The sequence below is a fragment of the Empidonax traillii genome, unplaced genomic scaffold (assembly GCF_003031625.1).
Source record: "Empidonax traillii isolate 1590-97213 ecotype Southwest subspecies unplaced genomic scaffold, ASM303162v1 scaffold714:size326938, whole genome shotgun sequence".
In the NCBI taxonomy this organism is placed as follows: Eukaryota; Metazoa; Chordata; class Aves; order Passeriformes; family Tyrannidae; genus Empidonax; species Empidonax traillii.
In genome coordinates this window covers 39,518-111,606 of record NW_020955907.1, presented here as the reverse complement: position 1 = coordinate 111,606, position 72,089 = coordinate 39,518, and the positions used below count along the sequence as shown (strand labels likewise).

Genomic DNA, 72,089 nt, shown 5'->3' with positions numbered 1-72,089 from the left:
TCTGATGTATCCATTATAAATTATTAAGTTTTAATTATTGGCAAGTAAAGGCAATATACTAAAGCTTTTTTTCGAAATAAGTGATACTTGGACTGTACTTTTCTATTCCTGAGTGGTACCAAATGCAGTACCCACATGTAAATGAATAGTGATATTATAATTTCTCCAGGGCCACTCATCATTTACTCTGCTATTCTACTTTCTGGTTAGGCATGTTAAAACCCACCTGTTCTGTGTGCAGTAATAATAATTGCACAGAGGAGCAAAAATAATATTTTGTCTAGCTCTTCTCCCTCTGCCCTGTGCTCTGTTTTCCTCTGTTCACTTTGGTGTAGATGATCAATAACGCTTATAGCTGACTTTTTGCTGAAGCACTCGTCAGCTTTCTGGTCATATGCTCCTTTATTCCTGTGTTCCAACCTTCTGTGGCTCCTCATTACTCTTCACATTCTCTGCATCAGCCATTTCTTTCCATGCTAACCCATTCTTTCCCCACTTCACACTTCTCTCCCCCTCAAATCCTTTTCAGCTGAATTCTTCCTTCCTCTGCAGTTCAGACTTGTCTTTGGCATCCCAGCTCTGCTTTATTTATTTTCCCTGCTGTTATCTCTGAGTAGTATTTTTTAGTGCAGATACAGATGAGAGAGAGCAGGTTTGTGAGCAACATCATAGAAAAGCTTGGCTGGCCAGGGACACCTTCTACTAGATCAGGTAGTTCAAAGTCCCGTTTAAGTAAAATCAGTTATGTGTGCAAGACAACTTCCCAGACGTAGAGTTATGTCTGTGAAATAGACCATCACATGAATACTCTGATAGGATATGTGTTATTCAGATACTGATTAAACTTCTTGGAATGCACATAGCCAGAGACATTTATAGAGGCATTTTCCCCTCTTGATGTTTTTTTTTCTTCATTCTAGAGAAATTTGACCCTCCTGAAATACTTTTAGTTAAAACAGTCGCTGGTATAAAGCAGTTACTTACAGTAACCTGGAAAATGCCTGAGAAGATTGTCGCTTCACAAGGTTTAACTTGCCAGGTTCAATACAGAAACTTGTATTCAAACTCTACAGTAAGTTACATCATTTTTCTTCTGAATGCCAGTCTCTTTGTGATTAATAGTGACTAATGTTATAAAAGTTTAAATAGGAAAAAGGCAACAATTAGTTTGAAATAACGTTTAAAACCTTATTCTAATGGTATGTAATAAGGTATTAATGGTTTTAAGAACACGGTTTTGTTGTTTAGGATTAATTGTTCTCTTTCTTTTACTCCTTTTCTGTTTTGGTACATACCATACTTCTCAGTATATTTTTTTTAAAGGCTAAGGGATGATCCTAGGCCAAGGGATTACACAGGCAGGCAGGCAGTCAAAATATTTTATTTTACCCTTGCATTCTGATGTGGAAGACAGCACTTTCTCACAAACACAATAGCTGAATCTGATTAAGAGGGACTAATGTTACATTAATTTTAAAGTGAACTAAAATATGAATTTTGCAAGATGGAAAATAAGGGAAGTTATTTTTCTGAGTTTGTCTTTCTGACAGTTAAATGGAAATGTAGATGTCAGATGATCTATTCCTATGCTCCTCAATATGGAAGGGATTCTCTTTGAAGTTTTACTGTTTCCTCTGTCAAATTCAAAAATGGGACAAGTTCCTTGGCTTACTTTTGTGACTTCATTGAACTTAGCTGTCTGCCTTGATCTTACTGTTTTATACATTATATGTGTAATTTTGTGAAAGAAGAATTCATCAAGGTAGTCTTCAGAGCTTTCAAGAAGTTCCTAATATTGAAGATGATTCTAATTAGCATCTGTCTCACATTCTCATGGCAAGCATCAGTACTGTAGATACGACATACTAATTTTTGGATTATATAATATATAATAGATATATAATATAATATAATATTATATATATATAAAAGATATATATATATATAATATATAAGATATAATATTTGGGATGATTGGATGGGTAGAGTAGCTCAAATCCACCTGGGATATTAGAAGTGGAACTAATAGTTATTAAAAAGACCTGTTCAAGATGTTTATCTCTTTGGAGTCAAGGCACTGGTGTCCTTGTGATGCTTGCTTGCTATGGGGTCCTTCCCCAATGTTGAAAACATTCACATTTTTGCAAAGTTACAGCTTTATGGTGTATTGTGTCTGTTTTTCAGCACCTACATTAGAAATCACCTGTCTGCTGAATACAGTCTACATCCATTTGCTTCCTCAGATCTTACCTCTATTTTCCCCCAGACAATCTAGAGAAAAAACAGTAGCTATCCATAATCAGCAAAGACATAGAATGTGCTTTTCTGTCAGCACACATGTGCAAAAAAAAAATCCCAACCAACCTATCAAACAAAAAATTTGAGCCTTTTAAGCTGTCCTACCAAAAAAAGAGTCTAAACAGTTTGGTGTGAACTGTTTTTACCAAGTGAAAAACAGATGAACTGTTTTTTTGTCTGCATATACTGAGTTTCTAATAAGTTTCTGATTATAATGAAATATTGTCAACAGCCTTTTGACAAGTAACTAAAAGCTAGTCTGTGGTGTCTCCATTTCTATGCCAGGTTCTGCAGGAGGCTGATAATAGTTTTGAAGTCCTTTTTGCTATAGATTCAATGAAGAGGCTGTCACTTAGAGTGGTTTGTAGGTCCCTGAATTCATTCTCATAGAAGCAGTTTTCTTTTTTTGACAGTGAGTTTCTTGGGATCAGAATGGACTAAAAATTTCAGTTTCATTAAACAGTGCACTTTCATTAAAATGCACTTCCCATTATGATGTTCATAGGAGTGGGTGTCTGCATTTGTATTGTTATAGTTTGATTAAATTGTAATTGGAAAATTCAACTGGTGGAAGACAAGAATTTCTTCACAGTTTTTTTGTCCTGCTGAGAATCTTTGTGACTTTATTACTTCAATTCAGCTCCCAAAAGGGAATCTTCCTTATTCAAAAACTTGCCTTTCCTGACCTTGTTAGAATTTAGCTTGCTTGAACACTTATTTTGGTGTCTTTCTGTTTCAGTAATCTGAAATTTAAGTGGGGAAGAGTTGGTAATTATTGAGTAATTTTTGCAGTTTGGAAGATAAGACATTAATGTTGGGTTTATATTAGTGATTATGTATTGGATATTATATTGGTGATTATATCAGTTCTTCTGTTCTCAAACACTTACCTTTCTACAGTTCCTGTTGTTTTTTTCTGCTTCATGTTGTCAGTCCAATTGAGTTGATGCATCAACTCTGGTTCCTGGTTTTCATATCTATTTTATTTGTTTTGGAAGAGCAATCTAGCCTCTGACTTCCATCAGTGAGAAGTGAGTGGAGCTCCTTTTAAGACAAAGAAATTACTCACCTTGTCATTACTTTTCCAAAAATATACTGCATCAGTTATTTCTCATGCTCTTGTCTTCCTTCACCACGTAAAGGCTCCATCTTCTTTTTTTTTGCTCTTGATACCAAACTTTTTTGTGTTTCATTTGTCTTTTCATTTTAATCCTTTGCTGATAATCTTTGGAACGGCCTACAGCCACAGTATTGTATGGCTAAAAGCTAGAAGACCTTGTAACTCAGAAAAGAAAAACAAGAAAGGAAAGAAGTACCCAGCTGGCTCACAAAATTCTTCCCCCATAGTGCTGTTGTGGGACATTACTGTGATAATACCTTTGCAGTAAGCAGCTGTTTCCCATCAGAGGGATCCGCATTCATCCAACACATCCTATGGCAGCACAGCTGTTCTTGAATCATATGTGAACTGTACACAATTCAAGCCACAGGACACCAGTACAAACCTAGTTTTGGCTCGAGTTTTTCAAACCCTGGGGTTTTGCTGGAAGAATGAAGAGGCTACACAGAAAAAATGAAATACAATCTTGAGTTTCAGAGGGGGGAGGTGGGAAACATTAAAACTGGGTCTTTTGTGTTATTTTTGTTTTGATTTTTTTAATAAGTCAAATATCTGCACACAATTTTCTATCAAATAATTTTGTTCATGTACCTACTTTCAGAAATGTGTCACTGTCTCAATGAATTCTGCAGAGAAAATAGGATCATGTAATCTCACAGGTCTGTGGGACTCCACAGAATATTCTGTTGCCATTCGGTGTATCAGTAATGAATCAATATTTTGGAGTGAATGGAGTGAAGAGAAAAATGGAAGCACAGAAGAGAAAGGTGGGCTGACTACATGTAGAAGTTTTCTTTAGTTGTACTTTGAGGTACTAGGATTTAATTAAGAAAAACTGTGTTTTCATCTATTTTCTATCGCATTTAGAATTCTGTTGCTTAAACAGAACATGTGCATTTTGTTCAAAGATAGAAGAGGAAAACTAAAAGACAAGAGCGTGGTGGAGATTTGAAAAGTGATTCAGACAGTATAGGGCTAAAGAAGAAAATGGGTGAGTAGACAATGAAGAGAGAAAATTAAGAGTGGAGATGTAGATTGAACATTGCAAAATAGAATAATAGCAGAAATGTAGTCTAGCAAGTATGTTCAATACAATTAGTCATAAGTAGAGACACTAAATTTCCAGTTATAAAACAAAACTACAAAATCTCCTCTAGGAGACTCTAATACTTAACAAATAAAAGAAAGCAGAAGGAAATTTATGGAAAAGGAGAAGCTGTACTTACTAGAGAAAAAAGGCACAGCATTATACAAGAGAAAATTTATTTTTAATGAGTTTCAGTCTGTATGTTTGAAACCTTTTCATTGTTTTTACCATATTAGACTATCTTTTTAATATAGCAAACACATTCAAGTTATTTTTTTGTCCTTACATAGCTCCTTCAGAAAAAGTGGATTTGTGGAGAGTAATTGAGTCTTCACACTCACCTGGAAGTAGATCTGTGCATCTTATGTGGAAGGTATATACTGTTTTATACTCTTTATATGAACTGATAATCATATTGGTATCCAGTAACTGATGTTGTGTTTAAGCATTTTAGTGTTGTAGGACATATTATTGCTAGGGGCGTTTGCTGTCATCGGGAAAAACCTCACTGAACTAAAGCAGAATTAAAAAGGCTTTTATTTACTGAATGGCAGATGAATAGAGTTTTGTAATGTCTGTGGGAAGGGAGCATTTAATTGTGTTCAGGTCACTGGAAAATCTGATTGAAAGTCTTTACAACTGCTTTTAAATAATATGGCTTACCAATGCTATGTTAAATTCACTTTATTCTTCTAGTAAATTGTCCAAAGACTCTTTGTGTTTCAAATCTCAGTACTTTTGAACCTTTCCTTCAAGGAAATTGTTATGTCTCTCTGTCCTGAAGCTGGGACTGAAGAAAGTACCTTGCTTTTCTAAATATGGTATAATCGTTTTGTAATTTGGTCTGGACTCTTCAACACAGCATATATTTTTGGTTGTGCAAATAACACTGTGAAACACTTACTACTGTTTATTTTTTTAATAGCCATTAAATAGCTTTCCACCTCCTGGAAGAATTCTAGGCTACAAAATACAGTATTTTCCAGAAAACAAGACTGCACTTAAAATGATAAAAAACTCTACTGACAAGAAAATCACTTTACTTTTAAATGAAGAGGCATATTTAGTATCTGTTACTGCCTATAACTCCGCTGGAAATTCTCCTGAAGCTATTTTGAGGATTCCATCTACAGAGGAAAAAAGTAGGATTTTTCAGTGCCATGTTATATTTTCTCACTAGCAAAAAAATTATTTTCATGACATCTGTTTAAGTTCTGTTATAGTGGAAGCAAATTTGTGTTATGGACTTCTGTCACACATCTATATCTATACCTATGTCTGTATCTTGTTGTGTTTTGCTGTCATGCGTCTATTATAGATGATTATTGTTAGGGATTTTATTTTGAGATACAGTTGTTAAGATATGAATTTCTGATGTCTATTTCTGTATAATTTCTGTTGTACTACTTTCTGAGGGTTTTTTGGTTTGGTTTGTGTTTTTTTCTAACCTTGTACCTCCCAAATACATTTCTAGAGTGCTACCCAATTCTGTCACATCCCTTTGCCAGATCATAAAATTGCTTACCACAGGGCAATATTGCAGAGCACTGAACAGCATCATTCAAAGATGCTTTAAGTAGAAGTCTCTCAGATGGAAGTCTCTCTGTCTCAGTGGAAGCAGAGACAGAAGCCTTGTATTTATTCTCATTTCATGTGCATTCCCAGAGTACCCCATCCCACCCACTGCCAGGGTTAGTAAGTTGGTCTGCTCTAGCACAACAGCTGAGCTCTTTGGCTCTTATGTTTAATTCTGATACCTCTGTGAGCTTTGTATTGCAGCATCCTGCTGCCTACCATAATACAGAAGAGAGGCTACATTTGGAACACTTGATTAATTTCTGTATCAGTTGTTCATGAAATAAGTGCAAGTGTCCCCCTGGAACTGCTCAATCAAATTCCATTTCTAATTAAAAAAATGAGTGTGTAGATGTGCTGACATCTTGCCCTGGAGGTTTCTGATTACCTCTCTACCTACTTCTGTATGCCACCATAAATGTTTTTCTGATTTTTCCATGCTGTGACATGCTTTCCCCTCCCCACTCCTAGATGCATCTATTTTTCCCTCTGCTTCATCAGGTCTTTTTTGCCTCTGCTTTGCCAGGTGGGTTTTTCACTCAGACTTTCATTATGTCTGCAGACTGATGGTGCACCTTTGCTTCACTGTCACTCATGACCTTACTGACTTACTTTATGATTCTTCTATTGCCTTTGTTGTCTCAATCAAAACTTGCTTGTCTGCACGAACTGCAAAATTAGTAATAAATTGGTTTGCAAAATTTTACAAATGGTAAAATTCAGATTCTAGAAGAGAGACCAGTATTTGGATTCTGTATGTGTTTTTGAAGTTTTTATGAAAATAGAATTGCTGATATTATCTGTTAAATTTTTAGCTGCTCAGATTATTGAAACAGTGGACACCCATCCATCAAATGAAGAAGTGGTTGTGGAATGGGTATTGTCTAAACCAAAAGCAACAGAATATGTAGTTGAGTGGTATGAAGACTTGGAGATGGATCCTTTTGCTAGATCGTGGCAATATGTGTTGAATTCTACAAACTGGAAAACTAACAAAAGTATGTTTATTTATTGGCTACAACTGTAATAATGTACAGATGTGTATGTATTTATAGGTAGACCAGAAAGAACAAACAAGAATGAGCTCATCCAGCTTTCTTCAGACCATTTTAAACATAGCAGTGTTATTACGTGCTTTATTGAAATCTTTGCAAATAATTTAATAGCAATTTTAACTCTTTCAAATTTTCATGCAACACGCAAGGTGGTGTTTGCTCTCACATAAGATTAGGCTACAGATTTTGTGGCTTGATCTTATGCCACCAGGGAGGCCTATGGCAGATATATGCTATTTTAGCAGAGAAATCTACAATGAAAATGATTAATTTAAATAGGGGAAAAGATCATGTTCCTTCATGTATTTTAGAAGAGAACAAGAAACCTGAAAAAGGACTTGAGTGAGAATTCTACTTTGAAATAAGCAAGTGGAGTGATTGATCAGTCTGGCATGCTAGATATTTTGGCTATGCCTATGTAGTTTGGCTATGCCTATGAACCAAAAAGCGTACAGAGCTCAAGAGATACGTAGAAAAGCAAAGCTGTGAATGTTGATGCCAGTGTGAATATCCCATGTCTATTACCTTTGGCTAATATAACGTGTCTACTTTTCTTTATACATTTGGATTTGGACGGTGACCACTGCCCTGGAGAGCCTGTTCCAGTGCTCAACCACCCTCTGGGTGAAAGACCTTCTTCTAATTTCCCTGACACAACTTCATGATGTTCCCTCAGGTTCTAAGTATTAAGAGCTGGGGCTGCACTGCACCTTTTAAACTATTTGATGCATGAGATAAAAGTGTCTTCTACAGAGCAGTACACATAAAGAAATGTGAAATTAAAAATATTACCATAAGTGCAATTTGGTACTAGCTATTTCAAAATAGAAACTTCCTCCAAAACCATAAACTCTTTGGAGATGGATAAGTTCATATAGAGAAGTCATATGAGGCTGAAATCTAATGATCCATTCAAAGTACTTCTAGTGAAAAATGAGTCAGAAACCACATGCTCTTATGAATACTACTAGCAAAAAAGTGTGTTAAGGGCAGTAATGAACATTCAAGTTAATAAATACGTGTTGTGCCTGATAAAGAGTTGAAGGAATAATCTGTAACACTATATTTAGAACTTCTTTGGGATTTAGTCTATTTTCATTGTATTAATCTCACACAAAGAATTGTATGTAAATATTCCTTTTTTTCCTTTACAGAAAACTTTAAACCATTTGTATGCTATAACATCTCAGTGTATCCTCTTTATGGAAATAAAGTAGCAGCTCCATATACCATACAAACTTATGTTCAAGAAAAAAGTATGTATGCTTGATTTGAATGCTTGACTGCATTTGTTAGTCCCAATATATGATGAAATTCTACTCACAAAATAATATTAACGGTTTGAAAATCTTGCTTTTCATTAAATCTTATAATGTAACAAAATATTTGCAGTCTGCATGTAAAAAACAGTAGGAAACCATGACATTTGTAATTAGATAGAAACTGTAGATGAAATAGTGTTGGAGGGAAAGAGGAGGAATGTTTCTTTATTTGCAGAAGTTTAATGTGAATTTAGTGATTTATAATTGCAGATGTAAGAATGTAGTTTGCTGGTAATGTTAAGATTTCATGTGAAAATGTTGATTTGTGTGTGTGCGTATACAGGACAATGCTCTATTAAACAGTATTAATTACTGGGAAGAGGAAGTGGAGTATTTTATGTTTGAGTAATACTTACTAGCCCAATTAGAGCTGTGCTTTGAATGCTTTCCTGTTTATAGGTAGCTGTGACAGCACTCAAGGTTGTCAGAGAATGGGAAGGAAGTTACTTGTTTTACAGCTGAAATGCAGAAAACTCTTCCGTAAGAGTTATGAGCAATACGTGTGAGGTTGTATTGTGTAAGTAGAAAGGCTTTGTCTAATGTAATGTGCAAGACTGGGTGTGCTGGAAACACCAGTTAAATCTCAGCTCAGCCAGAGATATCCTGCACACACAGTGACCTTGCACCTGGTTCCTCCATGAGAACGTAATGTTGCTTTACCTCGTGATCTGTCTCTGATCTTGTGAGGGAAGGCAGTAGCACTTAGAACTATGCTAACACCAGAATAGATGAGGGGAAGTTTTATCATAAGAAATCCCATAATTAAAGAGAGAGTGATTAAAGTTAAGGAGTACTTCAGGGCACTAAGATGGCATATTTTCTTGTGCATTTGTTGCCCCTAATTTTACTGGTATGCGTGAAGTAACACAGATGGATAACATTGTGGTACATTGACACTTAGTACTTTTTCTATTTTCTGATGCTTCTGTGTAGAACCATCAGAAGGACCTGTGGCTGACACAGGCTTTCTGGGAAAAAATGAAGTTACTATAAAATGGAATAAGATTCCAAAGGATAAAAGAAATGGATTTATCACTAACTATACAATATTTTATAAACCTGAGGATGGAAAAGAATTGAGTAAGTATACACTAAATAGTGATGTTTTCAACAGAATTATGACAATGTGCTGTCTGCAGATAGTTATTGTCATAGTTACTAGCAAGCTTTGTTATTGTGTATCATATTGTATATCATATGTAAATATATCTGAAAATACTGGTACTAAAATGTGGCTTACATAAAGATTACAAAAATGTTTAGTTTCAATGGAAATGATGTGGTCTTCTAGTGAATAGTCCCTGTTTTAATACTTTAATACAGTACATGTGTCTTTTATTTTGTACAGCACTGTTTACTCTCAGTTTACTGAGAGTGCTGTACTACCCATGGTAATATAGTCTTGACTGTTGACTACATTGTCCTTCTGCTTCTCAAGATGTAAATCTGAGGGATGTCTAGATGATAAATTTAGTCAGTGTATGTCAGCACTGTCCTTCCTCTTCTTTTTCCAGATCAGGATGAAAACCCACATATGAGGAACATTTGGCAGATTGTTTGCTGTTAACAGTAAAAACAAAAACAGAAAAAAAAAAAAAAAGAAATTTGCTAGATTATGCCAAATTAATGAGTGTTAGTAGTCAGATACTTGCTGTTTTACTGTTTTAGGTATGTAGTAGTGTCTCTCCATCTTCACTCTGTCTTCCATCGTAAAACACCTTGGAACTCAATCGAAAAATAATGACAGGAGTAGAGGAGCTAAAATAATATTGGAGAGTCACAGGTCTTGTGCAAATTCATGGATCATGAGGGTTCAGTGGGTTTATAAATTCCATTCATGTCCCTGGAAGGACATGCCTTCTGCAACCCTTCAGCTTCTGGAACAGTATGGTGAATATTTTCCGTTAAAAATGTTTTTACAGTCAATTTTTTATTAAAAGCAAATTAGGAAATAACAGTCGAGAAGCTAAAATAAGATGCCAGAAATAGTTTCTCTGGACATAGTTTTTAGATCAGATTCTTGGTTTTCTGTGCTTGGTGTTGCTTTTCTGGTCTGGAGACTGATAGCATAACTTTGAGCATATTCCTAATCTCTACCTCAGGAACAGTAACATACAATCTGACAGTGTAATGCTATCTCTTCAGAACTTCTTCAGAACTTCAAAACAGTTTAAATCTCAGCAGAATCTTTTATGGAAAGGGTTTTAGCAACCTAAATTTATCTTCCTGTATAGTTTATGAGGAATGCTGTTGGAACATTCAGTACTTCAGAAATGTTTTTTTTTCCTACTATTTTGTGAGGCAGCACTGTTAGCAAGCACCTAACACAATCTCTTTTGAAAAGTTCTCAGACTTTCAAATCTTGCAATGTCTTCTATTTCTTCTGGATATCTAGTTCAGAGCCAGGGCATGACTATTCTTGGTAACTTTTAAATTTGAAAGAGAAAGCTAATTATTTCTTTCAGATTCAGTCCTCTACATGCGATTTTTCCTGCCACATTGGTTTCTGAGTAATTTAATGCTGACTGCTTTGTGCAGGGTCATCCTTGTGATGTGCAGCCTCATGTTACAGGACCACATTTGTCCATATTACTTCTGATGTAAAGCAGGCTGTGTCCATTTTAGGGGTTTAGATTAGTTTCTTTAGAAAATTAGTTCTAAATATGAACTCAGGGGAGTTAAATTTAAATGACAGAAACATACCGTACTAAAACATACCATACCGATGTTTTTGAGACTTCTCTGATGTCACATCTTCTTGATAAGAATAGAACATGAGATTTGTGCCAGTGTGACTTCACTGCTGGGCTTTAACTCTAAAACTTCACTTTTCCCTCCTTGATTTGAGAGAAACTCAGTTTATTTTAACTCTGGGCATATTGCAGCATAACTGTTTCCTGAGTATTTCTTGACTGAACTGAATGATGACATGAGGTGGCTTAGACTTTATGCACCAGAAAATGTTTTAGTGACCGTAATTTCATAGTAGGAAGATGCTTTTGGTACTGTTAGTAGACATAGGATGGTAGAATATATGCCCTGCTTAAAAAAATGTAAAGGTGAAGCTAATTGGACAAGGTATTAGAAACGTTGAATTCTATGCATAAAACCATTTTGAAACTTGGAAAAAAATTCCTGTTGATTTTGGCTTTCCTCTGCCTTAATTGGGGTGATATCCCAAGGCTGATAGATTGCATCTTTTTGGATGATCGATGTCTAACTGCATGTACTAGAAATACAGGTAAATTTCACAAGCTACAGAAACTATTTTAAGTTCCTAATTTCTGAGCCAACTATTTTAAGGAAACAAAGTTCTCAAAGCACTGTTTTCAATGATCAAATAAACTACAGGAGATCATAATTCACCTGTCTTTAATATTAGAAAAAATATTTGTATTTATTTTTGAAAAATAAATACATAATGGTTTGTGTCTTTTCTTTAAATTTTAAGTAATATTGAAAACATTTTTAAGTAAATTAAGTTTTCTCCATAAAAGAATTAATAAGATCACTTTGTATTTCAAATTGTCTTTAAAATACTTTATGATCTATTGTAAATAATGTGCTAAATAATTCTATGATTCCCTGATATAACACTATTTCTGTGTGTTTATTGACATAAATCTTCTCCTAAAAAGATGAAACAGTGAACTGTAATGTTCTACAATACAGACTGAAGTCCTTACAGAGTAATACACAGTATACTGTCTATATCATGGCAAGCAATGGAGCTGGTGGAACAACTGGAGAGCCAAAGACCTTCAAAACTTTGAAACTGGGTAAGTAATATTCCATGTTAGTTATTACTATTTTAAAAATGGATTTGGGAATAAGAAATACAGAACATGGGACATTGTTGTTTAGGCAATTTTTAGCTTTTTTTTTTTTTTTTTTTTTTTTTTTTTTTTTTTTTTTTTTTTTTTTTAAGTACTATTGAACAAAACAAGGAAGAATTGCCAGCAGTAGCTGAATTTAACACAATTTCACTGACTGTCTCACAGTCTAAAAGCTCAAGATTAGAAGTCAACCCCCAAAATCTTTACCTAGTAGTCAGTAAAGCTGTGGAGTGCTGTGGATGTTTGTGGAAGTAGCAGTTTGTGTACTGTCAATTATGGAATGGAAAGCTTAAGAGTTTATTACAAAGTAGACTTTTCCATCTGAGATATTAGGTTTAGAATAACCAGGCGTTGTGTTGTACTTTTTGTGGTATATAAGCTTAACTGATAAATGAGTGCACAGGTTATGGCCAGTATGTCTGGGGAAATATCTTTTCCCATTTCTTGATATTTGTTCTAGCCAGATATTACCAAGGAGGTTGGTATGATGGCAGCAGATCAGAAGTTCAGAGATTTCCACATTTCAGCTTCTGGAAGAATGTTTTCAGTACATTGCTAACTTGTCATAGTGGTGGCCAAACTAAAATAGAAAAAAGGGCATGAGCTGTCCCTAAACTTGTCATGGGACTCAAAGCTAATGAATTTTTTTGCCTGTAAATTAATCTGCTGGTTTGCTAGTCAAATACAAGGTATGTTAGAGCGTGCCGAGGTCAGGTGTCTTGCTGTCAGTACCTGCCTCTGGTACTTGGAAGCTAGCTCAGAAATCTGTGTGGTGTTTCAGTCAGAGTAACTGTATTTTTTGTGATCTAAATCTATCTTCTGCACTTAACTCACTACTTATTTTGTTGTAACTGATAGAAGTGGCACTATATGTCAGTGTCAGGTGACTGTAAAATAACAGGTACCCAAAGCAGTGGTAGAGTCTTCATCCTAGGTTGCTCTAGAAGGTTGTCTTGGAAGGACCCTAGGCAGTTTAATATCAGTTTTAAAGTTGGGTGAGGTGACCTACAGATGTCCCCTCCCATCTAAATTACTGTGCGATTTGATTAAATAAATGAAATTTTAAAATGCAATACACATTCCTAAGAAATCCTGAGAAGTCTCATCATGACCTGGTTTTCTGGCTGAATAACTGGCTTGTTGGATACAAAATAATCATCTTTTGACACATCATACAGTGCACATCATACAGTATTCTGAGTAATTTTGACTCTTTAGAAATGTGCTAATTAGGTGACTTGGATGTTGAAAATTAGCTGTCTTCAAGGAATACATGAAGAAATTACATCTGTGGGCTGATTGTTGTTTTGTTTTTTCCGTTTGTGTGTTTTTTTCCTCTAAAGATAAAGAAGATGTTTTGTTCATTGCTGTACTTGTTGGAATAAGCATGTTCTGTCTGTTAGGCCTTTGGGTAACATGTGTTTTGAAAAAACATGCGTAAGTACATTTTCTACTGTCTAAAACCATATTTAACCTGTTAATTTTACCTTGTAAATGGCAAATTTTTATGTATCTTATAAATGCTTTTGTTTGGCTCAAAACCAGTGTCAAATTAAGAAAATAAGCAATTGGAGTAACAAATAAATAAGCATACAGGTTACACTTTAACTGTAATTTATATGCTGTAGTCCAAAAATAACTAGTAATTTTTAGAAAGTTCAGTAAATAAGAACAAAATAAATGGGAGAAACAGATTTATGTATCACCTATATCATTTTATGGAAAATGCTATATGCCATTTGCCATAAGGAAGCATACCTAAAGTCAGTTACTGAAAAATTAATAATGCCAAAAAATAAAGTTTCCTAGGCATTTTTAATATATCTACTAGTATGGCAATAGAACATATTTCATATAATTTCTTATCTTAGCTATAATAATATTGCTTTTGTTACTTTGTGATGCTTCCCTTGACCTGTAAAAAAGTCATGCTTTTTGTGAGAGCATTTGGGTGCTTGATCCATGAGTATGGATCCATATCCATATGTGATCCATAGTATGCTGTCACAGGTATCCCCTGCCAGATTCAAAATTGCTTTCTCAGCGCATGGGGATGCAATAACATCCCAATGATGAATGTGAGTTTTTTTAAGGTTATAAAATATGTTTTTCTTTCACATGAAAGTGACTGGGTTGTTTGGCTGAAGCTTAATGAGAAAGTTAAAAGTCTTAACTATTTTGGCTGAATAAATAAGTAAAATTTCCAGCTCTTTTACATCTTCTTCTGTGTTGTGGATTCTGTATTTTTGCAATAATAAGAAACGGTATTTTGATACTGGGCAAAATTTGAGATGCAGTTGAATGTTTATATTCTTGTATAATCAAATTGTAATGTGAAAAGTCAAGCTATGGACTGTTTTTCATTCCCTTACATATATACTCAGTATCAGTGAGGGATTCAGTGGGTGAGCATCATTTATCTGCAGCTAACACTGGAACTCAGCTTAGCTCTACTGTGATGCAGTGCTTGGGATACTTTCCTTGGCCAAAGTTTACCTGAAGCGGCTTTCCACTGAAGAAACACCCTGAAACATGATCACAACAGATTTTGTATACAGCCTTATTTTGGCATGCTATTATTTCATATATTATAGTATAAGAAACATAAAAAGTATATACGTAATTATATACATAGAAATATATAATGTAATTAAAAATTACTTCTGTGAGTTATTAATTTTTCTACAATGTCTCTGTAACCCAAGAGATCTTGTTGAGATCTTTTGTAATAAAAATCAGTGTATGTGAAAACCAATTTATTGAAAAAGACTGTGTTAATATAGAAAAGACCTCCTTTGTGAAAATCTGGTATTTTAGCAGTATTTGGACTTTCTGGAGGTTTGTTCATTTTATTTTTAATAATTTATTTCTTTCACAATTTGACTAAAATTACTGTCTCCATGATAGGTTTAAGAAAGTTTGCTGGCCTGATATACCAAATCCTGCAGAGAGCATTGCAGTGGAATGGCCTCTTGCTGCATCTATGGTAATAATTGCAATTTTATGTATTAAAGAAGGGATCAAATGGAGAAAAAAGAAGTCCTTCTCTGACAGTAATTTTATAACTTTAAAAAAAAGTATATTGAATTTCATTCTTCTTTTTAAGTGCTATAAAATGCTCTTCATAAGAGAGAACATGCATCTTCATAAAGTATATTCTTTTAATTCTCATATGATAACGAGAAATAATATTTTGAAGTTCCTAAGTGATTGGCCTACATGGTTGATTTAACTAAGTCAATTAAATTTGCACAGGTTATTATGTCTACTGAATCAGGTTCCCGCATTTGGATACTTCCTCCCTTCTCCATAAAAATGTATTGTCACATATAGTAAGATTTGGTATATTATTGTACTAATATTTCCATCTTTTTATTTGTTGAATATTCATGCCTTATTAAAGGTTTATGTGCATTTGAATGAAGTGGAGTTGATCAGTTTTACATAGAAAGTGTAGTCTGTGGAGAATGAGATTTAAAGTTTTTTCCCCGTAAGTGACTGGTTAGAGCAGAAAAGACAAACTCAGTTCAAACCTGATTCTGAGCGTTCATGGAAGCTCCTGATTTCACTAAGCACAGAAGACCTACCATGAAAATGTTTCACAAATGAACAAAATAACATTGTCATTTTAAGTGCTCATTGAAATATAACTGCATCCCTGCTGAAATGCACATGAACTCTTTATTAGTGCACTTCTAAAATTATGAGTCAAATAGAACTCAAATGGCAATAATTTATATTTTAAAACATAAACTAATACATTATCTCTCTGTATATAACTTTTATCTCTTGATACTGACAGAATAATTCACTTTTGAAGAGATTGACATCTGAGGCTAAAACTTTAGACTCTGAAGACATAAGTGTTTTGGAAAATTGTTTTCCTGAAGAAAGTCAGGAAGGATCACTACTAATAAATTGCGAAAACCATGTTTCTCAATGTATTGATATCAATGCAGAAGACATGATCAATGGAGATAAAAAGACACTGTATAAACAAGAAAATGAAGTTGCTAAATGCTTTTCGCCATCCATGCCTTATGTAATCACTGATCAATTTACCAGAAGCCAAATGAAGTCAACTTTGATACCAGTGAAGGAAATCCAACCCACAGAAATGCTGACAAATGATTTGTGTGGGTTCCAGCAGAATTCAGTCAAAAACGAAGAAAATTATGATGAAGTTTTAAAGCTGGAAGATTTCAGTAAGAAAACACTGTTCAATCCATACCTTAAAAATTCTGTTAAAACAAGGGAATTTCTGTTTTCTGAGAGCTTGCCAGAGCACAGTATGCATGAAGGCAAAAGCCAGTCGAGTGTCTTACTTCCTTTTCAACAAAATGTTGCAGGACAACCCTACATAACACTGGACACGTTTGAGCTGGCCACAGCTCAGTAGCGTGAGAAGATTTTCGGTTGTAAAATCCCCCTGTGAAAAACCTCTTGGCACTGCTGCTCATGTGCATTCCTATGTTTCAACTTGTCTGATCTCCCTTAATTTGGATGGAAACACCCTCTTCCTTCAAACAGCTGTGAAATTGGTTTTTGCACTGTGTTTATACATGTCAGGGTTCACTTTGGGTGGTTTTTTTTTGTTTTGTTTTGTTTTTTGGTGTTTGGGGAGGGTTGTTTCGATTTGTTTGTTTGTGTATTTTCACCAGACATGCCAGTACTGAGGCAAAAGAAATAGCTTTTGTCATTTCTTCTTAGTTCTCCCATAATCAGCCTGCTAAAACAAACTTGTGTTTGCTGTGACAGCATCCAGCAATGCAAACAGCTCATCGATTTACCCCCAGGTAGGCAGTTCCCAAGGCTCAGCTCTGCTGGGGAAACATGGACTGACTTGAACAGAGCCAGAATCTGATGAATCCTTCCTTTAGTTACATGAAGTAAAACTACTGCCCTATTCTTACTGTCCTTGATTGTTTTATATATGGTTTTGTGTATAGTCTTCCTTTTGCATCACAAATGCCTTATAGATTTGAGTAGTTGTCTTTTTGTATCGAGTATTGAATCAATGGTTTGGCTTATAGTTTCTTTGTCTTTAATGAGAGTATATTTGTATGTTATCTGCATTTTGGAAAAGACAGGTTTATGCTGTCTATGTAGCTCCTTTCCTTTCTCTCATGTTTTTAGTCATCCTCTGCATTTTGTGCTGCTTTTGTCTCTCCTGTTTTTTTCCTGATTTTAAATACTATTTAATGAAGCATAACTTCTTATCTCCTTATTCCTTGGCCTCTAATTCCTCGCAGTTTAAATCTGTGTTCCTCAGTTGAGCAGTTGAGATTTTGATATTTTTGAACTAAAAAAAAAAAAAAAAAAAAGGCATATTCTGTTGGAATAAGCAGTAAGTTAGGAAGTTATTTTTCTGGGAGGCAATTAAAAAACCACTAAGTTTAAGAATATTGCTATATATCCTCTGGTAGCTGATTTAGGTTAGGTATTTCTACATGAAGGCTATAACTTTTGTAATTTGTTGTATGATTTTGATAAATCATAAAACTACTTGTGGTTTCAATTAAGCAGGAAACACTCAATCACACTTTTTTTTTTTTTTTTTTTTTTTTGCAGGAAATTGGCCATTACTGTAAAATTCTTACTGAAATATTTACTCTGTTAAATAACAGGTTGAAAAGGATGAAGAGTCTAAGTAAATTGGTCTTCATTATGACACACGTGACTTATGGTCACTCTAAGACTTTAAAGTAATTTTACAGTATTTAAAGGCTTGATGTCATCAGTCTTGTTTGCACATAACTACAGACTTATTTTGGGATAAAAAAAAATAGAGGAGTTATGGGGATAGAAAAATGAGAAACAAATGTGAACAGGAACAGAAAGTACTTCCCTTCTGTGCAGGAAGAGAAGTGGGAGAATGGAAAATATATTGTCCAGCATGAATGAGAAGACTGAGCCTTTCTCTGGATGTACTGGCTATTACTTGCATTGTGTTGGGGAAGACAGGATAAAGGATAAAGTTTGCATTCAGGATTTTCATCTACAGTTTGGAAGTTGCTTTTCGTTACAATGATATTTGTAGTTTTCAAGCAAGGATGAGAAAACAGTTTCTGCAAATATTCCTTGGTCAGCATCACAGATTTCCATCTCTCATATTTGTTGGGTCACTGACTCAATCACAGAATTTTTTTTCACTTAAATCTCAGTATTAGTTTTAATATCACAAGATATAAAAATAAAGAGATGCAGAGATATTTTGGGGCTGTCTAGGAATTTTTTAGCAGCCATATGAAAGTTGCATACTCTGCGTTGAGATCGAGACAGGTAAAAATTAAAAATAATCCAGCCTGTAATATCTCTTAGCTTTTGGAGGCTAAGTATAACCTGATTTTCTGTCCCATTTTATTTCCTTCTCTATTGATATTCTGACTTTCTGTCCTCATTTTTCTGTTTTCCTTGCCCGTTGTTTTCTCTGAAAAAGCAAAATGCAAGTAACTGGGCTCAGTACATTCCAGAAATTAAGGCTGCATTTTGCATATGCTTTGAAATGCCAACTTCTTGTACCTGGTTTGTTTTGCACTGGGAATTGTACTCCTTCTGACCTTTTACAATTTGTCTTTCAAACTAATGCTGTGACTCATTAAAAAAATAAAACTGGGAGAACACAGAGAAGTTTTTTATTGATTTATACTAAATACACCATTTAGACATTTTAGATTTTCATGTTCATTTAGAAACGTGTTCCTAGTTTGAGAGGGATTTACAATAGTATTTGAGTTGTTTGACTATTTGAACAATTATTCCACTTTTATAATACTAAGTGGCAATTGGTTGGACATTACAATACTTTAACATTTTTTGTACATTTTTTTATACAACACCTGGTGCTATTATTCCTAGAGAGCATTTTTAATTAAATTTCATTTCATCTCACCATCACTGATCTGGAAAATCCCCATTTCTACCCCTCCTTAAAATATAGAAAATTACTCTTCAGTGTATGGGTCTTTGCAAGATTAATAGAGATGAGATTGTGCCATAATTTTAAGAATATATTGATGCATCTCCACAATTGTCATTCTTCTGTGTATCATACTGGAAATTCCTTTCCAAACGGAAGGCTTATGTCTCATAAATTATTAATAGGTTATATTTTGAACTTAACAGATTTTTAATTAAACTAAAAGTTCAGTCTTTTTTCATCTGAGTTTAACTCCCCAGAATGTTGAATTCCTTGAGCAGGAATTTGTCAAGCTTTTTGATATGAATGAGTGCCTTCTTGTAGGCAAATTTTCCATACTGAGTAACCTGTCACATTTCTGTGTTCTTTGTTCCCTTTATAATTGCCCATGTAGAGGGGAAAAAAGAATGCTAGGGGTTAAAGCACTGAAGAGATGGAAGCTTCCTTCCTCCAGTTAGCACTCACTTTCTCAGTGCATGCTCCTGCAGGGATGAATTATGTGATTGCTGCTCAAACAACACCTGCTGTAGATGGACTGGCAAGCGTCTGACCTAGCTGGTGCTATTTAGCGTTTATCTTCCCACAAGATGTATTTCATTACAGATAACATGTTTTCTCTTCCCGTTCCTGAGACATTGATTTATAATAAATAACCCAGCTAGCGTGGGTTTAGGAAAGGCAGGTCCTGCTTGACCAACCTTCTATGATAGGGTGAAACATTTGGTGGATGATGAACAGGCTGTAGATGTCTGTTGTTTAGTAAAGCTTTTGGCAGTGTTTCCCATGGCATTCTGTTGAAGAAACTGGTAGCCCATGGCTTGTACAGGTGCACTCTTCCCTGGGTAAAAACTGGCTGGCCAGACAGGCTCAGAGGGTGGTGGTGAATGGAATTACATCCAGCTGGCAACTGGTCACTAGTCATGTTCCCCAGGGATCAGTATTGGGGCCAGTCTTATTTATTGTTTTTATTAATGATCTGGACAAAGGGATTGAGTGAACCCTCAGTCAGTTTGCAGATGACACCAAGTTGGGTGGGGATATTCATCTGCTGAAGAATAGGAGGCCTATGAAGAAGGATCTAAGCAATTAAGCTTATAATCATGGATTTCTGAAGAGGTAACTTAGCCCATTTAGGGGTCTTCTAGGAAGAATCCCATGGGAACATATCCTGCGGGGAAGAGGGGTTTTAAGCATATGCATTGAATTCACATCTGAGTTTCCCACGTGATGAGGTGATTGGCTCCCTCCATTCACCATTCAGTGCAAACCAACACTCAAGCAGTCTGGATGAGGAAGAAGCTTCAGATACATGGAGGCTCCAGTCCAGAACTACAGTGTAGATGCTCCCATGGTACAGATAATTGCTAAGATCAATAGTAAGATAATAACTTTAAATGACTAGTGATTGCAGCTGTGGTAGGCAAGGCAACTCTTGCAGATAAGTTGAGTAGATCTGTGCAAACACAAAGATCTTAGGGTATTAATATTGGGCCATCTATCATATACTGAATGGCTGAAAATGACACTGAAAGGCGGGGTGGAACAAATGCCAGAGACCATGTTCTCTGCAGCCTCTGATGAACTGTGGTGCACTCAATGTGATGGGGTCATGAAAGTGAGGTTTTTGCTGGTGATTTTTTAAGTTGAATGGTACCAAATCCTTTGGCTTTATGTTGCCAGGGATTAGAAATATTACAAGAAAAGACAACTAATCAATTCCAGTTCTACTTCAAAGAAATCTCAGATCTTAATTTTGAAATCTCCTTTGATGAACTTGAGTGAGAGGGCTTTGTTATAACAGCAGTTTCCACACATTAGGTTATAAGATTTTAGCTTTGCTAATCTAGATGCCAAAATACAAAAATTGAAGATTCAACAGCACAATGTTTGGAAAGTCGTGTATGTAACAAGAAATGGAATTCTAAATCTCACTGGTCACGCAAAACAATGATTTTAATAAAAAAAGTCACTCTTCTTAGAATTGTGAGGTGATTTGTGAATATTTATTCAACAGTTTATCTTTTACCAGCAGTATTCTGAAATAGATAAGATATTCTGCTAAAAGTCACTTGGAAATAACACATAGAACTTATATATCATAACTTTTTAAGGCTATATAAAACTTGCTTGTAAAGAGATGAAATGAGTTCTAATTTAAACTAATGTCCAAGTTGCTTTGCTCTTCTATCAAATCTACTGCAAAGATAGTGAAAGGTTTGTTCTGCTGCTCTGTGTTAATGTTTGGCATACTGACAGCAGAGAGCAGGGCATATGCTCAGTGTAGGTAAATCTTGAGCCAGTAAGTATATGGGATTATTGCAAGTTCAGGTAGTTGTTAATAGCAACCTCTTATACCTCCTGGTAAGACAAAAGTAAAATATGAAGTGGTTTTATGGTGTTCCTGTAGTAGGGTTATTTGCCAGAAAATGTACTACTCTCTGCTCAAAAGTAAAGCATAAGTACAGGAATTTATGTATCCTGCATACAAAGGATGACATTTGTAAATAGAACCACCACCACCAACAACAACAAAATTAAGCACTTTTTGTAGCATGAACTGTTCTTAGTCATAATGTTTATTAGGCATTTTTGTTACAAAATACTAATTGTACCCTTCACATGTACATGTTGTACTTCACAGTCTGACAACTTAGAAGGGTGGCTCTGAGCAAAATAGTGTCATATTCATCCTTTATATCTTTCAGTTTTCTTCTACTTTGCAGAAATTATTTTTTCAGCATTTCACAAAAATGCAGTTATTCTAGTGAATTTTCTCGGGCTTTTCAATGATTATTTTGTTTGCCCTTTTTCTTAAGAGTAAATAGTCATTTCATTGTTGCCTCGCTATTTAATTCAAAACTACTCTTTTATTTAAGTCTTTTAAACTCAGAACATGAGCATGAAGAGTGACAATCCAAAAATGGGAACAGATGTTTGACTAACATATTCTTCTGTAAAATAAGATTTTTTTAAAAAAGTGAATTTTAAGACTATCAAAACATGAACAGAAACAGATGTGCATTATGTATGGTGTAGATTTATTCTCCAAACAGTACTCTAACAGGATATTTGAAAAGTAAACAGAATTACAATTCTCATGCTGCCCATTCCTATCAGCTCTTAAAAGACAATACACGTGTAGAAAATGCTTCACTCAGACAGAAAGTTTCAAACCAGTCATGTATCTAAGTTTGTCTGAGAGATTTGTGCTCCAGGGCTCAGGCTGCCCTGAGTTGCCCCAGTTATAGATTAGTAATGTCCATTCCCAGAGTCATGAGTTATTCAGGTTATTTGAGTGAGCTTTGGGAGCATGGAGGAGGGTGGAGGTTACACCACCACTCTCTGACTGGGGGAGAGTTTTTGCAGCCTGATGGGTGCTCAGTAACAGAGAAGTCCATCTAGGGCTGCAGCGGACTTGTGCTGCCCACTTCAAGCTGTCAAAGAAACTATGATGTAATATTGTAATTTATATTTTAGAAGTGCTGTTTTAAGATTGACTACTGAGTAATGAGGCCAATACTTTTGAGTTTGAAAGTCTGTTGCCAGTATTTTTGTCTGTCTCTTAGATCATCTTGGTTTTCATGCACTGCTTAGCTTCACACTGCTGAGCAGAAAGCCTGCTGAGCCAACTAGTTTTGACTGGGTTTCAATGTATGACCTGATAAAACTGAAGTTTCAGAGTACTTATTCCTTAGAAAAGCAGCCTTATTTACACTCCTGGGTTTGTCACTGCTGGTCTCAGAGAGCAGTACTAACTTAGCCAAGGCTAACTTCTGCAGAATTTTCATCATTACATGAGCAACTCTATGTCTAATGGAGTTTGATGCAGAAGTAGCATATTTCATAATCACAGAAAGATTATGCAATCCAGGATTTTCAGAAACAATGGGCATAAGATTACAATCGGGGTTAATGCTCTGGGATGCTCACTTAGAACATCTGAACTAATCCAAACACTTTATTCTAAAAAAAAAAGAACATAAAAGGCTTTCTAAAATGTTACTATGGCTAATTATGTCCTAAAGTAAGAGAATGCAAAGAATTTCTTAATTTTACCAAATGAGCACAACACAATTCTGAAGTGAATCTTCTTATAGTCAGTGTCTTCCAAGTCTGGACATGGACTGAAACATTTAGCTGAGGGGGTTTGAACTGGGAGGGCTTTCCTTTTTTTCTTTGCTTTTCCTATTTGGTTATTTTTTGCTTTCTTCTAGTGATTGGAATTTATACCAGCATCAACACTTTAGGAGCTACAGATATTTCTGTTTACAAAATGTGTTTTTAAATCCTCTGAACACAGGAGGATTTAAACACTGGGGGGCAGTGTCTTTGCTTTTAATATAAAGCTTTCTCATAACTAGCATACTGCCCCGAAAAGCTCATATCCATTTGCCTTCATGGCTTGCTGCCTTTGCTGCCTGCTTCTCTCTCCCATGACCTTACACCTCCCCCTAACATCCTCCATGCATTTACTTTCGTGTCCGGCGATTTTTTTGTTGTTTGATAACTTGGCTCACGAAGAGGCCCAGGCTTTTGCTTGCCTTTAGGGACTGAATCTCTCTTGCTGTGCTTTTGCTTTTATTTTCAGGAAGTCTTAATTGCTTTTACACTTCTGATGAAGAGTTTCTACAGTTTTTGAGCCTATCTGATCTGCAAGAGGAAGGAAGCAGGGGAGTGTTGAATAATTTTGGATGAAAATGAATGTGCAGGAGTATAGACTTCACTAATTTTTGCCTTTCTTCCAGCACACAGGGCTGGTTTTCTGTTTACGAGTACTGTGTTTATAAAGTAAAGCATGATCCTGGATATAAGCTGTGCACTGTATCTCTTGATACACTGTGGTGAGAGGGGGAGGATATGCCTGATCTCAAATAGAGGTGACCCCATCCTTTGTGCCCATCCCTTTTCACCTTCCTTGTGAAACCCACCCACTTCCCCAGCTCCACGTCCCTAGGGACATATAATTTCCTTGTGCCGTTGTTTTGTGTGAATGTCTAAATGCAAAACTACCAAGTAAGTTGCTGTAAAATTACCTAAGCCTTGGACTTATTAGCAGGTCTACTAGTTTGTAGACATGGACCAGTTTCCATGTCTACATGGAACTTCTCAGTGAAAGTGAGCTGGCAAGGCTGTATCTAATATGGATAGGAGCATAGGTGTGCAGGAAAAATCCCTCATGTGCCTCTACTTACTTTGCGGTGACAGGTTTTTTGTTGCCATGCCCTCAGATAAATTCTTGGATGCATTGTCTCCAGCTTGCAGTTCTCTTGCTCCCTCCACTGAAGGGGAATTCTTCTGCTCCCTCCCTCTTGTAAGGACTGATTTTTTCTTTCATGATATGGCCATATAACTTGAGTTTCTCTCTGGAACCATGCGTTGTGTGAGAAATCTCTGTTAACTCCAGCTTTTGTGGATGAGTCTCAGTTTCAGTGCCTTTAAAGGACTTTGTTCTCCATTTGTGTTTGTTAATTTTTAGTGTTTCTATGTTGATATTTTTATTGAAGTTACTTCGCATGCTGCACTCTTATAGAGTCTGACCTTTTTCCTGCATTGCATTTAGGCTAATTTTGAAGGCTGACACTCATGTAACAATACAATATGCTTTTATTTACAGATGCATTTCCTACCTAAAAGGAATTAATTTATACAAATAAAATGGAAAATCTCTCTGACACATGCAGGAATGTTAATAGTTTCAGGAAGATATCCAGCAAACAGAGGAGTAAAAACACATGCAGCAAGTGGAGCATAATGGGGACATGCTGAAAGAGCCGTGTCTTGAGCAGGCTCAGGAGGCATCTGCTTTTGTCCTGGGGTACTTGTGTCTGGGAGAACAAGGTGGGGAAGGGAAGAGGCAGCCTCTTCAAGTGTCTGGCTGAACACTGGAAGCTTCGTGTAGTCCATAAAAAAGTGCGACCAGAATGTGCTTTGAAGTTTATTACAGTGACCCATTTAGGGAAGTTTGTCTCAGTACCAAAACAGCACCCTTGCCTCGTCCATAGCAGAGTCCTGCAGTGGTGGTGGAGTGAGGCACAGAGTGTGCACAAGATGCACCCACGACTCTTTGGTGCACATGTAGTCACACACGTTCTTTCGCTAATGACACATCTCCAAACATGGGAAAAAGCTGCGTCTGTTCAAGCAGGAAGAGTTTTGCTGCCAGAGATCTGTTCCAGAAATGGTCTTCAGGAGTCGCATGCTTTTTGCCAATTGCTTGGGTCAGTGGTGATTACTTATCTGGGCAGAGCAGGGCAGTGATTCAGGCTGTAGAAGTGCATGAGAACAGGCTTCCTGTCAGCAAACCCCAGCACACTCATCAGCCTCTGGGGATAAGGAAACAGTAATCTGGGACTGTTTCATGTGGATTGGCTATTGTGTGGCCCCATCCAAGAGGATGGTGTGCCAAGTGGGCTGTGGAATTGTGACCTGCCTGGCAGCAGGCAGGGGCTGAGCCTGCCCATGGGGCCGGGATTTATTATCCCACTCAGGGATGCAGGTGATGGAAGAACATAACAAGGGTCAGAGCTTTTGCTGACAAGTGGAGAGGAAGAAAAATAGCCAAGGGGACTTGCTAGACTATGGGAGAATAAATATTAAAAACCCACAGTTACTGGAGCAGTCAGCCTGTCCATTACAAGCAACATGTGCTGCCATCTCCTGGCACGGTCCAACACGGTTTAACAGGCCGTGGAGTGCTGAGGCCCAGGTGGTCCCCCTCCCAGAAATGCCCTGAGAGGCCAGAATTAGGGCTGTGCTGTGCTCCTGAAAGCACTGGATCTGTAGCATGCCCGGTTCCCAGGAGATGCCCAGGCTCCAGCCCATTGTCCCAATACCACAGTGCTCTCTCACCGGCCCCAGTTAATGACGCTGGCATGTGTCTGCTGCTTGGCAGCACCCTGGTGCTAATGAGGGCTCCAGGCACTTGGAGTCCTGAAAAGCATTGTCTGAGGAGCTTTACTTGGGATTCTGGTGCTCATAACCTGCCCCATGTCACTGTGCACTCAATAATGGGCTGTGCTGGTGGTACCTGAGGACCAGCTGAGTGCTGCTGGAGCTGGGTGCGTGGCTCTTGCATAGCTGTCCCCTCACTGAAACCTGCTGCTGGCCCCTGACCCAGCTTTGGGCCCAATCTCACTGCGTGACTCAGGCATTGTTGTAAAAGGAAAACCAGAGTGATGCCTGGTACCCCAGTGCACATTATGTTTTCATTTTCCAGACAAGCTTGGAGTCAGATTAACTCGCTCTGAAAGTCATCCTGCATCTCCCAGCTGGTTCAGTAGAGCTCAGAGACTCCCCGGCTGTACCAGGAATTTCCTAGCTATGTTGTAGGGAGTGGGGGGAATATTTTGGCTCTGCTAGTTATTTCATGATAGATGGAGATGGCTGGGAAGTCAGAAAGGCACTGCATCACTCTGCCACAAACAGCACAAATGTCTGGAAAATGCACAGAAGATGCTTTTTGCAGAGAGGTTCAATGTTACTGAGATTACCAGTGGCCAGGACGAAGCAGCCACCCTCCCACCACATTGCCTGGAAGTGTGCAGGGCTGGCAGGACTCCTGTGCACCATCCTGAGGTTGCTGTGCTGTGTTGCTCTCCAGTGACCATCCTGGCTGGACAAACCCAGGCTATGCCAAGGGTAGCTCATGGTTAGGCACATCCCCTGCTCCGTCGCAGCAGACTCTGCTTGCCTCTGCTGTGGGGAATGGAGAACTGTTTCCAGGAACCTGGCTGTTTCTGGCATTCTGATGTGTACACTGTGCAAGTATGTGTTTTCAGTATGTATTGCTCTGGCAGCAGGGAAGAAGTCTGTAAAAGACACAGCTGCTGCCTCCTCTTCTGTGCACACTTGGTCTTGCAGTAGTGAAGCACAACCACACTAATGCTCAATCAGATGAGTGCAGGGGAAGAGGACACACCAAAAAATGCTATGTCTCTGTAGAAACTTGAGGGGGCTTATACGAAACAGTAGTAAGTGAACTACTGTGCCCTAAACTATCATTTTGGAAAAGGAGTCTAGTGGGGTTTTTTGCATCTAATACCAGAAAAGCATTGAGGCATATGATGTGCCTCAGAAGGCTTTTCTGTGGCAGCAATTATTTCTGGTGACACATCATGTAACACCCCCATCCCCACGCTCCCTCAGAGTCACACGGGTCTGAGTCTGTTCAAATGAGAATTTTAGCCAGGGACAGGATGATATCTTTCCCCAGCTGCCACCCCCTTGAAGCCTTTTGGGAAGGTGACCAGCCTTTGAAGGTCCACCTCTGCTTTTTTACTACTGAGAGTAATGTCAGACAAAGCTCTGTGATGCCTTTCTCGGAAATGAGTCTGTGGGTAGACAGCAATACATCTATTTCCTATTTTCCAAGGCTAATCACCTGCTGCTGAACATGCTCACATGTGCAAAGGTAGCCTTTTATCGTGGTATTTCACGGTCATGTCTGTCTGTTTCTTGCCTATGAGGTAGTGACCCAGACTCTTCTCCTTCCTTGGTTACTATTTAAGTCAGCCTCACAAAACACTGACTCCAGGACACAAGGTAAGTATGGAATTTCGTTTTGTTTTCTTTCTGTGTATTATGTACTACAGAAACGCAATACTCAGGCTTAGTCAGGTAACAAAGAGAAAGACACTCAAAACTGACCATAAAATAAATTGTAAAAAGCAGATTTTATATGACAATAGGCATGCAGCTTGCAAAAGAATGAAGACAGTGAACTAGTATTAAAACACATTTCCATACAGAGACAGCTTATGCAGTAATTTACAAGTTTAACCTCTGGCCGGAGTACACAAGCCCTTTAAGCTGGCATTCAAATTACCACTAGCTTAATCAGCCATACTTATTTAAAGTACATAGTAAAATTTAACTTAATGTTTACATTCACTAGCCATCCAATCCAGCATCAAGGCACTTTCCTTGTTGGTATATCTGTTCCTGTGTCGCACACCTCTGCTTACCTAGATGCATATATTGGCACAGCAAATTGGGTGACCAGTAACTCCTTATCCCCAAATAAAAGCAATTGGTTACCAGACATCCCTGGCTGTATTGAAGAAGTGTCAGGCTATATGTGACACTGTAAACAAAACTGGTGTGTTAAAAAAAGCACGGCAAGTTGACTGGAGCCATTAACAAATGTGCTTTGATGACATAAAGTGATAGGTGTTATCAGTTTCAACACTGCAGAGAATGCTTGCTCATCTATCACTGGAGAACAGCTGACACTTTAGGCTGAGCAGGAGGATGTGGAGCTTTCCAGCCATCAGTCAACAGTTGTGCCATGAAGTGTTTTTCATCTATTGTTACAGAAGTGTGCTTCTGCAGAGTAGCAATGACGTTATTGCATATATCCCCTTCAAGGTTGTCTTTGCAAATAAATACAAGTACTAGCTAAGGCTGCATTCTGGGAGGTACTTGCTGCCTACCCGCTCTCTACACTACAGTTAAGAGGGGGGGAAAGTGGATAATTGTTGAAATCTGGCTCTTTGTCATTATTTTTAAGTTTGTTTTATCAAATTTGTTGGCCTTCGAAATATATCCTTGTGCAGGAAGTCAGCACTGCTTTCATTTTCAGGAATGGCTCAGATTGCATAAGTACTATAAAGGAAACAACACTGATAGCAAATATACATGCATTTCAGCTTTTTTTTTTTTTTTTTTTAACTGATGCTTTCACTTTAAAGGAGGAGAAATACGAATTTGAAAGTCCAATTCAAGACACTTAATTTCAATCTGCTCCAGGCTTTTGCACTTATACTTTCACTTTACTGCAGTTTTCTGCAGTATCAACAGCAAAGCTGGAGACTCTGAGCTTGGCTTTCACTCTGTAACAGCTGTTTCATGACAAAAGACTCAAAACATGTTTCACATAAACTTTTTCTGAATAACACTAAAAGCAGCTTCTGGAATTTGAAATGGCTATATGTATCCATCCTTGCAGACAGACAAGAGGCTACAAGGATTAATAAAATTTTACAGTTGATCAGTCAAGAGAACTTTTTAACACAGTTAAAGGAATGCGTCCAAATAACAGTTAATCTCAATTAGAACCACTGTCTCACAGGGGAAATAAACTAGTGTATTTAGTCCCATTTAATGCACATAAAATACAGTGTAAAATGCGTATGTCCTGGGGTGGGGCAGACTATTAACATTCTGAGAGTCTTTGTAGTTTCAGATCCCACTAAGTCTATACCATAGCAGCACATACTGATGTGGGTCTTGGATATTCAAGACCCGGCAATAATTAAACAAGCTCAGTTACTGAATTTAAATCAGCATGTGATTCCCACATACTGGCCATACTGAATGTAAGTTTTAATCATCTGGCAATGCTCATGATTTACAGACAAAGCTGGAGCTCCAAACCCCACCTGAGGTCAGGGGGCTTCTCCAGTGCCGCAGAACAGGACTCAACCTTTGCATGCGAACTCCCTCATCCTCCCAGGGCCAAAGTTTCTTCCAGCTTTTGCCAGGCTCCTGTAGCACAACCTAGCACATACTTGGCACAAAGCTCTCCAGAACAAAGTTTAGAAAAATTTCTGCTCTGCTGTGCTTTGTGCTGCCATGTTAAGGCCTTACAGGCAGCAAGTGACAGTCCCAAGACTTTCACTACAATGGGAATCAATATTTCTAGACTAATTGCCTTGAGAGTGGACCAACACACTCCAGAAAGAACACCAATTGCCTTCAGGTCTAACAGAACCACCACAACAGAAGTACTTACTCCCTTGTAAACAGTGGAGCTCTTAGCCTGCCTACAGATTTTTCAAATATGCTAATACAGGAAAATACTTCATATTTCTACTAGCCTCCCTTTCCTGCCACCAAATTACGAGTCTTACAACTATTCTTCCACCTCTACCTGAAAAATTCCATGCCATGAAATCAAGATGGATAAAAGTGTCTGTACTGAAGTGTGGTTTTACTTTAATAGCCTTTGTTTTGTAAAGTGCACCACAGCCATTAGTCAGAGGGGAGAAAGCTTTTTAATTACTATGTTAGGCCCAAGTTTCAGAAAATTTCAACTGACTGCTATAATTATGCTACAGATACTCTTAAAAATCTGTATCCAATTGTTTGATACAACTAGATTTTTACAGTCCGAAGTACAAAATCAAGTTAAACCCTGAACATCACATTTGGCACATAGGTTTATGAACAAGCTGTAAACCTTTTATTTATATGTATTGTGGCTTCTCAAAGCTGTTCACCCACCAGATCTCCCGCTTAGTCTTTAGTATTTTAACCCTAGATAAATGCACAAGCTCAAGTCAGAGCATATAAGTGCCAGCCAGAACTCTCTCTAGGATCCACTCCTGCACGATTCTTAGTTTATTACCACTGGCACATAAACATCAAAGAAAAATACCAGAACTGACAGGCCAGAACTCTTGTTAGCACAGACTTTTAAAAATGGGAATCTCTTGACTCTCTAACATTAGCAATGGTCCACAAGTAACAGCAACTGAGGATAAAATGCCTTCCCCTTTACATAACAGAAGGGCAAATAGTAACCTAAGCAATAACTGACGTTCTCCCTCAAATAACAAATGCTATCAAAAGCTAGCATCCCTGGATCACAAAAACAATTAAAAAAATTCATGAGCATGTTCTCGAAAACATTCAGACCTTTGAAGCAATGTTTAGGCTACATAGCCAGGTTGCAGCCTATGATATTTCAGAAATAAGAAGATGGATTACATGGCTGTGGCTCCTGGGCAGCCAGTGTGCTTCTAATAAGCACACACACTGCTCAACAGAGACTTTCCGTTTAGTTGTGGTTTCTACAGTCACTGTAAAGTTTGCATAGAGAAGACAACCTATCCCCCAGTAAAGTAACTGCTATTTCTTTCCAAGAGGAATGTGTTCTGACAAAGAAATGCTCCTTAAACCTCTTAAAAAACGGAAGATGGCCTCTGCTGCTTCATGACAGCAGAGTTTTCATTATACCTTTGCCCTCTGTGAGAGAGTTTGAAGGTGCTGAGGTGCAGTGAGTGAAGAAGAAGGGGACCAGTCTGATGAAAGGTGTAATTACAGTAAGCTGCAACATAGCCTTTTTGTTTAAAAAAAAAGTGCCCAGATACAGAAAAATACTGTCAGGAGAAAGGAATTGTGGAATACTGAAATGTTAAAGTTTCTGCATTCTTTATCTGTTCTAAATATTCCAGTCTTAAAGAGATAATCTTATGAATTTACTCTTGCACTAAATTTCTTTGTAACAGAAGCAAAAGACACATAGACATTTATATGTACACCCACCCTTCCATGCAAGCTGTCAGACAAGGACAAGGGAAGATGAAATGATACTGACACACGCCTTTCCAGGGCCTTTAGCAAGTGCTCTGCAGAACAGCAGTACCAGAGGTCACAGCACAAAAGTTTTCAGGTGGTCTTAAATATATAGCTCTTTTGCTGAAGGAGAAATAAAACACTTGTTTTATTCTCACAACACAGCATTTAGTGTTTTGAAATAAAGTTTTATTAGTGTCAGATTAGAAAGCTGACTAGTCTAAGTTAGGTTTAAAAATAATTAAAAAAAAATCTTCAGGAGTGCCATAAAATTTTTGGTTATCAATGGAATAGGATTTTATTTTCATGTAATTGAATTTTTCTTTAAACACTGGCAGAGACAGTTTCCAAGAAATGCAGCTTTTTCAAAAAATGGAAACCATATGAATAGGAAAAAAGTGAGACATTAAGAAAAAAGTAAGGAATTTTAACAACCTCCTAAGTGTTATTTGTGGCTCATGATTGCTAATAGATACATTCTACCAAAGTTCAAATTCTGGTTTTGGTTTTAGTTTCAAGAGTGTCAGTGATTTTAATGCTTTGGCTGCTTTCAGTTTCAAGAAGGCCCTGCAGTATTAGCAGCAAGGCTACAGCACACTAATAGTTGTAGTCAATCAGAAAGAAAGTGATATTCCCTTTCTCCTGAGGGGTTAGAAAAATGGTAAAAGCTCGTTACTTGCCTCTCAAGCTGTATACAGCAAAGGTGCACTTATTAAACAAAGACATATGATGAAAGAGGTATTGTAGAATCAGACAGTGATTGGGGTACAAAATAATTTAAGCAACTGTTAATCGGTGTTGTCACCTGATTTTTAAATTTTTGTGAACATGAGACTGAATTGCCAAGCGTCAAATTGCAAGGCACATGTTTTAGGCCAAATTATTATACAGTTAATGTGTATACACATCTAAATGTAGATAAAATATCAGTTACTATAGTAGCATTCAGATTCAAGCAATCTTGGTGTTTTCCTATTTGCACACCACAGCAAGTTATATTTAACTTTTATAATTTTTAAACAAGGATGAACATGATTTGAATGTCTGGTAAGCTGAAAATTAAGGCACTGGGCCAAGTCAAAATTCAGTAAGTCAAACAAGTTATTGAAAAGTATATGACACAAGTATTCCATGTCAGAATACTAAGCTTCAGTCTCACTGTTGCACAAAGGTGCTCTGCACAACTAAGAGTTGGCTTTTAGGCTTGTACACTGTCACAAATCAAAGTACTTCTTCTAGGAGGTCTATTGGCTGATGTGATTAATCAAAACTTGCTCTTTTCATTCTTGTGAAATTCTGGTATGAAAAGACCACAAAACCCCCAATATAGCACAAAGGCTTGTTCAGCTATCTAGACATAAGATTTTATGTAGTGCATAAAAGTAAGTCTCCAGTAGGTCTGGACTGCAAATTTTCCACAAAAACACAGTCCTTATCGTCCTTTGTCAAATTAGTCTTCCCTTAATTTCAATATTTCTATCTGTGTTCAGATAAAAATACCTAGCTTAATTTATCAGAAATACTGGGGAAAATGTGAACAGACACTAATGAAGGCCTACACAGAGCCAGTCTCTTCTCTCACTGAGGCATATAGCCCCCTTGTCTCACAGTCTGTGGAAGGTAATTTTTTGGCATTTCATCAATTGATAGGGGATTTTCTTCCACTGTTTCAGGTCTCACAGTTTGTCCTTCAGTACTTGCCTGAAAAACATTTGATAAAGCAGCTTCCTGGGTATGTTTTTCCATCCCAAGGGCCAATGGCTGTGAACTCTGACCTGAGATCTGCAGTTGTACAAATCCAACAACATCCCCCTCATTAGCATGAGTAATTTGCTTTGTTCTGTCAAAGCATGGTCTGTCTGTGTTGGTTTCATCCTGACCACCATTTTGTCTGAAATACTGCTGCCTCTGTGCTGTACTGTCACCTCCTCCAGCATGATCCTCTGATCTCTCTTCTGAATCAAGCAGTGGCTGAGTTGACTCGGACCTTGAAAAGACTTGTACAGGAGTCTGATCTCTGTAGCCATTAAGAACTACAGTTGAATACTGTACAGTACTTGAAGTGTTTTGTGCCGTTTCACCGTCATCACTGTCAGAGACACTTTGTCTAGGAGAAGACATACACGAGGATCCTCCAATACCACTGCTGTGCCCTTCTGAAGTACTTTTTTCTTTTTTAAGCAAGTCAAATGGTTTTAAATCTTGTTCTGAAAAAGACTTCTTATCATCAGCTTCTATTTCCACGACGCTTACATCTGTAAAGCTGCCTTCTGGGTACATCTGATCTTTGGAACTAAAGTTATGCTGAAAGAAAGATGTACGTTGCCTAAGAGGAAGGTCATGTTAAAAAAATCAACAGCCTTATTAAATATCTGAATTTTTATTCTCTAATGGCTTTCAATCACTTCATATAAGCTTTATCCTTACTAAATCTGGCAATATCTCCAAAGTATCTGTTAAATGACAAAGGACGTAGCTTTGTTCCTAATGCAAAGCCTTAATTATGCAGCTGCTTCAAAATCATAGGGGATGTGTGGGCAAGCTTTGCTCTCATTTAATTATCCTTAAGAGCTGTAAGCATAGAACCATTTGCTATACAGCACAGGAATATTCTATATTGAGGACCCTACATTACTTCAAATAGTGTATTCAACATCACAGCACTTCTTCACAGAAGTTAGCCAATATTTCTTGAACAGAGTTTGCTATCTCATTGACGCCACACAGGGCATAAATTTTGCTGCTATCTTCTATCCATGAGAAACTCTGTGGAGTTTTCACTCTCATTTGTGAGTGAACTGTGCAAACAAACAAGTCACTCCAGGGTTTTAATAATGGGAATCATGAATTGTTTACTTAATCCTAATTAAGTAAATTAGGACTTGGCCCTTCCAACTAGTAAATTGAATCTAATTCACAACATATTTCTAATGCTGAATCTACTGATGCAGTGAAGTCTTCTAACCATACTGTATCACAGTGTCAATAAAACTTAACATCCAGGTTTTTCCTTGAAATCCATGTGTGCTAGAAGACAGAAAACTCCCCTTGGTTAGTTTATCTGACACCTTGTGAACCAGGAAGATACAGGATGCAGAAAGGTTAGTACTACCTTAGCTGGAACTTGAGGAGACCACTGAGCAATATTACTCTTGGATGGATCAGGTACTATAGGCCAGATATGCTTCTTAATTCTGCAAAAGATTAAAACCAGAAAAGTTACAAGATGTACTCCCCAAATTCTCATGTTCATAGCAAGTAGAGCATGTACACCACTCCTTTACATAGCAATTTTGCAAGAATATTTATTTCCAAATAGGAATGCTTCCTATGATATTTTACTTCTTTGTATGAAGTTGTACTACTCAGCAAAACATAGCACTGCATTTAATTCCTCCACATATTAGACGCAGCCATCCAACACAAGGCAAAACAACAAATGGTAACAGTTAGCAATGGATTTTCAAATTTATAGCTCTCAAGAATCTACAGAGCAATTACTTATGTAGAGTCTATGATGCATGTCAGTATAAAAATACACTCTTGCTTCATTAAGATAACTATTAATATCACAGGTCAAATTCTCAGATAACTTCACAGTTAAAAGTAAAGTGAAAATACTGAAGAAAAATTTGCTTTGTAACTTTAAAGTTTAAGAATGTACTCTCACTTAACAACAGAAGTTTCTGTTGATACATCCCCCCAAACAAACCAGCTTTTAACCTGATGCATCTATCCTGCTCTTTATAAACAGGTTCCAACAACAGATCCTCTCTAGGAGAACTATGAAGAACATTACAAGATGTGCTTTCCAACTGATGTCCATTAAGACTGATATTAGGAGCAGCAGGGATGTCAGAAATAAAAGGCCATAAAACGCTGTCTTTAATTAGAAAGAAAGGAAGTTGACTGGGGACAACAGAGAGGTGCTGTTCCTTGCCAAGGGAAACACTACAGCAATACCTCTTGTTTAAGGCCACAGACAAGAGCTCTGGGTTGAGGGAACAAGCAAGTTGTTTCCCAGAAGACAGTAAACAGGCACAGAATTTGACTGAGGTTATGCAAGGTATACCAAGATGTCTACCTAACTTTTTTTTTGCCTGTAAAGCCTAGTGTTTGTTAACACTGTAATTAAATAGCCCAAATACAGCTAAAAAATAGACCTCCTGTGCTTCACAAACTAGTGACCATCATTCCACTCATCTGACGACTGAGAAAACACAGACAGTATATCCTGATCAAAACCTAACAAACCTAATCCTTACCAACTCTAGGCAAGAAAAGTAGGAATTTACTTACAGGATTGAGTCATGGAACATTTCATATTTGTGCAGTTAACCGAAAGAAATCAGTATCAGAAGACGCCCTGATTTCTCAAGGAAAACACAAAAGTTTTTAACACCAATCAGGGTATGTGTGTTTTACCTTTTTTTTCTAAACTAATTGCAGAATACTTACTTGTTTGGTATTGATTTAACATTTTTGTTATGCTCAGAAATATAGGAAGAAAAAGATTTCATTTATACTTACAAGTCACGTTTGTTGAAGCAAAACAGAACTGCAAGGAGCACAATCAGCAGGAATGCAAGACACACAGGTACAACTATGGCTTCTATTTCTCCTTTCCCTGAAGAAGATGAAGAGAAGCAGTTATAGCCCCCTTTGACATTTAACGAACTCAGCAGTGGATCAGGGAAAACCTGAAACTGAACACACCTTCAACACTCAAGTCTCAAGCTTCACATTCAGAAGGAAAAGAGGCTATTTACATGAAGAGCTCTGTCCTAATAATATAATGCCTTGCATCCACAAAAAAACATGGGTTGATCTAGAAGCTGTAATACTGACAGAGCAAATAATTTTGCAGTTTGGGCAGGTATGACAGTAATTTCTATGTCAATTTGTGTGCCATCCAGGGATTTCAGTGGCCTGTTGGCTGCCATAACATGGCCATGGTCAAATAAGTAATGTAAGCAAAGTTTCGATTAACCCTTCCTGTTTCAAACTACTCATCCATCAGTTTATTCTGTACATGAAAGTAACCTCTGCCTGCAAACACTTAAGTCCGCATTACTATTATGTATTCCTTTCAGTGTTATACATATTCTTAATTAACCTTAGAGAATGCTTAGAGAAGAGCAACACTATACAGAAAATAATACCTATGCTAAATCTAAAGAAGTATCTTCCACAACTAAATTCAGTTAATAATATTGCTCTGACCATTACAAATAAGAACTCTAAAGCTGAACATATAATAAATTTAAGCATTCAAATTTAAGTATTCTAAGTAAGTCTCTGTAGAGAACTGTAGCAAACTTTAATAGTAGTATAAAGGAGAATGCAGAACCTGAGGAAGGGCTGTAAGAATGGCACATGCTGACTAGAACCTAGATCAGCAGATCAAGGTCCAAGCACATCTGTCTGCAGCTTCTTAGGACACCTGAACCAGGGTAATAAAGGCCAACCTATCTTCAGAATAAAACAAAGACACTGACCAGGGTAGGTGCCACTGGACACCAGAAGAGACAAGAACATTGAGTAAATCCTAATGACTCATGAAAAGTCAGGGTAAAACAACACTATAATCTAAAGTATACACAAAACCCATTGAAATCAGCATGCTTGACAACATAAAAAGAGCAACTCAGGAGACTTGCCACTCATCCTTACCAAATTTTTGTGTAGTAAATGTGAAATCAGGACCACTCCTGCTTCCATTATCTGTGGATGCCATCATCCGCACAGTATATAGTGTGTCACTGGTTAGAGAGGAAAGGGTATATTCTGTCTTGGAAGGATCCACTGTCACAACTGAAGAGAGGAAGAAATTTATACTAGTTTTCTGTAAAATTTATTAGATCTCCAAAAAACCAGCAGCATTAAGACATTCAAGACTTCAGACATACAAGACAGTTTTAGCAGAATGTGCGGTTGTACAGAAAACACAACACACAGAAAGACTACAAACCTGTACAAGAAATGCTGAGATTTGTTTCTGTTTGAATGTTTTAAATTAGTCTTTTTTTGACGGTATTTTATATTTAGTTTAATTTCCCCTGAGATTTTTTCCCCAGAATGCATCAATAAACCAAACTAGTAGTACATTTGAGGCTTAAAGGTGTCTAGTTTACTGACTAGAAAAAAACCCATGTTAAAAATAATAAGACATACGGTATGCATAAGTACCTGGCTCTTCTAATTTAAGCAAATCTAGGAAGGAAATTTTGATAGTGCTAGCTCCCTGCGTTATGCCTGCAGTTCATACACATTACTGAAAACTAAGATGTACTTAAAGCAAAATGATTTGGCTTATGACTGAACTCCTCCAAGTCAGAATCCCTCCTAGATGCAGCAATCCCGCAGTGCTGCCGGTGCCTTGGTGGGCTCGTGATAGCTGGCCGCCTGACCCAGGTGGGCCTGGTGCAGAGTGCTGCTCATAGTTGGGAGTGGAGGGGCGGATGGATGCGGCGCCGCCTCTCCCCCGTCATGTACCGCATGATCGTGGGGCACCTGGCGCTAAATCATTCGTAGACGACCTGATTCTGGGTCAGGGTTTTGTACACAGCAGAGCAGCTTCCTTGCTGTGATCTATTGAGAATCAGCCCTCAACACAAGCTTTTGTTTTCTTCTTCTTTTTTTTTTTTTTTTTTTTTTTTTAAATAGGAGATTCCCTGAGTTAATTCGACCCTGTTGGTATCCGCTGTTGGTAGTTCAGGCTGGCAGCGAGGATGTTAATGGAAGAAGTACCAGAGTGATTAAAAAGGATTTCAAGGCACTGAGTAGATTAGTTAATGGGACAGGAATACAGGTGGTGTTTGCCTCAATTCCTGCAGTAGCAGGGATGAATGAGGAGAGGAGTAGGAAAACCCATCTCATCAATAGGTGGCTAAAGGATTGGTGCCACTGGCAGAATTTTGGGTTTTTTGACCACAGGGCTAATTCCATGGTAGCTAGTCTCCTCAAATCATATGGGCTTCATCTGTCTAGCAAGGGCAAAAGGACTACAGCCCGTAAGCTGGCAGGGCTGATCAGGAGGGCTTTAAACTAGGTTTGAAGGGGGAAGGGATTGAAGTTAGGCTCTCCAGAGATGAGCCTAAGGGCGGAAAGCCTGGGTCAAGAGTGAAATCAGCCGCCCAGCCAAAGTACAGTGCCCACAGTATGGGTAACAAACTGGAGGAGCTGGAAGCCGTCGTGCAGCAGGAAAGCTGTGATGTAGTCGCCATCACAGAAATGTGGTGGGATGGCTCACATGACTGGAGAGCTGCCATGGATGGCTACAAGCTCTTCAGAAGGGACAGGCAGGGTAGGAGAGGTGGAGGAATGGCTCTGTATGTTAGAGACTCTCTTGACTCTGCAGAACTTGAAGTCAGTAACAATAAGGTTGAGTACCTGTGGATCAGAATCAGGGGGAAGGCCAACAAGGCTGATATTCTGGTGGGAGTCTGTTACAGACCACCCAACCAGGATGATGAGGGTGATGAATTATTCTGCAAGCAGCTGATGGATGTGTCAAAATCTCCAGCCCTTGTTCTTGTGAGTGACTTAAACCTGCCAAATATCTGCTGGGAGCTCCACACAGTGGAGAAGAGGCAGTCTAGGAGATTCCTAGAATGTACAGAGGATAATTTCCTGCTCCATCTGGTAAATGAGCCTACCAGGGGCGGAGCCCTGCTAGACCTGCTGTTCACAAAGAGGGGCTGGTGGGAGATGTGGTGGTTGGAGGCCGTCTGGGGCACAGTGACCATGAAATAACAGAGTTTTCAACACTCAGGGATGCAAAGAAGGCCCTCAATAAAACCTCTACCCTGGACTTCCAGAGGGCAGATTTCATCCTTCTCAGAAGATTCAGAGGGTACCCTGGGAAACTACCCTTGAAAACAAAGGAGTCCAGGAGGGATGGACATGCTTCAGGAAGGAAGTCTTGAATGCACAAGAGAAGGCTGTCCCAGTCTGCCTAAAGGCAAGCCAACAGGGAAGACAACTGGTCTGGGAGATTTTAAAGGAAATAAGGGTAAAAAAGAGAAACTACTGATTATGGAAAAAAGGGCTGGCTACTCGGGAGGAGTTTAGGAATATGGTTAGGTGTTGCTGAAAGAAAATCAGAGAGACGAAGGCAAAACTCGAATTTGATCTTGCCCCTTCTGTTAGGGATAACAAAAAGTCTTTCTATAGATACATCAACAGCAAAAGGAAGGACAAGGAAACCCTCTATTCTTTATTGGACAATGGTGGGAACATAGTTATCAAAGATGAGGACAAGGCTGAGGTATTTAACACCTTCTTTACCTCAGTCTTCAACAGTAAGACAGGTTGTCCTGAGGACAGCTGGCTTCTGGAGCTTGTGGACAGGGATAGGAAGCTGAATAGCCCTCCTATAATCAAGGAGGAAACAGTTAGCGATCTGCTGAGGCACTTGGATCCTCACAAGTCTATGGGCCAGATGGAATCCATCCTAGGGTGATGAGGGAGCTGGCAGAAGAGCTTGCCAAGCTGCTCTCCATCATTTACCAGAAGTTCTGGCTCTCGGGGGAGGTCCCAGATGATTGGAAGTTGGCCAACATCACACTGATACCCAAAAAGGGCTGCAAGGAAGACCCAGGAAACCCAGTCCTATCAACCTGACCTCAGTGCCTGGCAAAGTTATGGAGCAGATCATCAAAGTGCAATCACACAACACCCACAGGATTGACAAGGGATCAGACCCAGCCAGCACAGGTTTAAGAAGGGCAGGTCCTGTTGGACCAACCTGATCTCCTTTTATGATCAGGTGACTCACCTGGCGGATGAGGGGAAGGCTGTGGATTTGGTCTATCTGGACTTCAGCAAAGCCTTTGACACAATCTCCCACAGCATACTCCTGAAAAAGCTGGCAGCCCATGGCTTGGACAGGGACACTCTGTGCTGGATTAGGAACTGGCTGGAGGGCCGGGCCCAGAGAGTGCTGGTGAACGGGGCTGCATCCATCTGGCAGCCGGTCACCAGTGGTGTTCCCCAGGGATCAGTGCTGGGCCCAGTCCTGTTTAACATCTTTATTGATGATTTAGATGAGGGGATTGAGTCCATCATTAGCAAATTTGCAGATGACACCAAGCTGGGGGGAGTGTTGATCAGGTGGAAGGCAGGAGGGCTCTGCAGAGGGACCTGGATAGGCTGGAGAGTTGGGCTGATTCCAACAGGATGAAGTTCAACAAGGCCAAGTGCCGGGTCCTGCACTTTGGCCACAACAACCCCCTGCAGCACTACAGGCTGGGCACAGAGTGGCTGGAGAGCAGCCAGGCAGAAAGGGACCTGGGAGTTTGGATTGACTGGAGGCTGAACATGAGCCAACAGTGTGCCCAGGTGGCCAAGAAGGCCAATGGCATCCTGGCCTGGATCAGGAACAGTGTGACCAGCAGGAGCAGGGAAGTGATCCTTCCCCTATACTCAGCACTGGTGAGGCCACCCCTGGAGTGCTGTGTCCAGTTCTGGGCCCCTCAGTTCAGGAAGGATATTGAAGTGCTGGAGCGGGTCCTGTGAGGAGAGGCTGAGAGAGCTGGATTGTTTAGCCTGGAGAAGAGAAGGCTCAGGGGTGACTTCATCACTCTCTACAACTACTGAAAGGAGGTTGTAGCCAGGTGGGGGTTGGTCTCTTCTCCCAGACAGCTATCAGTAAGACAAGAGGGCAAGGTCTCAAGCTCTGTCAGGGGAGGTTTAGGTTGGATATTAGGAAGGAATTCTTTACAGAGAGGGTAATCAGGCACTGGAATGGGCTGCCCAGGGAAGTGGTGGATTCTCCGTCCCTGGAGGTTTTTAAGATGAGATTGGATGTGGCACTTAGTGCCACAGCCTGGTAACTGCGTAGTGGATGTAGTAGTGGATCAAGGATTGGACTTGATGATCCTTTCCAACCCATCTGATTCTATGATTCACATCAGTACTATACTGATCTATAGTTCCAGAAGGATTAATAAACTCCTCCTCATGCCCCCTTTTTTAAGGTTTTATCATAGTTAAATTATAGAACCATAGAATCATAGAATTAACTGGGTTGTAAGAGACCTCTGAGATCATCAAGTCCAACCCTTGATCCAACCAAATGCAGTCAACTCCTTTTATATCTTGAAATGGTCTACCATCATCTTGATATACCACCATCTCACTCTGTATTTAGACAGAAATATGGGATGGGAGCACAGTATCCACAAATCAGCTTTCAGAAACTAAACTCAATACCCTGCTATACATAGATTGAATGTTCTGAATTCTCTGCTAGGGACTCTTCTGTTCTAGATAGAGAACTATGACCCAGACATCAGCTTTATGTTATCAGAACAGACTCTCAACCACACTTGATTCTTTATCTTTTTTTTCCAGAAACAAACATTAGGAAGTAGACAGATGAAACATTTCAATGCCACAAACCACTTCTGTTTTTTGGTACCTGTTTCATTTCCATCAATAGTTTTGTAAAGTATGGTGTAATTTCTGATAAATCCATTTTGTTCATCCACTGTGAGATGGTTCCACGTCAAAACAGCTTCAGCTTTTCCTACTTTTTTTGTCTGAACGGTAGGTCCTTTTGAAGGACCTGTAATGGGAGATGAAGATTAGTTCCTGTTTGGCAGGCTTACATCCACAGAAGCAAGTATATCAACGAGCACTGAATTGCTACTGCATAAAAACTTCAACAGAATAGTTAGACTAACTCTTCTGGAAAGCACTGTTTTCAGAAAAAATAAAAAACTACAAAGATGTTCTAAAAAAGGAAAACAAATATGAAAAAGAATAATTAATTAGTCTTGGTTTTATACTTGAAATTTAAAATAAATCAGTATATAAATATCACTATACCAAATTATCTGATAGAGGTTGGAAAAACAGAATGTGCCAGCCACAGACATCTATTTAACTCCTAAATACTGTAAATAACCAGAATGGATATGAACAGAAGAGACTAGATCAATTATGGCAGAAGTATTAGACTGTTTTTCAGTACGTAGTCCACATTAAAGCAAAGGCCTCATTTTTTTTTGTCAAAAAGATCAGTGTATGTGTTCTAAGATGATGATTCTGTACTTACGGTCTTGCTTCAGATAAGCCTTCACCGACTGTCCACTTCCCTGGCCATCAGCATATAGAGGGTACACAGTTATCAAGTAACACTTGAACGGCTTTATACCTAATAAAAGGAATTTAAAAGTTGTTGTTTATTCACAGAGAGTCAAATTGCTCACCATCCTTCTCATTTACTTCAGATACAGACTTCTGAGTTTTGTCTGTTTAATTAGATTCACTTGTATCTAGGTAGCTGAGTATTTTCTAGAGCTCACTGACATACTGCTCCAAAATATTAACTAAAGGAAGTGAATTCATATTCAAATGTTAAATTTAATAAATAGGCTTCAAAGAAGTCAAGGGTCTTTTTCTAATTTATTTTAAATAAAAAGCCTTTATCTGTCTGCAGTACTAGCTCCCAAAATTACTGATTTGAGTTACTGTTCATAATCAGAAAAGAACAGTAAAGCTGATCAAGTTTCAGTATTTGAACTGAAGAAGGATCAGAGAGTTTGATTTTGAAGGAACTAAGCCTGTTCACTATTTTAATGGTTCCCAAGACTGAAAAGACTAAAACCAAAATGCAGATAAAACCACTTGCTGTTACATGACATAAATTTCAAAATGCAAGATCAGATACAGTTTCACAAAAATATACTCATAATAAACTAAAAGAAAAAACCTTCTCAGCACTAACCCAGTCTCCTGTTTTACCACAAAACTCTAATCAGCATGAGGATGTTCTTCACCTTGAGAATACTCACTAGGTTTTTACAGCATCCCACTGTAAAACTTTTGTACACTTATGAGCTGAATACCTTTTAAGTCTATTCCTTGAACATCTCCTTGTGCAATCTGCCATTCTATGATGCAGTCTGAGCGGCTGGACACCAGACACCATTCGATCACATATCTAAGAACATAACTGTTAGGAGCAGTCCACCCTACCCACAACTTGTCATATTTAGGCAATGTTCTAAGATTCTTCACAGGAGCTGCAATGAAAGAAAACAGAAAGGTGATCAATACTAACAGTTCTTCCACTAAATATTCATTATAAGAGATATTCTGAAAAATGTTGATAGTTTTGGGTTACTGCAATGGTGGTAAACTGACAGAACCTACGTAAAAACCATTTTCTGAAATATGGAGGTATCCACCCGAATCTTTGTATCAGAGATCCAAAGTAAGCAGTATTAGGCTATATGAAAACTGGAAATTAGACTCTGCTTCTCTGTTCTCCAACACAGTAAGTTGCCTCATTGCATGTAAACAGACACTACGTTTCTTTCTTCCAAAAGAAAGGGTCTATTTCAGAGAGAAATTAAACTCAGAATAGGAATTTAAAGTGTATCAAACAGCCACACTTAAGAACCGTATGAAGATTTATACCTTACCTATAGTATATACATATATACTATATATATATAGATAGTATATATCTATATAGTTTATATATAGAGAGAACACTATATATATGTTATATACTGTATACCTTATATATACACTATATACTTACACCTTAGCAAGTGCTTACTTCCTTTTGCAATGCTACTTTATTTGAATCATACCCTAAACTAATTCATCTAATGGTTTTAAAACCAGCGGCTCTCCCTTCTGTTTACTCTAAAAGCAGCATCTACCCATAAAACTGTTTTTTGCTTCCTCTCTTGGTAATGTTTGGGCTGGAAATAAGGAGAAACCAGCCTGTAGTTCTTATTCCTGTATAATAAAAAGAACATGAAAAGGAACACAAGCAGTAAGGAAACAGTGGAAACATATGACAAAGAAACAAGGCAAGATACTGAAAATGTGGGAGAGTGAGACTGGGAAAAGCAAAGAAAGAGGCAGAAAGAAGATCAGGAAGTTAAAAGAAGAGCAATGGTAAAACTATAAGTACACGAAGTAAATGATGCTTGCTTCTTCAACATATTTTTTTTTTTTTAAAGAAGGACACAAAAATGCCTGCTAAGAAAAAAACAACAGGGAATATTGGTACACAGCAGTTCTAAGGATCAAATCCCAGCAAAACACACACACAGCTTCAAATGACCCTATGAGTACATAAATCCATATGTTCCCTGGTATATAAATGGTAGAACAGTTATAAACACATGAGACTGTAGATACATTCAGCAGTGCTTTTAATTGTGTCCATGTAAAAGGTATAATTTTACAACACTAAAGATTTTTTATAACAAAAGCCATGCTGATTTATTTGACAGAGACATTACCAGGACACTAACCTTTTGAATTACTTGCTGGGATAAGTAAAACTGATGGAGGAGATGCCCCAATTCTGTTATGGGCAGTCACAGTCACTTCGTAAGTTCTATTTGGCAGCTGTAATGTAAGGTTGGTGCTGGTAACATTGAATTTCTTCACTGGACTGGAGAGAGATGATTTATCTCTGACAGTCAGTTCATACTGCAAGATTACCCCATTGGCTTCAGAAGGCTTCAATGCCTGTCAGAAACACATCTTTGATTAAATTAATGTGACATGTCCCTTACTGTCTTTAATTCAAAACTCTAAAAACAAAACAGTTGCATAGATCAAATATCTGCATATTTAAGACAAGCATAAATAACCCTTGTTCATTTATGTAAAACAGTAAATTCTAAACCTCTTTCTCATTTAAATACTATTTTTCTTGGATCAAAATCTCACCTTAATAAAAGCTATTCTGTAAAGACCACAAAACATGTGTTGATAAAATCTCTGTTTTAAGTGACTTTACAACACAATGACATAAAAAGGAGTCTCATATCTTAAGCTGTGTTGAACCTGAAGCAAAACACTCAAAGTAGTTTTATTATGCATGGGAAAAATACTTGTTTGTGTCATCTAACAACACAGAAAAACACTATGTTTCTGTGTAACAGTATCAGTTTCCAGAAAAATTGTGAGAAAATTGAAACTGTAAAGTAGCAGCAGTTTTTCTATTCTAAGCTAAATAATGTCACAATCAGAATCACAGAACATCCTGATTTGGAAGGGACCCTCAAGGATCACTGAAGTCCAACTCCTGGCCTTGTCCAGGACCACCCCACAAATCACACCATGTGCCTATCAGTGTTGTCACAAGAGGTGTCAGAAAATAATGCCTTATCAATTTACGTGTAACTTCACACAATCCACATAGCAATAGGGGAGAACTAATAATAAAAAGACACCTGGGAAACAGTTTACAGACCAAAAGAAAGCAGAGGATAGGGACTGACCATAATTACATTCCCTGTCTCAGTTGGACCAATCATCCAATTGGACGCAGCAGCCTACTGTGTGCAAACATGCAATACTGTATTTAACAAGCCTGACCTGTGCAGGATTTCTAGGCTTAATGGATTTTGCAGCTGGGGTTTCACTGTCCAGACAGTGAAGCTTCAGATTACAGCACAAGGCACAACATGAAGGTTTGCTTAGTTCAAGTCGAAGTTCCAAAATCACAGACTTCTTAAGGACAAGTCAGAAATCTGAAAGTGTATTCTGTATACTCTGGATCACAGTTGTGTGTCAGTTAACTGATGGCCTTTACATCTCTACTTTTAACTTTCCATAACTCATTATTATAGTAAGAACACTAAAGGAACTTCTCACATAAATAAAACCTGTACTTTCCCAGAACCCTACTCAAGGTTGCTGGGGTACATTTCTCCACTTAAAAAGAATGCTCGATTTCTGCAGTTTACCATGTTGCTTTACCTTCCACATCAGATGCACGGTCCAGGAAGCTGGTGAGTGAGATGCATCAATGATCCTCCATATGGGTGGTCCTTTAGTTGGTTCTGATGAAAGAAACAATACTTGATAGTAGACATATTTTTTAAATTGTTTAAATTGTTTAAAATTGTTTAAATTCATAATTTGATTATCCTATGCTTTAAATATATGATTTTTATATTTTGTACATTAATAATTTTTTTGTCTGTTTTACCTCAAAAACCCTTTAGTGTTAAGTATACAGCGTGCACCTTGTTTCTTATGATTTACATTATGAATGAAGGAGAACAAGGAATTGAGGCAAAGGGAGCTCTTAACCTCACTTGAGTACCTGCATTTGATTTACATGAAAATGAAGGAACTGTATATCTTGCCTAATATGGATCATGTTCATTTGCTACTATAACATCGTTGTTTGAATGCTAAAATAAGACATGGTTAGTTAATATTAACAGTATTTTTGCAAATCCAGTCATTACAGCAGAACAGCAATGCAGCCTAAATAGGCAGGCAGTCCTGAAATCCTCATTGCTCAGCCCAACCAAGAAAACACAGAAAATGAAGCCATATTATTATTAGGAATTGAAAGGTAGTTACTAGAATACTGAAATAATATTTTACAATATCTCCCCCAGAGAAAATAAATTTTGCACAAAACTGAAGCAATGCCATTATGCACAAAAATTCCACTTTGTTTAAACAAAAATTACTAAAATATTTGTCTTATTGTGCCAATCTAAGATGACAAATTCATTCAGTTAGAGCTCATTATTGCAAACTCAGTCAGGATAAAGAAGGAAGGATTTGTGATCTGTTTTAACAATTGAACCTATATTGGTTTAGCTTTGTTTAAAGACATGCTCTGAACTCTGCAGCAAATAGATGGCTTAGAAGTGAGCACACCTTGGAGGGCATTATGGAATACACAGGATATTACAGAAAGAAGACTAGATGCAAGAAGAAAAGGCTAAAAGCCATTAAAAAAAAATCCCTACTGAGTATTAAGTACACAAAAAGAAGCTCTATTCATCGGCTCCATATGGGGTAGGATCAGTACATACCAGAAACAAAGCCAATTTTGCAGCCTATTGAAGTAGAAGAGAAATGGACACTGGAGCAAGCAAAAGTAGTTTAATTCCTCACAACTTTAGAATGAGTTTCTAACTGATACTAATAACCAAGTTCCTACAAAACCAAGATAAAATCCCCACGTTATTTAATTCCCTTTAAAGTCAGAAATCAGCAAGTGATTCTCAATGCTGCTACTCCTGATGATTCAGGAGGAAACCAAACAAACTTTTAAAATAAAATCCCTTTGAGGGCAATTTACTAATTCTAGAATCTCCAGAAATCAAAATGCATATTATTGTAACTTACATAGCTTTGCAACAAATCTATTCTGCTGGATTTGAAGATGCTTGGCTAGAGTCGCTATTTGGAAGTAAAAAGTAGTTATTTCCTCATAAGGATTATGTAGTAAAATAACTGCCAAAAGATTTCAAAATTGTCAGAATGTTTGCATTACTCTAACACTGTAATTCTGCATTTCCATTTACGGATTCTATTAAAACTTCAGTTGATTAGTTACAATACTTAATGCTTGGAAACGTAACACTTGGATAAAACCATATGAAAAATACAGAAGAATACCTTCCTCCAAAGAGTAAACAAGCCTGTATCTTGGTAGCTTTCTACTGAGACAAACACCAAATCTTTGAATGCAGAGGGCAAGCAGATGTGGAACCTTCTGGGATGTGTGTCTAACAATCTTAGACAAAGCACAATATTCAGAAGTTAATTTTCTAATTTGACTGAGGGCAATAACTGTGTAAGTAACTTAAGTTTGCAGTGTCTGCTTGTTTCTCATTTAATCTTTGAAACTCAAAAATAAAAATATATTAATTAAGTTTTGGTTTAGTTTTGCCAAAATTGCAACCTGGAGTCCTTTGTCTAAGCCTGACACTGGGTAGAAAAATAATCACGAAACTACATACTTCATAACCTTTCCAATTAAAGTTATCCCACTATCCTATAAATTTACGAGGGTATCTGCAAGAGGTGACCCCACCGTTTAAGTTGTCCATAAGTGAATTCAGAATAGGAAATTATCCTACTGTTAACCTATTCCTGTAATAGCACAAAGTGCCATCTGACTAGCAAGCAATGTAGGAAAATTGTGACTACCCTATTGTCATTAGGAAGGCTAGTTATGACAATTAGTTAAAATTCTTCTCTACCAGTAGAAAATACACTGTATTTTCATTTACAGCATATCACAACTAATGACACAGGCATTCAACAGCTTATTGCACACTGAAGTTAATTATTTTTACCTTAGCAAGAAACAAGACACTAATGTAGGGTGTTCTGACACCAACACAGGTTCAAAAACATTTCAAACATATATTAAAGGTGTTGAATTAGTTCCAGTTCAGATTATGCAGGTTACTAAGATGAACAACAAAATGAAAACAGACCACAGAAAGCTAAGTTCTTGATGAAAGTCTGGGAGTTTTATACTGAAAGCCAATTAAAGGGCCAAATGAACAAGGTCTAGGTTGTGTTTCAATATGTGCTGCAAGTAATTCTGTTCTGTTAATGGAAAAATTTAAGAAATGACTATTTTAGAAGAGGATTTTTCACACAGTAACAAATGCATGGGTGTGATTTGAATGTGATTTCACTGCTCAGTTATTGTTGTGCAACTTTATACGAGTTTCCAGTCGCTTGCCACAATTGCTAAGTCATTAAATGCTGCAGAACAAAACAGCTAAACAACATCAGTAACAAAAAATGCTAAATACACTCAACTAATGGTTTTAGCACAACTCAGTGGCAGAAGGTATAGTCTCTGTACTTAAGCACAAACTTGAAGGAACGCCACTCTAGTGGGAACATACTGCAGTGATTTCCATGAGTTGAGAAGTCTCTTGAATTCATAACACAGCAAGCTCTAGTTACTTTAATGCCACAGTACATTTCAAGCAATGTGTATGTTCATGAGCAACTCAAAGCAACCAATGAAGTTAAAAAATGTGCTGTGGAATGCAGTGGACACGCATCTTAGAAGACATGGAATGCAGTCTCAGTGCCACTGTCCTGAAGGAATATGAATATGACCAGGCTGATGTAGCACACCTGCAGAACATGCAGTTCAATGTAAACAGACAATGTCGTAACAGCTGACTGAAGCACTGCAAGTATTTGAAAGGCCAGTCAAGTCGGTGAGCTGGCTGTAGCAAGAACAGATTTAGTGCATGGTAACAGTTTTACAGTGCTGAGGATTTGTTCCACAAAGCACTGAAAGCTGAGGCCTGATTGACACTCTTAAGCATTTTTTTTTAAACAGGGCTGTGAACGTTACACCTAGTGGTTTGCTATCTTTTGTGTATCTTTAAAATTTACACTTTGAAATTGTATGTATCCTGCTTGCAAAGTCTTTTTGTGCAAGACTAAATGTGATTCAAATACTGCCCCAAAGAGCTGAAGTATGAAGTTGTTAAGCAGTTTTCCTCATTAAATTATGACAGTAGCAATTAGTGTTCCCCCCTATTGAAAGGAACAGGATATTACAAGTCAGATCTATAAAACAACTCCAGTGGTACCTCATCAAGAAGGAACATTGAGAAAACACTGAATATTGTGATTATTATAAACAAAATAGAACCATTTTCCACACAAACTCAATCTTGCTTAAACTGCTTAAAGATGACTTCTATAGATGGCATTCTCTTTCTTATTCCTCTCACAGTGACAACCACATCAGTGACGACCAGTAGGACTCTTGATTACTCTGTGTATAATGTAAAGAGTGGGTACAAGGTGGTGCAGAGAGAGCTGTAAGTGACTAATAAGCAATAAAGTGTTACAGATGCAGAAAACCTTAGGAAAAGTTAAAAGTAAATCAGAATGTTTTATTCAGATGCTTTGGTGCATAAGAGGCTACACTTACTATACGCACATTATTTTGTATCATTGCTTTACTAAGTTTGTGAAGAAGCCTATGCATCCTATGTGACTGCTTCTGTTTCATGATTGTCGATGCTTGTTCACCTAGAGCTTTATCTAATGGCATCCTAAACATCAAGTTTTTCACAAAGCAAGGCAGTAGGTCTACCAATAAAACTTTCTAATAGGCAGAATAACTTCTGTTAGAGGATAACCTTCAGAATGAAAAAAAACAAGCATAAAGCCTACAGCTCCTCTAGAAGACTTCGAAAATATAGTTTTCTGTGAAGAAAGCTCTTCTTCCCTACCTCCCATTCCAGCTGTTTCCAGGAAGCACCACTACACTAGCTTAATGGGAAGCTATTCTTATGCTCCTTGGAATGCCCGGGTCAAGTCAGTCAGTGCTGAAAGTAGCTCAGGAGAGCTTTGTTGCATATCTAATCAAGAAACTCAAGTAAGGATCTGCAATTTCAGCTGGCTATTGCCAAAATGCTGAATACTCACACACTTTGAAAGTCAGTGACCTACTTTCATATATTACTTACTATCTTCAGTGGTGATCCCAGTCTTTTCTTCACTCCAGTCACTCCAGTAGCCCACTCCATCTTCCTTCATGCAACGAATGGAAAAGACATACTCTGTGAAGGGTTTGAGCCCTTGAACACTGAACGAAGTTCTTGGGGAAGCTGTATCTTCTGAAGGAATCTGTACATAGAAGAAATATTTTAAAGGCACTGATCAAAATACTATAAAGCTGAGTTCTGTGCTACTACAGCTGTCATCCAATTGGGCTCCCCACCGCATACACACACATAACAAACAGTTTCCTCCCTGCTTATTTCCAAAGGCTTCATATCTCCACCATTGTTTGACAAAGATTCAATCACAATTGTGTGTCTTTACCAGGTCTAACAACATACATGCAGTAGAATAGTTAAGCACCTACCTCAGAATAATCTCTCATATTCTGATTTTTTAAAACTAGCTTATATCTCTCTTTTTCCTTCTCATATAATTCTGCTACTTACTGATCTGTAATATCCTGTCTCACATTTCAGAACTTCACTAGGTTATCTTAACTGAAATTGAAAATAATTCTGGAGTAATTTATACTTTTGCTAATAAATTAGTTTATTTTCATAGGCTCTTTTGTTAATCTCAGGTGAGCAACTGAATGCCAGAAAAGTAATCTTATTTCCTATGTACAGAAACAGGTGTGATATAGATAATAGACACAAGTAGGTACATACATAGACACTGACTGTCACATGCTATTCCATTTGCAATAATGTTTTTACACTGAGGAGTTCTGCAAGAGGAATGACTGAAGATAAAACATAAATGTGGGACACTTAAAAGGTTAATCTTGAGAGCAAAGAACTACCAACATAGTCAAATTTTACCACAGTTAAGCAAGTTCAGTTGATTTAAAAATTACTGTTTCAGTGGTCTTGTGAACATGTCAAAAAGGCAAAACAAGTTAAAAGAACTTGCTCTATCATCCTATAAAGACAAAATATCCCCAGATCCTGAAGTTGCAGACTACATTGCGCAGGTCAGTGTTCTTTAAAATATCAATACAGGTGACCTTAATAAATAGTCTCTGCATCTAAAACCATATTAGATACAAAGGCAGCTGAGTTATGTCACCTGCTCCAAATATAGTATTTTGGTAAAATCAGAAGCAGCCTTCTTTCCAAGCAGTCATGGAACTCAGAATATTTTCAGGCCTCTGCACTGAAACAAGATCTTGGAAAAAAAGAGCATTTCTGGAATACTGCTGCTCTGATAGAAGGCCTAAAGTAAGGAAAAACTGAGAAGCTATTAAAAATATGTCCATAGACGGAAAAAAAAAAAACAATGCCAGAGATCTTGATGATGGGAAGATAAGGCAAGGCATATTCCTTACTCTTTTCCCGTTCCTTGACTGCAACACACTTAAGGCAGGTATGCAGGGCAGCCAGATTTACAGAATTACACAGTCATTTAGGTTGGAAGAGATCACTGAGGCCAACCATAAACCTATCACTGCTAAGTCCACCACTGAACCGTGTCCTTAAGTGCAACATTTAGACACTTCACAAACAGTTCCATGAATGGTGACTCTACAACTTCCCCGGGCAGCCTGTGCCAAAGCTTGAGAACCCTTTCCATGAAGAAATTCCTCCTCATATCCTATCTAAACTGCCCTGGCACAACTTGAAGCCATTTCTTCTTGTCCTAACACTTCTTACTGAGGAGAACAGACTGACCCTGACCTCGCTACAGCCTCTTTTTTGTTAGTTGTAGAGCATGATATGGTCTCCCCTGAGCCTCCTTTTCTCCAGACTGAGTACCCCCAACTGTTCTGTGTAACATTTGTGCTTGAGACCCTTCACCAGTTTCACTGCCGTTTTCTGGACACTCCCCAGCACCTCGATGTCCTTCTAGTAGTGAGGGGCTGAAAACTAAACATAGGATTCAAGGTGAAGCCTCATCAGTGCCAAGTACATGGAGACATTCACTGTCCTGGTCCTGCTGGCCATATTATTTCAGATCCAAGCCAGGATGCCATTGGCCTTCTGGGCCACCTGGGCACACTGCTGGCTCATGTTCAGCTGCTATTGACCAGCAGGTCCTTTTCTGCCAAGCAGCTTTCCAACCACTCTGCCCCAAGACCATACTGCTGCTTGGGGTTATTGCAACCCTACTGCAGGTACAGTAAGTTCAAAAAAGCATTCCAGAATGGCACAGTGTTTACCCAAGCTCTAACTGACATTTAGATCACTGTATCTGCAGTGCATGGGAAGTAGAAAGTTCATGAATGCTCTGTATGTTGCACATGCAGAATAAAATTCAAAATAAACATACTGCACTGTGATGGGGAGAACGGCAGAGAAGTCCACAAAGATAAGAGAAGGTCACTGTACTCAGATTGTGCCAAAAGACTGCTAATTCACAGCTTTCATGAAAAGGCCAGATGAACTACCATAGGTAGCCATACAAGGTGTAAGAAAATAAAAGTGAACTGTAACAGTGAGGGAATTTCTGCAGTTTGATGGATGGCTGGGTTACACAAGAAGAGTGGCAAGGGACATAAGTGGTATTACCTCCATCCAGTTTGTGTCACCAACGATTCTATAGCGAATATTGAATTTCAGCGTCATCACATTAGATGAAATACGATTCTCCCAGGAAAGCTTCAGGACAGTAGGCAGTATTCCTGAGCTGACTGTTACATTGTGAGGAGACAGTGGTTTAACTAGAAGAGAAGAAGTCAGAGTCAGCTCCACAGCTGTATTTTACAATGACTTTAGGAGCTGGTACACTCTATTGCAACACTAGCATTAAAGCCTTTCATATGCCTGCTACTTCATATTATTTTCTAAAGCAGACTACTCAAACTTGCCATCTGAATTGTGATGAAATCTCTCTGTCTCTACCTTTGCCCAGCACAGTTGAAATTCTAGTCAATAACATTTTTGCAGTGTTAATTTTTATGGTGAAGAAACATTAAAATACTAATTCAGCAATATTCACAGAAACAGTAGTAATGTACTATTAAAGCTTTAACAGGCATATAATTACCAATATCAATGGGATCAAGAACAAGGTGATCAGATTCAGCCTTCCCAAGAGCATTTGCTGCTTCTACCCAGATCTCCAGGTTAACAAAGAACTGAACATCAGGAATTGTACAAGAATTGTTTACATCTTTTGGTATACAGTCGGGAAAATTTTCTCGTGGCCTGAATAAAAGAGAAGGAAAAACAAGGTACAAAGCAGTAAGTTTGGAGTGATCAATCAGTTTATCTTGTATGTTTCCCCTCTACCATCTCTACGACTTATCTTTGTAAGCAAAGGAGGAGTGGGAAGAAAAAGTAAACAGATGAAAATGGCTAGTTCAGCCACAAATGCATAAGAGCATTAGAATTGAAACGAGAATAAAATCTCTTGGCTTCCAGTCACATATCTTCAAAAGCACAAGCCACAGTATTTTAATTAAAGTTGTATAAAAACCTGACTTAGCTTAAAAAAATAAAGATCAAGAACTGATACAACTAATCAAAAGCAACACTGCTACTAAATGGAAGCATATTCATGCATTAAAGGATGTAGTCGGTACTATCTGTATACCCATCAAGAGTACAGTGTTAGAGGTGCAACACAATTTCTGTTCACCACCTCTGCTACATTAACAGTAGATAATTCTAGGGCATCAGGATATTTGCAAAGCATTAAGGTTTCCTATCTGTGCATACTTTCTACTACAGCTGTTACCACAACACTTCAGCAAACTGGGTAGATGGAAAGCTGGAGGCAGTCACTCCTGTTTCCAGAGCAGAGCAACAATTCCGCTCATTCCATTTTAAACTACAAGAGACCATTCGAATAGTTTGAAAAATACTTAACTTGCTTTCACAGTAGAAATACTTTGTTGAAGCTTTCATATTAGGATTAACTCAGAATAGTGTTTGTCCATGATTCTTACGAAGTGCAGAGTAGATAATACCTCTGCAAAATTCAGTCACTATACGTTGGTTTCTCTACTTAGAATGATAGAATGGTTTGGATTAGAAGGGACCCTGTAAAGGTCACTTAGTCTGATTCTCCTACAATGGGCAGAGACCTCTTCTACTTGTTTAGAATGTGACAGAACAGTCAACTCAGAAAAATGAAAAATAAATAATTTGGGTACAGCCACCTTTTATTAGGCATATTGTACTCAAGCCACACTTATCATGTATTTGAAGAATGGAAAACCATGAGATTGTTGTTAATCCAAAACAAGTGCAGCAACAAAATTTCATGTCTGACTTAGAATCTTCCAATAACAACTTCTGTAACTCTTCCCTTCCCCCTCAAACCAGACAGATAGCAATGTTTCAGAAAACTGGACTTAAATGTTTAAAACTTTTCCAAAGTATCAAGGAATTTCAAGGAAATTTGGCTTAGCCTACAAGTATTCTTCAAAATTATTTAGATATTCTATAGAGGGCTACTTACCATCTGTATTTTAACCTGAACTGAGTATCCAGGAATGTTGGCCTTCCAGGGTTCCAGGTACAAGTCATAGGATTTGTGAGCTTTGATATCTGATGCACAATGCAACTTAAGTTCTTGGGCTTCTCTGGGGGCACTGTACAGAAAGTTAGTATATAATTAATCTATACACACATTTCAACCCAATAAAAATCATTAAAAGTGTCCCATTAGAGCAATTTCAGTGAACATCAGAAGTATTTACTCAATTTTATTTCTAAAGGAGGTGGCAAAAAAACTCTAAAGTATGATTCAGCAATCAAAGTCAAGAAGCTTAACCAGTTGCTTTGAAAAACAGTAGATCGTATAAGGAACAAGCACCTGTCAGTAAGGAATGACAAAGATTTCTCATTCTGAAGCAGAAAGTCTGATATCAACCAATTCTCATCTAAATATATTTTCATTCACACAGGATGCTTTAGTTGCAAATGCATGCAAGAAGATTAGGGATCTTCATCAGTGAATTGTACTGTGTAAGAAACTTCTTCAGAATGCACCAAAACTATTTGCTTTCCTTCCTAAACTTGCATTCTTCTCAAACCTGTTGTTAGCCTCATTACTTATTTAGTACAATAGCTTTAAATACAAATGCATGTCAAGATGCATAATGTGAATTACAACTGTAGAATGTCATCTGTACTGTCCTTTAGTTTATCATAATTTATCTGTCCTCACCTATTTTATCTGTCACATCTTTTCCGGTAAAATATTTACTCCTCAGAAGTTGAAATAGGAAATATTACTTTTCTGAGAAAGTATCTTGCAAGTCATGCTAGAACCACATTAGTCTGAATTGTGAACTCAAGTCAGCGGACCATTCAACAACTGCCAACACCAGGAGACAATATAACTCATCAGCCATATCGTACGATATTTAGGACACTTGAACACTTACTACATAAGTAGGATGCCAAGTAATTAGGAAGTAGCATATTAAGTTATTCATGACACTTTCTCAAGACCTCAGTCTTGTCTCAAAGACCATTTGCTCGGAACTACGCAAGTACTACCATTCTTGAACAAGGAAAGTTTACAGTGAGTTAAAAGTATTTCCTTACGTTTAGAAGTAAAGTAATACAAGTAATATGTTCCATCCTTAAGGCAGTTCAGGTTAGCTAAAGTGGCACACATGGACTAAGTATTGCTCAATCCATCAGTGAAGAAAACCTTAATTTCAGTATTCAAAATCAACACTGATACAGAAGTAAGAAGTAAGGAAAAGTTAATTTCCTAGGATCTATTTCTGTTAAATCCATATCTTAGTTCTGTAACTCAAATCTTCCTGCTAAAAGTTTTTTCTGTTGATCTGTTTTCATCCTATTTAAACACTGAAAATGCTGAGTATTTTCTGTTTTTTAGAACACTTTATTCAGTGCATATTTACCAGCTTTGCTGTCATGTAATTTGACACTATTTTTCTACAATTATGCATGAACTGAGGGATTGAAAATAAGTGTTCCAAGATATGCACACTTTCCATTGTTTTAATTTTCCTATTTCTCAGAAGACCAGAATAACACGAAAAAAATGGTACTCACAGCCTACTGTAACTGTAATTCCATATATGTTCTGTTCAATCTGTCCATCTGCTAAAATGTTGCATGTCAGAGGAGTAGCTAGTGAAGAAGTGTCATTAAATGTGACGCTGGAAACCGTTCTGTTTATTTCACGATACTGTTCTTTAGGCACCACTCTGTTTTTAATTTTCCAGATAATTTGACTAGCATAGATATTGCCAAAGTCAAGACAACTCTCATTCAGAATGCATAATGCTGTGAAATTGGAACCAAGGGCCAACACAGGAGACTCTGGGATGATGTGACCACATGACTGCACAAGTCCACCTGAAGCTAAAAAGAAAAAACAATTTAATCTTTCTTAAAAACTACAGAGCATTCCATAATCAATACTGCTGATACACTGCTAGTGTAATGTTAAAAATACTACATGTCTAAGCAGGAAGTTAAGTAGTTACTTGACAGTTATAAAACTGCAATTCATTAGTAGACCACCAAGCAGATCTAAGGGGCAAAATCAGTGCAGTGTTCCTTTGGCTTTACAAAAGCATTTTACCAAGCAAAAAAAGCTCTATTCACAAACAAGAGCATTTAGAGAGAGGAGAGTATAGGGTTGAATGTTTATATGTTTTGAAAGAAGAAGTTATTACTCTTGAGGTTACTCTTACAATAAAAAGGTATTTCCTATTAAGGAAGTTAAAACAGAAGAATCAGGGTAAGTGTGGACCTTTGTTGTGGTGGACTAGCATTAGAAGAAGGTGTCCTAACACACCTTGTTTTCTGTCCCCATCCCACAAGTATCCAGACAAAAACCAAGTATTCAAGAAGTTGTACAAGTCTCTTGTGTTTGAGAAACAGAACTCTTACCTTCAAGAGAACAAATATTCAGCAGCAGATAGAAGCCATAGGCCACCCAGTTCCACCCAGAAAGCATGCTGCACGGAATTCCTGTAACAGAGAAAGATATACATATATTTTAATTTAAACTATTACTCTTTAGTTTAGATCAATGTAAAATTCAGATTTGCATTTGCTTTAAGATCATTTCTCACCTATGCACATTTACTTTCCTGAAAGAGTTTGTATCTTCTCACTCTAGAGAAAGAATGGGCATATTGTTTTCATTTCCCTCACTGCTAAAACAAAATTAAATGTTTACTTAAGACAACTGACACAGTTTAAAGCCTCATCAGGTAAAAATTTAAGAAATGTATAAGCTTAAGGTTTTCATGTGGTATGTGAAAACAAACCTTACTGGTACTTCGTGGGAGGTTCAGTTAGAATACGAGTGTAACACTGTGGTTCAAGTTTTAAAATATATCCCTATGAAATTGGTTATGGTTACCATATTCACCTTAGCTTTCAGTGGCTTTGGACAAGGTTCAGAACAATTCATCACAAAACCACTGTCTCTCATTCACAAGAGTGACTTAAAATACATTCCATATCAAGAACTGTTATCTACTATAGAAAAAGCTCTAATTATTTCTTGTAAATGTTACAAGGGAGTTCATAATTCCTCAAAAGTTGGGAAACTTTCTATAATATCTTACGTTATTTATTTTTATATTTCAGCAGAGCTCACTTATTCTGTTTTGACAAATCTATATAACAGTTCAGAGGAACTGAAGCATTCACACAGTAGCTTCCACTCCAGTTGTTTTGAAGCCACAAAACTTGTTCTTATTTTCTCAACTTGCAGTGGTAAAGCAGCCCTAAACTACTAAAAGCAAGTGACCACTTCTACCTTTTAAAACCCAATTAATTTCATAAATTTATATAAATTTACATGGTAAATACAACCAAACTCTGAAGAGTATTCTCTTTTAATTTAAGTCATTAAACCAGAACATAGGAATCTACTTTAATGCCTTGGCTTACACTAACACTTATCAGAATACTGCTTTCTACCTAAAGTTTGTTGTTCTCTATTATGGATAGACCTCAGGCTCTGTCACTTAAAGCAAGACTCATTTAAAACTATTTAAGTAGGACAATTGGAGTTGTAGAAGATCTGAAATTCATCAGAATCCTGAGGGCAACTACAAGGTAGGTGGAAAGATGCAGCAGCTCCACTTCACTGCTAATTGCCAACAGCCACAAAACAACAGCAGAAGCACCTTCCACACTGAAGGGGAAAGAACGAAACAGATGTGAAAAGGTAAATAAAATTTTTTTTTAAAAATTATGTTCAGTATAGCAGTTCTCTCCCATTTGGAGTCATTTGACATAACACACTAGAATAATGGCATTGTCAGCTAAACTAAGTATAACATCATTACAAGTTACTGGTTTTCTTTTTGGTCATTATTTATTCAGATGAAATGATATTTCCACAAAATTATTCAATGATTTTCACACCAGCAGTTTTTAAGTATGGCTCAGGTTAGGAAAAAAAACAACTGCAAAGCAACCGAAAATAAATAAAAAGTAATAGTCATCAGAAGTAAACAGAAGTAATCAGAAGTAATATGGAATTAGTATAGATTTTATCCTAAAGTATGATGTTTTTCATAGAAAATTTTAATAAAATTACTATCTTTTAAAATAAATGCCATTTCTGTATGTAACTGTTTTCCAGGCTTAGAATACTACATTTCAGTTGTCCTGAGCAGATTAATTCACATATGAGAGGTTGAAGTCCAAATCTCTACACTACCTCGCACTTTGGAAATTTAGCGCCTGTTCTGAGGGAGCAATGAAACCCTCCACAGGATATGGTACTTAATTCCACTGCATTCAGCTCCTAAAACACAAGAGAACCGAGACTCATGCTCCATCAGCTGCAAAATAGAGTTAAGTGGAAAGCTCACCCACCTACCTACAGTATGGGAACCAAGCAGTTGCGACTATAGAGTCAAAATCATGTTCAGTATATATTTGCTTTAGGCAATTCTGACATATTTTACCTCTCCCCTCCTCCACTGATCAATACAGTTTGAAGAAGACTGAAGCTACACACCTCCCAACCCACAAAGGGTCTATTACCATCCCTTCTAATGTATACTATTTTAATAATTTAGTTCTAGCAGAAAGAACTAGAATTACACTAGACACCTCCATTCATCTAGCCTACATGAAAGCTGTAAAAAAACCGAAGGCCCCCCCCCCCCCAAAAAAAATGGTGGGGTTTGTAACTAACAAAACAAGGACCCATACACAACATTAGAATGAGGAAGATACTTCTATGCAAAGTAGCATTTTCTTATCTGAGCATGTAAAAGTGCTAAAGTGAAGAAACCCTGCAGATAAGCCAACCCAAACTTTAAAAGACAGTGCCAGCATTCAACAGAAATGATAATCACTAATTGTTCACCTTTAACTCCTTTAAGTGAGACTGAGCCGTTAGTCTAGAGACAACAGAAAATGCAGTAGTTTCTTCCACTCATTATGCAGAGCCCAAAGCTAGTATAGTGTATTAGGAATCTAAGGTTCAAGTTGAACCTGATGCCTGAAGTTTGCAAATTACTCTCAGTTTAGTCTGCCTAAGTGACAGGAGATCAAAGTCCATCAAAATACTACAGAGTAAAAACACATGGTCAATTTAGAACTACTGTCTGTAACAGTCCTTAACTCAGAACATAAGTTATTCCAAAGAGGAAGAAAACCTTTTAAAATGCTCTGATTATTTCAGTAAAGAAAGACTTACAAAACTTATATGCTCTGAGATCACCTCATTTAAACCCTAAATCCTACGGAATTTCTATTACTCTTCTTCACGTCCTAAAACCATTTAGAAAGGAAAGCACTAAGCCTTCATGCCTGGTGATACTTCAGATGATACTTCAGGCAGTGTCCTGTGAAAAGCTAAGAACGACCCTAAAGCCGAGCTTCATATGCACAAAGTAGCAACACTGCTGAGTTTTATAATTAACCTGTGACCTGTTTTTGGAGAAGTGTCAGGCATTCATCCAAAACAGGTATCATTACTTACTCTGAGCAAGGGAGAAGTCTTAAAAATTAATCTTCTTTCATAAATCATGAGAACTTCCCCAAAATGAATACAGATGACATATAATGAATTATCATCTCTCCGTTTCAGAGAGGTGACAATTACTTTCCAAATGACCGGCAAACGACAATGTCAGCTTAAGAAACTGTAGCCAAAACAGGTACTTGCCAGCAAAGCCGGCTTGAAGTCAGGAAGTACAGATAACACCACAACCACCACAGGAAGATGTTCAGTCTATTAAGGCTCATCACCACATAAATCACAGAAGACCAAAGGTTGCTGGCAAATGGATTTACAGAAATTCCTCAAAAAATTAAGAGCCCAGTTTAGCGCTTCAAGTGGTAATCTCTCACTAAGAATCCACACAGGTCAGGTAGATAGGGCCAGTGATACTGCACAAAGCAGCTACTGCTTGAGGTTTTATAACAAGCCAGGCAGATACTTAAAGCCCATCTAAAAGCTGCAGCTATCCTCAAGGAATTCTGATTACTACAACAGTAACTGCTTTCTAATTAAGAGTATTTAATCTGCAAGCTTCCTTCCTTCCTCTAAGCTTACTTCCTTCTTGGAAATATTTATGAGGTTGAAACAACACCAAACACCTCTAAGACAAGCACTTGAAAATAATACATGACATTCCTTATATGTACAGAATATTCTGAAATTCATTCTCGTATTTAAAGTCTCTCTATGTGAAAGGGATTATCTCTATCCTTTTCACCCTATAGGTATGTAATTTCTCTACATTACTCATTCCTTTGACTCTAGGAGGCGGCTTCTCCATACCTCTGGGGTTTTAGTATAACACTCAGACTAAAAAATAAACAGGAAAAAGAAAAACAAAAAAGGGACACAGATTAAAATTACTGAAATGCCTAATTAGAGTAACCAAATATTTGCTGGCAATAATTAAGTTCTTCCTGGTATTTTTTTAAAACTGTAAATAATTCTGTCTGAAATACTTCAGGATTTTTTCAAAGCTAATGAGTAGTAGCTTCAGTCCAAAAATTAAACTAATTTATACAAAATAAAGTCTTAGCATTCCATGCACTTATCTTGAAGTCAAACCTTCCAAACTGATCACCAGCAAGGCTGGTTCTCTAATTTACACAGTTCTTGCTAATAAAAAAATCATTATTAAAAAAATTGCCAAATTTATTTATTTGTGTATCATTGTGCTAGTGCTAATCCTCCAGACAAGCAGCACAGGAAACAATGTATCTCCATTTTATATACTCACTTATGGATGTGCACTTATCTTCCCCCCACAGCCAAAAATATTTACATATTTGCTTTACTTGAAGCTATCACATTTCTAGACACGTAAACAAGATCCAAGTAATTGCTTCTAGTGCTCAACTTCTAGGAAGTAATCTCAAAATGTCATCATCCACTCTTACATTCTTACTGTGATAAATTAACATACAGATTAAAAATTTTTTGAGTTCAGAAGTTAGATGCGCTAAAGAGGTATCTTTTACATAATTATTCCTCTGAAAGTAACAGTATATAAGAAGAGAAATTTTATGTTTTTACAAAAAAAAAAAAAAGGGTGAAAGAAAAAAGACCATTAACTCCCAAAAGTATCCAATCTCTTCAAGTTGTGGATCTTCCCCTTTCCCCCCCCCTTCCTCAGTGACAGGACAGATCTCCAAGGACAATACTATAATCCCACATAATTCTACTTCCAGGTTTCTCCTTCAGAAATGTCTCAGAAGTAACAAGAAGCCACAGATGGCAATCCTAGTCAGCCTAACATAAGGATGAAAACTGAGACTGGGATTTATTCTCCTCTGCACTGCCAACACACTTGGCAGACTGCTTTCCTTTGTGCCTCAGTTTCATCATCTGAGAGAAGAAAATAATGACGCCTATTTTCTCTAGGGAAAGCATCCGAGCCCTACTACAGGACTGACCGGAGCTCCGGAGCACGTTGGAAATTACCAGAGGACCCAGACTGACCACTGCACCCACCCGCTCCTCCCTAATTCCTCAGGGAATCGCTACTTCACCAGCAGTAAGAACAAGCGAGCGTCTCTTTCAAGGCTAGCAGTTTTCTACCTTCTCATCCACAGGCAACAAGAGCAGATCTCTTGCGGCAAAGGCAACAAAACACTAACATTTCTATTAAGGAAATGCCCGCCGATAGAGCGGCCGAGCTTGTCAGGGAGCCGAGAGTGCCCAAGAGACGCGAGCTCAGCGAGGGTCGCGGCCCCTCTGTCAGCGCAGAGCGCCGGCACTCGCCACCCCGCTCTGGGGGACAGCCCAGACACCCTCCGGCTTGACCTACCCCCCGGGCCAGGGGAGGGGCAGCGGGTGGGACCCCCGGCAGCGGCCCCGCGGGGGGATGGACGCGCGGAGCGGCCCCGAGCGAGGCCGTGCCGCGTTCGGAGCGTCACCGCCGGGCAGCCCCGCCGGCGCTGCGAGGGGAGGCGGGACGAGGCGGGACACGGCCGCGGGGCACGGCTGGCGGTCGGCCCGGAGAACGAGTGGCGCAAGTGCCGCCCGCCCGCCCCCGCAACAGCCCCGGCGCGAATCCCCGTCAGCCCCGGACGAACGCACCGGTGCCCCCGCCCGCGGCGCGCGGCCCCCGGCAGCGGACGCCCCTCAGGGCGAGGGCGCTGAGGGGGCCGAAGGGGAGGGAGTGGGATGGGACGGAATGGGACGGAATGGGACGGAATGGGACGGGATAACCGCACTGACCAGACCCGCGCCCCTTACCCGGCGCCGCCGCCGCTCGCGCCCCGCGGCTGCTGCCCCTACGCAGCGGCCGGGCCGCCCCGCGCCATCGCGCCACCGTCCCGCACGCGCAGCCCCGCGAGCAGCCACGCGCCAGCCCCGCCCCGGCCCCGCCCCGGCCCCCGCGCGTCCCGCCCGCCCCTCCTCCTCCCTGCGTCGCCATTGGTCCACGACCTCCGTGACGTCTCCAGAATGGGCGTGTCCAGCGAAGGGAAGGGGCTTCCCGTAAGGCGGCGGCCCGTGCCGGGATGGCGGGGGAGCGGGGCCCGGAGGGGGCGGTGCCCCGTCCCACCATCCATTTAGCCGCCTGCGTTGGGGTGTGTGCACCTCTCGGCCCCGCGCGGCTCTCCTTCGAGGTGTGTGCTAGGTGTGCGCTCTCTTGAGGAGAGCCGGCCCCTGCCCAGACCGCCGCCGGTCGGGCCACTGGAAGCTTCTCCCGGCCCATGTCCTGCCGGGCCTGCGCTGGCGGCGCGGTGGGAGTGTTGTCCTGGGCAGGCCCAAGCAGCCAGCGACCTTCCCTCCGTTTTGCAAGGCTCCCCTGGGAACGCGGGCGGCTGGGAAATGCGCTTGTCAACAGCTGCGGTGTGAGCAGAGCGTTGCGAGCGAGGGCAGGCTCCGTGCCCGAAAGTCACGGTGTCAGTCCTGAAAAAGGTGTTTGTGGAAGGCCGGATTGCTAAGGAATGGCCCTTAATGTAGTTCGTTTTCCTGATCATGATCCAGCGAAGCCTCCATGTTCTCTCCATGGTTGTACTTGCACATTTCTTCATTCAATAACCCTGAAAAAATGACTTTTGTATTTTTATATCAGACACTAACATACCCTCTTCATTCCAGATTAGTTCAGTTCGGGAGTGAGAAGGAACACGTTCAAATGACATGCCACAGACTTCGGTGGTCCCGAGAGTGTCCAAGGAGACTCCTTCTAGTCAGGAAAGCACCAGACATCACTAATGCATGCCCGAGTTGCTTCCTGCCATACAGTTTAGGCTTTTGCCCATTCACTTCTTAAATTATCTTTGGGCTTGAGTAGGATATGAGCTATATTATATTTTTAGTTACATCTTTAGAGGAATGAGCAGATTCACTGGATGAATAGAGCATCTAGTCCAATATCTGGTTTCAAGCACTGGCATGAGCTGCTATTGAGAAAAGATTAAGACCTTTGGAAAAAAGATAGTGGAAGATAACTTATGTGTTTAGTACCAGTTCTCTGATTATGTTTCTTTAAGCCATTACTTTCTGCAATGGCTTAATATTCCCAACAAAAATGTTTTGCTTACTCTGAGAATGTTGTATACTTTCTACACAACAAAGTAGAGCTGGATGGACACTTCAGAAGTCATTTAGTTCCTCTGCTTTCCTCAAGGCAAAATTGTCTATACTTAAATAGTGTCTGATAGATATTTATCTAACCTGCAGCTTAAGTTTATTAGTCCCTGCTCACAGCTGATGCTCTTCCTAGTAACCTTAGATTCTGTAAATGTTGCTGTTTCTCCCATTGGTGGTCTCTACACTCAATAGTCTTAATCCTTTCTATTTTCTACAGGGTTTTCTAGTGTTCAAGCCCTTCTTAATGTATCAGAATTAATTTCACAGTTTTTTCATTATGAAAAAAGCAGTTTGACACTTTTACTTTCTCTTCAAATTGCGCTTGGTGTGTCTGTCATTATGAGTTTGAGATTGTACAAGTACGGTTCAATTGTATAATTGACAGATTTTGGTCTGTATGGATATGCCTCCTTCAGCACCCTCAAAAATTGTTGTCTGGCAACAAAGGTTTAAGTGGAACCAGGCTCTAACTAGAGGGACTGAAAAAATAATGTTATGGGCTTTTTTCCTCGTTTCACCACATCTTCTATGTCTTGTAAAATCACTTGAGTTCTGCTGCTAAATAGACATTTCAGAGTAGACACTCTGCTCTCTCCCCTCCCCAAGGTGACAGAAAGCCTCCTGTGACGTTCTTATTCTGAAATCCTATAGCCTGAATCAATTCCTGGTATATTGCCAAAGCTCGTAGAACAATCCCCCCCACCCGCTTTAAAACCGATTCCGTGTCAGGCGTCACTTCCATATGACATGTATTGTAACTCTTTAAATAAGCAAGAGCTCTTGTATTTCACAGGCTATTTAGGAACTTAATTTAAAACTATTTACACATAGCTGAAGTTGCACAGAAAACCAAAATTATTTGTTTGTAACTGTGATTAATTTTTTTCTGTATTGGCACAAAATATAATTTTTTCAGTAACAATTGAGTTGCCAAAAATCTGGCTTGTATTCTTAGACATTAGCCATCTTCTGTTGCAAGCAGGTAAAAAGTTACTGTTGCAGCTGCCACTTGATAGAACTGGGACATTTGGGATCCCTGGTAAAGAAAAAGAGTTAAACCCTTCAAGCATGTTGTGAAGTGCCTTTTCTGCACATAGACCATTTCCTGAAAGGCTCTTCAGTTTCATTTACTCCTTTATAGTCTTACCTACTAAAACACGTTATACAGCTTTATAGCGTACTGTATATGCAGCATAGTACTGGTATAGGTAATATAAACATCAGTAATTTAAAGTTTCAAATACTCAGAGAAGTGCAAAAGTCTGGCCACATTTTAAAAATGTTCCTTCAAGCTAGTGTTTTAATCTGCACATTGGATGAGGCATTATATTAAATGTTTATATATTTATTGAAATGTTTAGTCATATATTCCCTAAATATATGAGGAAAGAATAAAAGGAAGTTAATTATCAGGAATTGGAAGGCCTTTGAGATTAATTACTTACCTGCTTATTTAGACTACAGTTTGTTTTCTAGCACAGTGTTCAGATCAGGGCTATATAGGATATTTCCAAGCTCCCACAGTCCACAGCTAGGATATAAGTAGGTGGAGCATGTCTTCACACCCTCTGCTTTTTCAGCCCCACAAAGAAGAGGGTAGCCTGGGAGTGCGGAGGTGGGCAGTGATGCTAGGAAAACATTTAATGATTGGCTAAGATTTCTAGGTAGCTGTTTGACTGTGGGAGCAGAGACAGTTTTTTTTAGAGATGCTCTTAGAGATTATCAGGAAACAAACTTGTACCACTCTTTTTGGATATTTGAAGCAGTTTTGTAACAGGCTGTGACAAGGTTTGCAGTCAGTACAAAAGCTACTGAATCCTACAATAGGTATGCCACAGAAAGGAAAATATATTTCTGGAAATTATTATTATCTTGATATAAGGACATGAAGCATCCTGTAGATGCATCAGGGGTGTGAAAAGATTCCTCAGTCTGGATACATGTGAGTTTTTTTTTTGAGATGGGTTGCTGTTGGGAAAATTTCACAAGTAAGGGTGAAGCTGAACAAGGAGACCTTTCAGTGGCAATGTTCTGACTGATGGCAAGTCAGATTAATTTTCTGTGAGATGGCTGAATTACTGTATAGAACTATTTGCCTGTAAGGTTCAGTGAAACATCCAAACCTCTTGCTGTAATGATGATGTTATCTCAGCTTATATGACTCTCCTGAACTTGAACGTAGGATCTCCAGAGTCTGACATTTGTTAACATGAAGAAGAGTCACTTTTCTTCCTCTCTCAAGAGTGGAGAGGACTAGTTCTTTGGCCTGAGCTGTCAGAACAGTAGCAGACTGTTCTGTTGAAGCTTCTAGGTCATGAAGTTATGGTAAAGTCCTTTTAAGATGTAGGGAGGACACAGGCTGGGAGGTGGCAGCAAGGAAAAAAAAATGGCTGATGTAAGTGTTGCAAATGATTTAATGACAGTTACGGCATTTCATAGTCCTATAACTTAGCAAAAATGAGCTACTCCGTGGCAGGAAAAAATAGGGTTGTTAATTCATTACTTCCTTTTGAGGCAGATATGAGTATATTTCTTTTTCATAAGAGCAAGTACGTGTTTGTCACCCTGTGACGAAGGAGTAAAGATCGCTGAGCCTCAAGCAGCCGTTATTGCAAACAAACAAATATGTACAACTTGATGGCATCTGTTTCATGAGGGAATGAATGATGCATATGGCAACAGGACTGCCCTCGCAGGACTTCCTTAGCATCGCTATGCCTAGTAGGTTGCTAAAATCTGAGGCTCTGGATGAGATCTTACAAAATTCAGTCAGGGTCTGTAGAGTTGCAGCTAGGCTTCAGAACTTCAGGAAAATCTTGTTATTGTCGGTAAAAATTAGGAATGGGGATAGTTGACTCTTTCATATGTGAAATGCTTGACAGGAAAGCTTTGGGTTGTTGAAGAGGACTTGACCCAGTTCTTTGTTGTTTTCATTCAGGAATAGAAATGGTAACATCATGAAGCTGCAGCAGGACATATGGAAAAGAAAGGGCATTGGTTATAGACCACTTTAAATTAATGGCATATCTAACAGAGCAGTGTGGAACATAGCAACCTGCTTGTTTTTCTAGAGTGGAAATCATATAGCTAATGTCATTTTAGACATAGGCAGTAAAGCTTTGACTAATGGAACATGTTGCTGGGGGTGTTTTTTTCCAAAAGGATGGTGGGCAGGACAATCCTAAAATAAAAGGACTGGTCTTCTTGGTAAACAAGAGTAAACATGAGACCAGAAAAAGGAAAACCAATATGAAATTTCAATGATGATAAAGTGAAAATACTGTAAAGGATTAAGTTAATCAAACATAGAAGATGGTTAAGTCAGAATAAGCAATACTGGTCACTGCAAAGAAGTGTTGATTCAGAGATAGGATGAGGTGAAGGTGTTATGACATGCTGCAGTCACTTATGCCACATGTGTGAGCTGCCTATGAATTTAGTATGCTTTTTGCAGCTACTGGAGCTAAAATGCCTTTGGAGTGATTCTCTACCCACAGACTGAATGTAGATGTATCCTTTCACAAATGCTTTAGGCAAAACTCTTAGACGTGGGCAAGAAGACCCAACTAGGAGTAGCAGAAGATGATGAAAAAGAAGAGGAAGGTATCTTCAGAATGAGGGGTATTGTCTTTCCTATTTGGCCTCAAAGATTTTCATGAGCAGTGTAGCCAATAACAAATATGCAAGAAAATGTCAGTCCTTTTTTGCCAAAGTAATTGTTCGGACGAATCAAAGTCATGTGAAGAACAACTGAGCTGGGCCTGAATATTGGGCTGACAGAAGTGATAACAGCAGTAGAAAAGGGCATTCTGAAACTGAGGCTGTGGTTCAGTCTCCTCTGTTACGGGAAGCCAGTCTGTGTTATACAGATGTGACTGTGGATTCCTTTGTGATGCTGACCTCTTAAAAAACATGTAAGTGGCACTTCCTGTCCTTTCCAGTGGGTAAGGGAACAGTTCTAGTCAGCCAAATTATCACTGACCGTGGTTATCCATGCCTTCCTCTTGCGTTTGGAGCAGGCTGTAACAACGTTCAAGTTTGTGCAGAACAACATCCCATGACTTTCAGGTTGTATGAGAACTGGCATACAAGGTGCAGAGCTACAAATGAAGCTTGTGTTCCTAGTCCTCAACTGCAGAGCACAGCAGGTACAGCACAGGGGGTGCCTGGCCCCATGCTCTACACCGTGGTTGCTCCGTTGAGCTGTGGAGTCTAAGACTAAGGCTAAAACTTGTTTGTGTGAGGGCTGGTCTTAGGTAGTGGAATGACTCTAAACACTAAGAGTGTGTATGAGGTAAGCTTTGTTATGGTTGGAAGTGGTTTGGCTTTCTGATACTACAGCTTGTGCCTTCTCAGTATAAGGTGGTAGAGACACATTGAAGAAACTGTATGTGGAGCTTACAGAGAAGAAATAATCTACAGGCAAACTACTGACAAGTCATTTTTGTAATCTTCCCTGCTATGCTTGCTGTTATACACTATACCACTGAAATCAGTCCAGTGATATACCACTTGGTTGCCTGGAAGAGAGCTATCAGCAATGATATATAATTTCCTTTAAGTGACACATTTTAAAAAAATGGACTTAACAGCTTTGTGCTTGAAGTTTTCTGCTTGAGCTGTTAGAAAACACAAAATACTGGAACCTGTCTTACGACATGCTGTAACAAGTGTTTGCAGTCAAAATTTGGAAAACAAAAATGATAGTGATCATGTGTAAGGTATAGCCAAATCAAGCCCAGTTTCTCAGTACTAAAGCTCCTCCACAGCGCCAATAGCAGCAAAAGCTTGCTTGAAGAGATAAGCCAGATACATATGAATCACAGTCTGAGAGCATCTCCTACAGTGAGCTGTAAACATTCTCTTTAGAGCCTACTCCCCAGTATAGAATTTGTCATTGTTACTTGGAATTCTGGTATGAATGTTTGTAATCAAGCTTTAACTTCTGAGAACAGAATTTTGGAGGTTTTGTGTTTTCTGTTTGGTTTTGTTGCAGCACTCAGATTTCCCAGACTGGAGTAGGAGCACTTTGTCTCGCTGATGTATAAATGTATGGGAAAATGTAGACCTTCTCCAGAATCAGAGATCCGAAAAGATAAAAGAAAATGGCAGACAAACATTAGTGGTAAGGGATGTAACACAGACACCAAACCATTATCATAATCATAGACTAATGCTCTCTCATTCTTTACGTTATCATTGTCTACTATTTCTTTTTCACTTTCTTGTCTCTTTTCTTTTGCCCTTACTTTCTTCTGTCATCAAAGCCACTTCTTACTCAGTCTGTAAAGGTTGACTTGAATATATTTTGTCTATAGTTAATTAAGCAGTGGGAGAATCCTCTTGGAGAGATCTGCATACTCAAGACGTGTCATGTCAATGTCAGTATATCCTGAAACATATAAACTGCTGCTGTTCATATTTAAATACCTTTTCTGAATAGATCCTTTATGAAACAACTTGCTAGTATCTGCACCTGGATTTGTTTGGTGTTGTCCAGGGCACATCTCACCATCAGGAGGCAAATTTGATTAGGTAGGTTGGTATTTATGTGATTTATGGGAATCCTTGCTACTGACAGAAGTACTAGGGGAGATACAGACAGGGAAGAAAAGGAAGCTGTCATTAACAAGCTGCTGTTCTCAGTGCCTGAGTTAGAACTTGATGGTGGTTTTACTTGGCACTGGTGAGGGCACCTTGAATCTTGTTTCCAGTTCTGGGCCCCTCACTACAGGAAAGACATTGAGGTGCTGACTACAAGAAAGACATTGAGGTGCCGGAGTGTGTCCAGAGAAGGGCAACAGAGCTGAGGAAGGGTCTAGGAAGTATGTTATATGAGAAGTTTTGGAGAGAGCTGGAGCTGAAGAGGAGTCTTACTCTCTCCAACTATCTGAAAGGAGGCTGTAGCCAGGAGCTTCTTCCAGGCAACTGGCGACAGGACAAGATGAAATGGCCTCAAGCTGCACCAGGGCAGGTTCTGGTTGGATATCAAGAGGAAGTTCTTCAAGGAATGGGATACCCAAGAAGGAGTCACCATCCCTGGAAATGTTTAAGAAATGACTGACGTGGTACTTAGTGCCATGGTATAATTGACAAGGTGGAGATCAGTCAAAGGTTGGACTCGATAATCTTGGAGGTCTTTTGCAACCTAAATGATTCTGTGATTCTGTGAAACTGGTTCCTCGTGTGCAGATGAGCTATTGACTGTGTGGTGGTGGGATCCTGTCCCTTGGGAAGCAGTAGTTCCTGGCTCCTGCTGAGTTCCTTCCAGCAAGTTCAACCACTGAATCAGAAAAGAAAAATACAATCTGACATATAATCCTTGACAAGTTGCTGACCCTTGTATCTGAGGGATAAGAGGAAATTATTCTCTGTGTTCATGCAGTTCTTTTCTCTGTAAACAGCAATTCTTCATCCATAGCCTTAAGAAAAAAAAGTCTGGGTTGAAGGCAGAAAGCTCAGTCTCATTTCTGAGTGTAAGAAGTCCCTTTTACAGATGGCTGAATTCGGCAATGTCTGGAGTGAATGTAACAATTGGTTAATAATGTGAAACCTTAAATCATATCCAGCAGATTCTGCAGGGGGATTTTGCAGGCAGGAAGAAGTTAATTATTCAAAGCTGGATGCAGATCAAGGTTTATTGGCTTATACACTGTGAACTTGATACTCTAAAGTGGTAGCTGACATACTTTTTTAAAATGTCATTTGTGAGCATGTGCAGAGCTGTAAGAAGGTGTTTTTCCATCCAGGTCAAGAAACAACTTTTTACTTACTCATTAATCAGTTACACTTTTCTTGAGAAAAGGCATGTAATCCAACATAATATTCCAAAATTTACTGGAAAGAAAAATCCAAGTAGAAGCTTTTCAGGTTACGATTAAGGATTCCTTTGCTGGTTTGTTGGGTTTTGTGCCCCCTTGGAATAGTCAGAGTCAACATGACCAGCATGTTTTCTGGTAAGAGAAACCTTTACTTCGGCAGCAACCTTCTTATTCTGTATGAGACTTTATACTGTTAATGCAGAGTGTCTGTGTTAAATGAGTTTGATCCTGTTATTTTTTTTTCATAGACAAGTCTAAAATGCAGACAAAAAAAAAAGATACCTCTGGCAGACAGAATTAATTTTCTGCAAGGGAGTTTCATATGTTTTGCTTACCAAAAATGTAATGCTGAAATAATATTTTGTGACATTGGCTATGTACAAAGGGAGACTGAAAAATCACATTTCCATGGAAAAGTTTAATGTTTGAAAGAAGAAGTAGAGGGAAATTCTGTTCTCAGTGAAGTTTTTTCTCTTGTCTTTTACAAGGTCA

General features: G+C 38.5%; 2 protein-coding genes across 8 annotated transcripts in view; one reads left to right on the top strand and one right to left on the bottom strand.

The window, feature by feature from the left end:
- Nucleotides 1–17,205, top strand: part of DDX4 (DEAD-box helicase 4) — a 70,512-nt gene extending 53,307 nt beyond the window's left edge. For 4 of the 6 annotated variants that reach the window (XM_027900170.1, XM_027900173.1, XM_027900172.1 and 1 more), the window contains 11 exons: nt 921–1,072; nt 4,020–4,185; nt 4,796–4,878; nt 5,431–5,647; nt 6,896–7,078; nt 8,290–8,391; nt 9,391–9,537; nt 12,096–12,236; nt 13,637–13,730; nt 15,201–15,279; nt 16,096–17,205. In XM_027900170.1, the coding sequence (XP_027755971.1) occupies nt 921–1,072; nt 4,020–4,185; nt 4,796–4,878; nt 5,431–5,647; nt 6,896–7,078; nt 8,290–8,391; nt 9,391–9,537; nt 12,096–12,236; nt 13,637–13,730; nt 15,201–15,279; nt 16,096–16,692 (1,961 nt within the window). In that variant the 3' untranslated portion in view covers nt 16,693–17,205. The remainder of the gene's footprint in view (nt 1–920; nt 1,073–4,019; nt 4,186–4,795; nt 4,879–5,430; nt 5,648–6,895; nt 7,079–8,289; nt 8,392–9,390; nt 9,538–12,095; nt 12,237–13,636; nt 13,731–15,200; nt 15,280–16,095) is intronic. The other 2 variants (XM_027900171.1, XM_027900174.1) reach the window with 2 other exon arrangements.
- A 15,629-nt stretch (nt 17,206–32,834) lies between these two features.
- IL6ST (interleukin 6 signal transducer) lies at nt 32,835–63,466 on the bottom strand. 2 transcript variants are annotated; one of them, XM_027900168.1, is made up of 16 exons: nt 63,430–63,466; nt 57,624–57,704; nt 56,778–57,089; nt 55,204–55,336; nt 53,785–53,945; nt 53,307–53,458; nt 50,763–50,922; nt 46,252–46,334; nt 44,793–45,012; nt 43,365–43,541; nt 42,572–42,670; nt 41,933–42,079; nt 37,183–37,323; nt 36,040–36,136; nt 34,622–34,703; nt 32,835–33,813 (listed from the first exon to the last, which is right to left on the bottom strand). In XM_027900168.1, exons 2-16 carry the CDS (start codon nt 57,688–57,690, stop codon nt 33,088–33,090), a joined length of 2,757 nt encoding a protein of 918 aa, XP_027755969.1. In that variant the 5' UTR covers nt 57,691–57,704; nt 63,430–63,466; the 3' UTR covers nt 32,835–33,087. The 2 variants fall into 2 exon arrangements, with proteins under 2 accessions (XP_027755969.1, XP_027755968.1); XM_027900167.1 differs by lacking the exon at nt 63,430–63,466 and adding an exon at nt 62,770–62,953.
- Nucleotides 63,467–72,089: the final 8,623 nt, after the last annotated feature.

Bases quoted from the DNA above. Each gene is read 5' to 3' on its own strand.
- IL6ST (XM_027900168.1), bottom strand. From the start codon at position 57,690: ATGCTTTCTGGGTGGAACTGGGTGGCCTATGGCTTCTATCTGCTGCTG. The intron at 45,013-46,251 runs GTAAAGCAACAT...TGTTTCTGACAG, and splicing joins CCGTGCATCTGATGTGGAAG to GCATTGAAGCCTTCTGAAGC. The intron at 33,814-34,621 runs GTAGTACTAACC...TCTTTCTTTCAG, and splicing joins CTCCTCAAGTTCCAGCTAAG to CATAACTTTAGTTCCAAAGA.